This window comes from Pituophis catenifer, unplaced genomic scaffold (genome assembly GCF_029215685.1).
Source record: "Pituophis catenifer annectens isolate HBS135680 unplaced genomic scaffold, rPitCat1.0.hap2 SCAF_5, whole genome shotgun sequence".
Classification (NCBI taxonomy): Eukaryota; Metazoa; Chordata; class Lepidosauria; order Squamata; family Colubridae; genus Pituophis; species Pituophis catenifer.
In genome coordinates, this window is record NW_027256885.1 from 86,018,210 (window position 1) to 86,090,298 (window position 72,089).

Sequence of the window (72,089 nt, forward strand, 5' to 3'; positions counted from 1 at the left end):
ATCTTTCTTCTTTCCACTTGCGGGCTAAGTATTTTATTGCCAATCCTCGCACTACGGCCTTAGCAGTGTCCAAAGTATTTTGTAAAGAAGTGTCCTCTCTTTTATTTTCCATAAAAAAGAATTGTAATTCCGTTTTTATCATGTTAGCAAAGTCCTCGTCCTTCATTAATTCAGCTCTCATGGACCATCTCGCTCTTTTTTTTTTTTACCTCTGCCCATTTGATTATTATAGGATGGTAGTCCGCCCATACATTCATACCTATCTCCAATTCTTTAATCATTTCTTTAATCTCTGATGTTGACCAAAACATGTCAATCCATGACCACGACTGATGCCTGGGGGAGAAGTAAGTGTATTGTTTTTCTTTTTTTTTTATAAAAAAAGTTATTATTTTATACACAAACAAACAAACAATACATAATCAATCATTCAATGTGTCATCTAAGTACATCTTTTGTGTCTTCTTCTTACTCCTCCAATATTTATCATATCTTAATATTATCATTTCATTTATTATGACATTTCCCCCACATTTCTTACTTCTCTATTAATACACTTCTCTATCTTTTTATTTTATTAAAAATTTTACAACAATTTTATCAGGCTCAGACTCAACCCTTCCAAGACCGAGTGGCTGTGGCTGCCGGCGTCCCGATATAGTCAGCAGGTGCCATCGCTGACTATTGGGGGTGAATCTTTGCCCCCCACAGAGAGGGCTCGCAATCTGGGTGTCCTCCTGGATGCACGGCTGTCTTTAGAAGACCATATGACGGCCGTGGCCAGGGGGGCCTTTTATCAGGTTCGCCTGATCCGCCAGTTGCAGCCCTTTCTGGACCGGGACGCCTTGCGCACGGTCACTCATGCCCTTGTCACCTCCCGGCTGGACTATTGTAATGCTCTCTACATGGGGCTCCCCTTGAAGAGCACTCGGAGGCTCCAGCTGGTCCAGAATGCGGCCGCGCGGGTGGTTATGGGCGCACCTCGTTGTGCCCGCGTGACACCCCTCCTGCGCGAGCTGCACTGGCTCCCAGTGGTCTTCTGGGTGCGATTCAAGGTGTTGGTTACCACCTTTAAAGCGCTCCATGGCACAGGACCCGGGTACCTTCGAGACCGTCTTCTGCCACCAATAGCCTTCCACCGACCAGTCCGTTCCCACAGAGAGGGTCTCCTCAGGGTGCCATCAGCCAAGTTATGTCGGCTGGCGACACCCAGGGGGAGGGCCTTCTCTGTGGGAGCCCCAACCCTGTGGAATGAACTGCCCCCGGAAATACGTAAGACCTCCGACCTCCGGGTGTTCCGCTGCGCACTGAAGACCCTGTTGTTCCGCCAGGCAGGGCTGTCAATATAATAATTTTAAATTGGGGTATTTTATTTTTGGGGTTTTAAATCGGCCAAATCTATTTAATTATTTTAATTTTTAATTATTGTTGTGTCTTGTGTTTTTAAATTGGCTGTACACCGCCCTGAGTCCTTCGGGAGAAGGGCGGTATAGAAATAAAATTATTATTATTATTATTATTATTATTATTATTATTATTATTATTATTATTATTATTATTATTATTATTATTATTATCCCCACACAACCTTCAACCCCCCCCTCCCCACACACACCCAACTTCCCAGAGCAAAAACAGGGTATAACATTTAACAAACCTAAGCTAAAATATGCTAACTTACTACAAGATTCAAAACTCCCTCAAGTTCTTTAACTCCCCTTTTAAAAGTTATTCATCAACCTTCCTTTTATAAATTCTTTTATCACATTTCACATTTGTTACTAAAATCCTTTCCATACCTTCTTTTTCAGCATTACTCCCTAGTAAAATTCTAAATTAAACATTTATCCTCTTTAGTCATTCATAAACCACTTGCCAATTTCTGATTGTTCACCATTACTCACTTGTAAAATTCTAAATTAAACATTTTAAAACTTTCTTTAAAGTATATCTTTTTTTTAAAGAAAAAATATAATTAATCCATCGAGTTAAGTTATATCTAACTTAAACATTTCGTCACATATACCTTTTAAAAATACCATAATCTTAAACATTTTAAAATCTCTTAATACATCAATATGACATTCTTCAAAATATGTTTCAAAACAAAAAAGCTATCCATTAAATGTTAAGTTAACCATTTTAATACTTCAATAAATTTTAAAAAGTCTTTTTATTTCAATAAAACATTAAAAGAAATTAATCTTCCATTCTTCCTTTCTTTCTATATTTTTTCCAGTCCTTCTTCTTCAATAATACTTTCTTCTTCAGCATTGCTCCTCCCCCTGCTTTTATTTTCTAGAATTTTTCCCTTCTCCATTTTTCTCTGGCTTCTTTGCAAACCCTCTTCTTTCTTTCTTTCTTCTTCAGTCTCATTCCTCCGCCACAATCCCGTTCTCTTCGCAAAGTAATTCCCCCCGGCAAAAACACCTCTTCAACTACGATTGAGAATCCATTTTTGTAACAAAGTTGTAAAGTTCCACTTCGAATCTTCCTTTTTGTATAAAAAATCCCAACACCTCCTGACAATTTTCCATTTATCTGTATCAAAACCTTTGGAGGAATATCTCTCAATATTTCCTGGTTACACTCCTTCCCAATTTGAAGAACCTCTATTTCGTTTTCCAAAGGCACAATAAACTGGGTTTTTTCTTCCGCCTCCTCTTCACTTATATCTTTGTTTGGGATTTGAGTAAAATCCTTCTTAAGAATCCCTTCAATTCTTTCCACGAACGCAGAGGCAAATGATTCTAAAACTTCTTCCAAAAGATCTACAGTCAGCACTTGTGAGCCTTCATCACTTTCAGAAAAGCCAGCCATTTTTTTTTCTTTTTCTTAGATATAATTTTTAAATCCTTCTCCTTTTAAAATAAAATCCTCTTCTTTTAAACAGGGGTTTTCAACACCACATAATACTTTGTATCTAAGTTTCACTTCTCCACGCCCCATTAGAGTCACACGCCATCTTACTTTCCCTTTCTACCATAGAGATTCAGAGGGAAGTGATAGATTTTGGAGTTAAAGTTTAGTACTTGCAATTTTCGTTTCTCCTGTATTTGCTCTGCCAGCTTTCAAGTCCAAATTTTTTTTTTCCTTAAAATTGAGTTGCTGGTGCTGGTGTGGATGCGACCCCTCATTCTGCATAAAGCAGACTTGTCCCGGATCCGGAGCACTGAAGAGCTTTCAGGGAGCTCTCACCCTGCAAACCCCAGGCTTAAAAAGAAAAAACCTGGGGGTCTAGGGGAGCTCTACCCAAACCCCTCTGCTCTTCTCTCCCCCTTTTCCTCAGGGGGAGAGTTTCGAGCCGCTAGACAGCTGATTTTCGCTGTTCTAGCGGCTAATGGAATCGCGGGGCTGGAGCTCCCAAAGGAGCGTCCTTCGGCATTCGCGGAGCCACCGGAAGTCCCCTGTATTGTTTTTCTTTAGGATGTAAATCTTGCCATACATCTGACAGTCCTACTTCAGTTGCCAATTTGTCCCAAGTTTTTGGTAGTGTTTTTCTCTGCCCTTTTGCATATTTTTGGGATCCCCTCCCTGGTTCATAATCCTTACCTACGTCGGAGATTGCATTAAAATCTCCCAAAATACATACATTTTCATAATCGAGATCAGCTATCTGCTTATACAATTTTTTTAAACAATTTTTTTGATCAATATTGGGGGCGTAGATAATTACTAGTAGAGCCAGTTTTAGACCTATTTTAATCTCCAAACACAATATTCTTCCCTCTTCATCTGCGTATAATTGTTGAGTCACTAATCCTTTACGGTCATACACCGCAATACCTTGTTTTTTCTGGTCGGCCAGGTATACATACAGTTTCCCAAGTTTGGGACAAACTAACACCCTCTGCTGGTTTTTACGTATGTGGGTTTCTTGTAGACAAATTAAATCGTAATTTTGTTTTTGTAGGTTAAGCCAAACTTTCTTTCTTTTATTTGGGGCGTTTAGACCATTAATATTCACCGAAAACAGGTGCAGCCCCTCTTCCATATCCTCACTTACCTGTGGCTTTCTGTTTTCGTGATCTAGTTTCCACTTGCAATCCAAGTCCATCCCCAACCTTTTCCTTTCCGTTCGTCTTCTTCTCCTGTTCGTCATGACTTTCCATCCTTGTCTCCTGTATAATATCCTCCGCGCTCCTGCTCTCTGGTTCCCCTTCACTTTCTCGATCAACGAGAGTAAATTGAGATCCGTAAAATTCCTGTGCATCTTGTGGGGTCTCAAGTCTAATCCTCTGACTCTGCCATGTAAACGATAACCCCTCTGGCAGTAACCAGCGATACCAAATTCTGTATTTTCTTAGGTTTGTTGTAAGAAAGTCGAATTGTCTTCTAGAGTCCCGCACACATCTTGGTAGTTGTGGTAGTACTGTAATACGCTTCCCTTTGTAAGTGAATGATTGGTCCCTGGTTTTCTGTAGTACTTCCTCCCGAACTGTCTTCTTAGAGAAACGAATGTGGATCTCTCTTGGGAGGTTATGACGCCTGGCGTAACTGGTGTAAATGTGGTAAATTTCATCAGCATCCCTCATTACGTCGAGTTGATCCCGTCCTAAAATTCCCGCAATTATTTCTCCCATCACTTTATTGAAACATTCTTCCTTTTCCTCCACCACATTCTGGAAACGTAGAAAATACCCAGATCTGTCCATCTCAAGCAGCACTATCTCATTTTCCATCTTTTTATTGATCATAGTGTAGTGAGAGTCCATTTTTTCTAATCTATTATCCGTTTTGGCTGTTTTCACCTCAATAGTTTGTAGTCGCTCTTCATGATTGATTAAGGTATTCTGGAATTGCCTTGTCTCGTTTGTTAAAGTTGCCACATCTGATTTTAATTCCTCAAGTACTTTAGAGGTACTTTCTTGATTATTAACTAACGTATCTTGATTCTTAAGTACCATGTCCTGTATAGATTTAAGAATGTCTTGCAGTTCTCGGGATATGGCTGGGGATTTACCCGAGGGTGAGACATCTTCTTCTGATTTTCTTAACATCTGTGGAATTGTTATCGGAGAGGGGGAGGAGGAAGATGTAAGCGTCTTCTTCTTAAGTGTTGTCATGGTCGTAGCCATTTTGGGTAAACCTAGGAGATCTCTCCAATCAATCATGCACTGCCACGTTTCTTTGTCAATATCGTTCAGTTTCATAGTAATAAGACTACTTTATCTCAATATTTTTCCTACTAAAGTATGGATTAATTAATTAATTAATTTATTTTATTTAATTAAATTTCTATACCGCCCTTCTCCAATAGGACTCAGGGCGGTGCACAGCCTAAGTAAAAACAAAGCATACAAAATTTAAAAACAGTATTAAAATAATTAAATATTTTGGCCGTAATTAAAACAACCCAATTTAAAATCAATTTAAAATTTAGCTCAAGCCAGCCCAGCTAGTTGAAATAAATAAGTTTTCAGGGCCCAACGAAAAATCCGGAGGTCTGTTATTATCCGTAACTCTGGGGGAAGGTTGTTCCAGAGGGTGGGCGCCGTCACAAAGAAGGCTCTCCCCCTGGGGGTCGCCAGCCGACATTGTCTGGCGGACGGCACCCTGAGGAGGCCCACTCTGTGCGAGCGTACTGGCCGGTGGGAGGCTATTGGTGGCAGAAGGCGGTCTCATAAATACCCCGGCCCTAAGCCATGGAGCGCTTTAAAGGTGGTCACCAACACCTTGAAGCGCACCCGGAAGACCACCGGGAGCCAGTGCAGCTCGCGCAGGAGAGGTGTCACATGGGAGCGCCTCGTCGCCCCCATAATCCCCCGCGCGGCCGCGTTCTGGACCAGCTGGAGCCTCCGGGTGCACCCCAGGGGGAGCCCCATGTAGAGAGCATTGCAGTAGTCCAGGCGGGAAGTGACTAGTGCCTGAGTGACTGTGCGTAGAGAGTCCCGATCTAGAAAGGGGCGCAACTGGCGTATCAGGCGAACCTGATAAAAAGCCCCCCTGGCCACGGCCGTCAAATGATCTTCTAGAGACAGCCGTGCGTCCAGGAGGACGCCTAAGTTGCAAGCCCTCTCCGTGGGGGCGAGTAATTCACCCCCAATAGCCAGCGATGGTGTCAGCTGGCTATATCGGGACCCTGGAAGCCACAGCCACTCGGTCTTGGAGGGGTTGAGTCGGAGCCTGTTTCTCCCCATCCAGGCCCGCACGGCCTCCAGGCACTGGGACATCACTTCAAGGGCATCGTTGGGGTGGCCTGGGGTGGAGATGTACAGCTGGGTGTCATCAGCGTACTGATGGAACTCCACCCCGAAGCCACGGATGATCTCACCCAGTGGCTTTACATAAATGTTGAACAGAAGGGGCGAGAGGACCGACCCTTGCAGCACCCCACAAGCAAGGTGCCTCGGGGTCGACCGCTGCCCCCCTGTCAACACAGATTGCGACCGGTCAGAGAGGTAGGAGGAGAACCACTGCAGAACGGTGCCCCCCACCCCCAACCCCGCCAACCGGTGCAACATGATACCATGGTCGATGGTATCAAAAGCCGCTGAGAGGTCTAACAGGACCAGGATAGAGGAGCAACCCCTATCCCGAGCCCTCCAGAGATCATCCACCAACGCGACCAATGCCGTTTCCGTGCTGTGCCCAGGCCGGAAGCCGGACTGGAGCGGGTCTAGATAGACAGTTTCATCCAGGTACCGGGGAAGCTGTTGCGCTACCACACTCTCAACAACCTTCGCAACGAAGCGAAGGTTGGAGACTGGATGATAGTTAGCCAAAACAGCCGGATCCAGAGAGGGCTTCTTGAGGAGGGGCCTCACAACCGCTTCTTTCAAAGCGGCCGGCAGGACCCCCTCGCCCAAAGAAGCGTTAACAATCTTCTGGAGCCAGCCTCGTGTCACCTCCCGGGAAGCCAGTACCAACCAGGAGGGACACGGGTCCAATAAACATGTGGTCGCGTTCAGCCGTCCCAGGACCCTGTCCATGTCCTCGGGAGCCACAGGATCGAACTCCCCCCAGATAACACTCTCAAGACCTGCCTCAGTCATCCCGTCCGGACATACCCAGTCAGAGGCCAGTTTTCTTTAACAGTAATTACACTACTTAACCAATCCTTCAATTAGAAAATGAATTGAAATCAATAACTCTAAAAGTCTATCTTTAGTATAATAGATGTGAAGAGCAATTACTTAGGACAAATAAGCTGTAGTTTTACAATTAATTGGTGGATAATCAATTAATAACTTTACAAGTCTATCTATCTATCTTTGATATAATCTTCGAAATAATAAGTGTGTAGCACAATTAGTTAAAGCTAATAAGCTGTAGTTGTAGTTTTAGTTTTACAATTAAGAGGTAAATAATCAATTAATAATTAACAATTCTCATTTAATATCTATCAAATGCTCAATAATAATAATAACCCGTGGATAATAATAATTATCAGACCAAACACGATAAATAATTTCTCAAAGAGAAAAGAGGATCAAGCTAGTTGTGGAGTAAATCCCAGAGTTAACCACTAGATGGCAATCAAAGAGCAACGTAAATTGACTTTCACATTCAGAAGATTGTTCCAAATTGACAGCTCATGCAAATGGCGTCCTACTTGTAGCTTCCAGGGTGAATGTCCAAAAGAGCTTGAACAAATCAGTATTCTCCTTCACCTGATCTTCAAAGAACCCAATTTTACAAACAGCAGGGAGATTGTTTTATTGAGAATAACAACGTCCAGCTTTCCTCTTTTACGATCTTTTTACGATCTTTTACGATCTTATCCAAAGCAAAGTCACTCTCTCTCTTTCGGTTCGCCTTCACAACCCTTTTGCCACCCTTCTTAATTCTGGCTTAAATACAATGAGCAAAATTGAAATTCGTAGTAGAAATGCCTTTCAAAGTTCCTTTATTTTTATTTTTCTTCTTCCGTTTCAAAACCGAAACAAGTTAAATGTGATTACTGGGATGTCTTGGCTTCCTGCTTAGATGTAGTCACAGCTTTGGGACGTCATTCCAGGCATCTTCTTGATGCGTCGACCCCGGGGAGTTCCTCAGCTGCTTCCAGTAGGTTGCACTAATCTACTTCGGAGCTGGAATGCTCCCCTCACTTTCCGGTCACTTTTCCCACTCGGAGATGGCTTTGATCAGCTGCCAGATGCATCAAATGGATCTATCAGCTTCGGGAAAGAATCCCTTGCTTGCTCTGGCTGCTATGATGTCACTGGAAACCCAAAACATTTAATTTTAATGCCCAATGTAAGCTGTGTAGTACCAGAAGATGAAGAAGTTACATGTAGAGAGATAACTGCCTGGCTAATTTTGGAATGTCTCTCATCCTGGATTTCCACAGGATGCTGGAACAGTTAAGAAAGCCTTTTCAGGTCCCTGATGAAGCTGAATTGTTTCTAGAAAGGTCTTGGGAAATTGCTTTGTCAGTTGGAAGAACTTTCAAAGTTTTTGACTGTTTTTTTTTATTTTTTTTAATTTGATTTATATGCCGCCCTTCTCCGGAGACTCAGGGCGGCTTACAATGCATTAAGCAATAGCCTTCATACTTTTGTATATTTATACAAAGTCAGCTTATTGCCCCCACAAACTGGGTCCTCATTTCACCTACCTTAGAAAGGATGGAAGGCTGAGTCAACCTTGAGCCTTGGAGAGATTCGAACCAGCAGTAATTGCAGGCAGCTGTGTTAATAACAGGGTGTTTAGACCACTGTACTATCAAGGCCCTTGAATAGTTTGTATAGTTTGCAGATGGTCTGGGCTAACCAGCATGACCTTGGATAAGAATTCTGGGATATAGAGACTTCCGGTTTGCTCTCCGTCGCTGCCAGACGGTCCCTTGGGACCGCCAGCCCCGTCACCTGTAAAGAGCCGCCTTTACAGCTGAAAGGCGGCTCGAAAAACTCCATTTCCATAACGAAATGTGAGACAGAGCAGGTGAGGGCAGGTAGAGCTCTCTGCGAAGTCCCCAGAGTTTTTTTTTTACTCTTGGGGACGAAGCAGATGAGGCTCCCTATTTCCCTCGCCGCTGCTCCGGGCTTCGGGAGACCTCTGCCTTTTTGCAGAGCCAGGCGACGAGAACAAGCCTTTTAATGAAAATTAACAGATTATTTAATCAAAGAGGATGAGATCTGGACCTGGGACCCTAAATCGCAAGTATTTTCATTGACTTTATAAATGATATTGAAGAAAGGAAAAAAGAAATTTAAAATGGCGACTGCTGAGGCTTGAGAAGGGAAAGCTGAAAGCGAGAGTCCTTCCGTTTGAATAGTTTAACAAGCTACAAAGTAGCAGAATAAATACTGCTGGTTACAATTGAGAAGAAAAATTTCTACTTTTATGTTTCTTTCTTCCTGGAGATCTGATATTGATTTTGTTTGGAAAGAAGCTTTCTTTTCTTAAAAAAGAGTTTGTCTGTGTGGCAGGATGGCGTTTAAACTAACAAAGCCAGACAAACAAGCAGCGGGGGGGGATTCCCCCATTCACAAACTACGTGAACAAGCTTCAAACCTACAGACTCAGAAAAATGATTTTAACTTAAAAGAATTTGTCTTGGAGGAGATGGCAAGAAGGGATGAGATTGTGAACCAGAATCTTGAAAAATTCAAGCAGGAAATTAAAGAATTGATACAATCAAAGTATGACAATTTGAAACAAAAGATTATAACAGTGGCTGATACTTTTTCAGAAATATTTATAAAGATGGATAATAATATTAAGTTATTAGAGTCTAAAATGGAGGAAGTTGATGACAAGATTTATAATTTGGATAATAAAATACAAAGAATTGAAAATGATTTGACAAATATTCAAGACAATAGCTCAGAAGTAAAATTTAAAATGGAAGTTGATCATAAGACTTGCAATGTAGAAAATATAAAACAACGGATTGAAAAAGAAGTTTTAATGATGCAACACAGGTTCACAGAATTTGCGATCAGAATGAGAGGATTACAGGAAAATAATAGAGATGATTTAAGAAAAATATCTGCTGAAATTCTGGCTGGGATTTTAAAGGTTCATCCTGAGGAGGTATTTTGCAAGATTGATAGAGTCTACAGAGTAAACTCTTGGATTGCAAAGCAAAGGCCTAGAGATGTGGTGATTTATTTTACAGATAAAGAAATAAGAAATAATATTGTGGAAAAATCTTTTAATTCTACTTTACAACTGTATGGAAGAAAGATTTGGATATATAAAGAGCTACCGCCCAAGATGTTAGTAGACAGAAAGAAATTTGGATTCCTGGTGACTGAGCTTAAAAAACAAAATATTTTATTTAGGTGGGATGTTCCAGTTGGTATAATATTGAGATATCAAGGAGAAAGATATCAATTAAATACTGTTGAAAAAGCGGAAGAATTTTATTATAAGATTCTAAAAATGGGTTCAACATCTTCATACATAACACAGGATAAGCAGAAGGAGTTGGAAATAATGGAAAAACATCGAGCTACAGAGGTCTTTGTAGATGAATCGCTTTTGGATCCTTTAGATGTCTCAGTTGGACTACTTATAAATACGAGAGAAGCGGCGTTGGATTCTAATGTGATGACTCATCAAGTCACAGACAAGCATGGAAATCAACCAGTTGATACACAACTTATAGAAAAGAAACCTGAATGGCGATCTAAGCCACAAAAGCAAAACCAACAAGATCAAGTTATAGATCAGTACGAAAATCGAACAGTTGATATACAACTCGTAGAAAGGAAATCAGGATGGAGATCAAACCCACAAAAAGTCAAGAAAAAAAGAAATAGGTCTCACAAAAACAAAAATTTTTAAACTAGGCAACAGCGTTGCCAGTTATCTAAAAGATGATTGAATATATGAAAAGACAGTTGAGGTGAAGTATTGGTTTATATTATCTTGAGGAGAGTGACAGACCTCTGCAGTGCCGTATTTTTGGGATGTGAAAAGGGCCTTAAACTGTTGGATTGGAATTATCTATTTTGGATTCTTTGATAAATGTATTACGTTTATGCTGAGTTACATGGCAAGAGAGCTACGTAGGGGCACGCAGAGGATCTGGTTGTTACCCCATTATGATGGTTGGAATTAATAATCTTGAAGAAAGCCACTACTACAGATACTATATGGAATACAATTATAATGTCACTCGGGTGGTTGTTTTCTTTTTTTTTTTCTTTTATATATACATGAAGATATTTATTATTGATGGGGGCAGATGATAACTGAGGATTCCGAACATACTGTTGGAATTAGGATGTGATGTTACCCTAATATGGGTGATGGAGTTAACAATCCAGTTGAAAGACATTATAGAAGACATTATATGGATTACAAGTTTAAAGTCATTGATTTTATCTATATAAGGGAATATTTTTTTAGTAGGGTGGGCAGAAGAATAAAGATATTAAGAATTGTTATGTATGGTAATTTTGTAGGAAAGTGGGTGGAGACAGGCTAGTTTATTGCTTGTTTAGTTTAAAAAAAGGGATGTTTAAGAGATATACTTATGGGAGTGGAGGAAATGGATAGACTATGAGTTGAATAAATGTTAAATTAGGATTTATTATATAGCTTTATAGTGGAAGGCTGCTTTGAAATGTTATATTATTATATAGTCTTAAAGTGGAAGGTTGTTTTGAAATGTTATATTAATATACATAAAAGGTTTGATTTAAGAGATATATGGAGGAGAAAAAGGACAGATTATTGCTAAATTGGGAGTTATAATAATATTACTATGCTAAACCAGAAGTTATTATACAATGTTATAGTAGAATGTTATTTTGAAATGTATAGTAAAAGGGGGATATAATAATATTATTAGAAAGAAAGGGTCAGTATTTGGGGGATGGAGCAAGGGGATGGTAAAGTATTATATAATCTGTTATGAATTTGGGTTTTACTTTGAAGAAGTCACAGGGGGAGGGGTGGCGAGGGGGGGTTAGGGAGGAGGGGGAGAAAAAAGGGGGAAAATTTGTATTTGAAAAACTTTTTTAATAAAAAAAAAGAATTCTGGGATATTTAAAGAGATACTTGTACTTATCATTCTGTTTGCCTACTGATAAGTCTTCAGGTACTCCTCGACTTAAATCCACAATTGGGACCAGAATTTCCATTGCTAAAGGTGGTTGTTAAATATGTTGTATTCAATTTTACAACCTTTTTTTGCCGTGGTTGTTAATTGAATCACTGCAGTTGTTAAATAAATCATGTGGTTGTTAACCCCATTGTTTGTCAGAAGCCAGATGGGAAAGTCACAAATGGTGATCCCATGACCCTAGTGGCCATAGTACATGTATAGACCAGTCTAACTGGTTGGACACTGTATGGAGCTTGGCACCGAAATAATCTGAGTAGAAAAAGCGGGTTCATATGGATACTCTCTGAAGGGCCCTATTCGTTCTCTCTTTGTTAATAACATAGGCTGTGCCTGCATAAGCAGAGACATCTCCTTGTAGAACATTCCTGAGGGTTGAGGTAATCTGATAACGGAAGATGGGCCCCTCGGCTAGCAGCAAATAGCCAGAGTTAAGTTTTGTTTTTACCTTTAGTATCGCTTTCCTAGAATTCACGTGATTTACTGTAATTGGTAGAATGTGAAACTTATATGGAGAATATATGGATGCTTTTCTATTTCTTGTATGTAATATGAGATGTGTAGCCATAATAACGCCTTCTGATGACGCTGTATTTTGATAACTAATAAAAGAGATGGCAGGCTTTTGTTCTCTGCTCTCTCATCACGAGAAACACCTGTCCTTGTGTTATCTCTAATCTGGACTACTCATGAGAAGCCCGCCAGGATGAATGCAACACCCTAGGATACTGCAACTGTTGTAAATGCATGCCAGTTGCCAAGTGCCCAGATGTGATCATGGGGATGCTGCGATGGTCATAAGTGTAAGGACTAGTTGCAAGTAATTTTTTTAGTGCCATTGTAACTTCGAATTTTTGATAAATGAATGAATGTAAGTCAAAGACCTGTACTTATCTACTCCTCCTTATTATTGAAACTATATATGCTTTTCAGAAAAAAATTAGTTCTTATTCCCAATGAAAATATGCAGTAATCTCAAAGGTTCCTCTCTAACACAAGGTCATTAAAATATAAAATTACCTAGTTGCCTATAAATGATAATGCATATCAATCCATGATTCCATCACCATGCATCTGTATATGGCCTATGTAAAAAGCAAATTATCAGCTATTCTTTTTCATTATCAAAAGACTAAAATTATGCTTTAGGTTTAAAAGCAAAGATACAAACACAGAATCACTCTTAAACAAGTATGAATGTATTGATCATCAATTTCCTCATCTTTAATGCTGTCTCAAAAATCTCTCCTTCATAACAAAACGCAGTGTGTGTTACAGCAAGATAGAAATACAGTTCTTAATGCAAGACAAACAGAAGATTACGAACAGAAATCCATTATCTAAGTCAGGGGTGTCAAACTCAATTTCATTGAGGGCCGCATCAGGGCTGTGGTTGACCTCGGGGGGCTGGGCAGCTGTGGGCAACTGGGTGGGTGTGGCCAACTTGATGCCACTCACTGGGCATGGTCAACTGGGTGGACGTGGCCAGCTTGACGCTACTCCTCAAACTGCTGGGATGTTTCCTCTTTGCACTAGGTAGACCAGGCTGAAGCCACACTGGCTGTTTCCTCTGTGCATTGGGTAGACCGGGCCGAAGCGACACGGGCCCAATGTTTCCTCTTCGTACTGGGTAGACTGGGCCAAAGCGATGTGGGTAGACTGGGCCAAAGTGATGTGGGCCCACATGCGTACACAACCCCCCCACACTCCCCCCGCTTTTGGCATGGGATGGTATGGTGGGCCCAGTAGGCCTGTTTTTCGCCCTCCCTAGTCTCCAGAGGCTTTCTTGGAGCCTGGGGAGGGTGAAAACGGCCCGTTTCCAAAAAACGGGCTTTCCGGGCCCACTGGAAGTCAGGAAACGGGCAGTTTCCGGCCTCCGGGGGGGGGGGGGGCGGGGTGAAGGCTGTTTTCACCAGTGGTGAAATCTAAAATTTGCTACTACTGGTTCTGTGGGCGTGGCTTGGTGGTGGTGAGGGTAATGTGACTGGGTGGGCATGGGCAATTTTTTTTCCTTTTAAAACCATTTTTTCTACAACCTCTTCGGTGAAGAAGTTGTAAAAAAATGCTTTCAAAAGGCTCTGACGATCCCAGCTGAGTTGCCTGATTGGCAGAGGCTTTTTTTCTTTTAAAAGCCTCTGCTGATTAGGCAACTCAGCTTGGATTGTCAGAGGCATTTAAAAGAAAAAAAAAGCCTCTGCAGATCAGGCAACTCAGCTGGGATCATCAGCTGACGATCCCTTTGATGATCCCAGCTGAGCTGCGCGATCATCAGAGGCTTTTTTTTACTTTTAAAAGCATGTTTTCGGCCAAAGAGGTTGTAGAAAAAATGCTTTTAAAAATTAAAAGAAAAAGCCTCTGATGATTGTGCGGCTCAGCTGGGCATGGGGGGTGGGCAGGGATTTTTGCTACCAGTTCTCTGAACCACCCGCGTCGATCGCTACCGGATCGGGCCATCCGGTCCGAACCGGGAGCATTTCACCCCTGGTTTTCACCCTCCCCAGGCTCCTAGAAAGCCTCTGGAGCCTGGGGAGAGCAAAAAATGGGTCTTCCCTACCTCCCCGGAGGCCCTTCGGAGGCCAAAAACAGCCTGTTTCCCAACTTCCGGTGGGCCTGGAAGGCCGAAAAATTAGTTGGCCGGCGCACGCATGCACGCTGGAGCTGAGCTAGGGCAATGCTCACGTGCCCACCGATATGGCTCTGTGTGCCACCTATGGCACGTGTGCCATAGGTTCGCCATCATGGGTATAGAGAGATGGCTAGACCTCAGCTAGATATGAATTTAAGCAATCATGTTGTCCTTGTTTTTCTTTTCCCAAACTGTCTTTCTATAGACACCCCATTACATTTCAGTTAAGGAAGCTCATTTTTTTCCAGGATGGAGAAGAAGGCAACTGGGGGCCTTTTGAATAAACCAACGGAGGGATGTCCATGGGGAGAAATAAATAAGATCAAAATGGCCATGCCATGATCAAAACTTTGCCCTGTTTTTATATGTACTGTGATAGGTGTATCATGGATGGGGCTTCAATCACATGGTTGAGGTCACCATCTTTCTTTTTTTAATGCACTCCTGAACCAATGGCAGGAAGAAAAGAGGTAAGCAGCTGTCTTATACCAACAGTCTATTTTCAATGAAAAGTCGCCAAAGAAGATTGTGATTTTAGTGCTTTGGGGATGTTTTCCATTTAAAATCTGAGGGAAAACTCATGAAACATTTGACAGAAGGAGGCTGGATCACACATCATTATGTTTCTGTCCCCACAGGTCGCTGTGGTTATCATCCAAAGCTTCTCCGGGAGCAAGCAGGAATGGTGCCTAATTCAGGTGGATACAGTATCACTGAAAAATATTTTCCAGTGAAAATGCTGTGAAATAAAGTTTGTGCATAGCAGGGGAGAAGGAGATATTCAGGAAAATACATAATTAGCCAAAAGAAAACAAAAAATTCAAAGGGAAATATTCAAATGTTAAGAACTTGAAATTAGTATTGTGAAAACAGATTGAAGAATATCTGCTCCAAGCACATGGACAGCCTCCTAGCCAATCAGCTAGCCTTTAAGACACCATATTGTTCTGAAGGCATCCTGTTCTAATGTTATATATTCATGCACAATAGCTTTGCAGAAGTGAGATACTTCTAGGCTTTGAACATGCATTTTGCCCTCCATTTATGGAAACATTTCCCCCATCTTTTCTCACTGCTTCTTCCAATCTTTCTTCTTTATGCACATACACCTATGCACACACACACAAGCTCACACCCTCCTTCATCTAATAGGTGTAGATGGAAGAGCTGCCTACCATTTCTTGCCTAGTAGCACTAGGAATGATCCACCTGGAAGTGTTCTGCTCATCTGACAAAGATTTTGGAGTTAACAGATCTGTGACAATGCCTTTTTATTATTGTTGTAATGTAAAAAGTCATTGTGAGCTCATTTCTCTACAATCACTATCTCCTGTAAGATAACCTCTATGCAGTATTGTTAGAAACCCAACAGAAGTTATTAGTCTGAATAGACTGATTTGAGCAGCCACTGCATATGCCAGCATACCCTTTAATTCACCCCTTATTGTAATCTCAACTTTTCTGGACAGGAAGACAAAAGGTAAAGTGGAGAATAACCCCATTCCTGATTTTAGAATTTGGTAGTTGAAGAGAGTGCTAAAAATAGTAACATCCATCTATGACAGGGGTGTCAAACTCAATTTCATTGAGGGCCACATCAGGGTTGTGTTTGACCTCGGGGGTGGGGGTGGGGGGGGGCAGGGCCAGCTCAACATCATTCATGTCAGGGGCACCTGTGGTGGCCTGGGCAGGGCTGGGGGATCCATTGTCTCCAACCGAGGAAGGCGAGACGAGGGAGAGAGCCAAACCCCTGTCCTCCAGAGAAGCCTTGCTGTCTGCTGGTGGCCAAGTGTTAAGGCAGGACTTTCCTTCCTTCCTTCCTTCCTTCCTTCCTTCCTTCCTTCCTTCCTTCCTTCCTTCCTTCCTTCCTTCCTTCCTCATTCTCCTTTCTTCTTCCTTCCACTCTTTCCTACTTTTTCCTTCCTTGCTCTCTTCCCAGCTTTCCTACCTTTTCTTTGTCTTTCCTCTTTCCCTTTCTCCTTTCCTGTCCCTTCTTGGATGCTCAAATGCAAAAGGGGAAACATTTCTCCTTTGTTTTTCTTTTTTTCTTTTAGTTTGTTTTGCTAGCCCTCTGCCAGAAAAACCGGAGCCTGGGGGGGGCTGCGTGGGGCACCCCAGGCCCCATTTTTGGCCTGGACGGCCTCCTGCAGCCCTCTGCCAGTGAAAATGGAGCCCGGGGCTCTGTTTTCACTGGCAGAGGGCTTCAGGAGGCCGTCCAGGCCGAAAATGGGGCTGGCAGAGGGCTTCAGGAAGCCGTCCAGGCTGAAAACAGGCCCTGCGAGGGCCGTGTGTGGCCCTCCCAAGCTCCATTTTCGCTGGCAGAGGCACTGCAGGGCGGTCCTTCACCGTTTCCACAGCTGCCCCATGGGCCAGAATTAAGCACCCCACGGGCCTTGAGTTTGACATCCCTGATCTATGGAATCACAAACTTACTGGTTTCACCAACACCTCCCAGCCATCTATATGGTTATGTCTACACTTCTTCTGTCTGGTTTACTGGTATGATCATGCATATGGCTAATTTTAGTCCTTTGTTAAATGATGCCCAAGAGAAAGAGACACCAAGGATTCTCAGATGCCGTTCAATACATATATGTTATACGGTTCTCCTTTTTCATCTATAAAAAATCCCAACCCTAATGAAAATAACAAATGTGATCAAAATGGCAGCTATTGATGAATATGCATGCCAGCATTTTTGGAATTTTTTTTACTTTCCTCAGACTGCCACTGTTTAGTTTAGTTTAGTTTAGTTTATTTGATTTGTATACCGCCCTACTCCCGAAGGACTCAGGGCGGTGAACAGCCAAACAATAAAATACATAGATACAAAAAATTTAAAAACCAGATAAAATTGAATTAAATCATTTTGGCCCAGACAGATTAAAACACCCCAATAATTTAAAAACAGATTAAAATTTACATATTAAAAAGAGGGAAAAGATTAGGCCAAGCCCGCCTGGTGGAATAAAAAGGTCTTCACAGCGCGGCGGAAGGTGCGCAGATCCGGGATCCTCTGTATCTCCAGGGGGAGCTCATTCCAGACAGTAGGTGCCCCCACAGAGAAGGCTCTCCCCCTAGGGGCCGCCAGTCGACATTGTTTGGCTGACGGCACCCGGAGGAGTCCCTCTCTATGAGAGCGTACTGGCTGGTGGGAGGCTATTGGTGGTAGTAGGTGGTCCCGTAGATAACCAGGTCCTAAGCCATGGAGCGCTCTAAAGGTGGTAACTGGAAGTAGTTGGAAGAATGTAGCTTGATCCAAAGCCAAAGAGAAGAAAAGCCACCCAGGAAGGGCTGTTAGAGGTTCATCCACTGTACATAACTTTCAAAGAAGTTTATTAGATTTTTATCCTGCCTTTATTCTTTGCTGAACTCAAAGTAACGTACATATGTAATGCTTACATCTCTGTTTTCGCTAAAATCAGAAGCCTGTGAGGTGAGGTGGGCTGAGAAAGACCAAGTCACCCAGCAAACCTTTCTACCTAAGAGAGGACTAGAACTCCTTGCCTCCCAGTTTCTATCCCAGCATCTTAGCTACTACCCCAGACTGGTTCACAGTTGTCCAAATCCATTTTAGTGGGAGGAAGTACCTGTCAGCTCCGGTGCGCTGATGGCGTGGAGCTGCCATTCAGGCAGGGGATGCAGCGCGAGGACTGCCAACACACAAGCCGCCGACACCCACCTTTCGGGAGCAGCTGTGGGGCGGGAAGCGGTGGTGACATTCATAGCCCGGACTGGACTGGGTGCACAGGGAGCTGCAGGAGGCCACCCTGGAGGCATCAGAACAGCTGAGAGGCAGCTGGCTGTGATGACGCAATCTGCAGCAGAGCCGCAGAACAGTGGATTCGGCCCAGCTGGGAAGTGGACGCCTGCGTCACGGAGGGGAAATGGGGAAACGCTTGTGGGAGGGGCAGCGCGGTATGTTTAAAGGTGGTGGGGAGCACTGAGCGTGCAGCTCTGACAAAATAGTCACTTTGAGGCTTTGTACTTGTGATGGACAGTTCGTGCCAGAGGAGGAGGAGTAAAGGAACAGCTTTAAATCAGCATTGTGTTTGGCGTCCTTCTTTCTCTACTGGAACCTGACAGTTTGTCAGAGCTCCCTTTTTCTCAACATGGCTGAAGGTACAGTGCCGGGGTTGGAGGCTGCAGACTTAGAGGAGTCGGTGGCTACCACTGTTACTGTATTGGAGGCCTTACTGGGACCAGCAGGGGAAGCCTCCTTGGATGTCAGGCCCAAGGAGCACCTGGCCCTGCAGAAGCCCTTAGCGGACCAGGAATGACCAGAGGGTGGACTGGGTGGAGCAGAGGACTGGTGGCTGGGCCCAGCAGGAACTGGGGACTACAGGGCTCCTCCACCCCCGGGTCCCTCGCTAACCCCTTCTGGGGCCCATTTCACCCACTGGCGGGAGCGACAGATCTCAGATGATGACTAGAGCTATTTGTTGTGACCTAGGCTTCCTGAGTCTTTAAAACACACAAGTAGTCCCAAAAATCTCTTTTATTGCAACACCTGTGAATTACGTTCATTCACAGCTGAGTCCCAATTAGTTGCAAAATGTCCTTCGGGAGAAGTCCTTCGGGATAATCACCAACCTTTATCTCCCTTGACACTGCCGAAGACCTACTTCGCAAAGCCACATGGATTCCAGAATCAAACAGAGATGCCGACTGGGAACAGAATTAACAACGTTGCTTTCCTGCAAAGTGCCCACGTGCCTTTGCTCCTCTTTTAAGCCATATGGGGGGGGCCAATCATCTCCAGGACTTACTCCCGAGTCGTCCCTTTTGTTTTAACTGTTCATGCCTTCTGGCAGCTCTGCACATGTGCACACTAGGAACAGGCTCCTTCTGTTCCTCTGCCTCTCTGCTGTCTGACTCTGGAGGCTCCAGAGTCCGCGCATCACTCCCAGATGGCCCTGGCCCCATCTCTGCCTCCGACGCAGAGCCCTCGTCCGGGCCTTCCCCAGACTCCAGGACTGGCCCATGTTCCTCCCCAGCCTCCTCACTGTCCGACTCCGCTGCCAGCTCCGCAGGCTGCTGGTGGACCACAACACTATTCCACCGCAGTGGGCAGCCAGAAGATAGAGATGTTGCAGGAAATGTTTGGGGCTGCTGGGTTTAGGGACCCGGGGCATGGCAGCAGCTGGTGGGGCACAGCAACTACAGGCCACCTGTCCCAGGAACCGCACTCTCCGGGGGCACCAGCTGGTTTAGGGTGGGTGGTGCGAACAGGCCATACAAGACCCAGGGGCGGCTTGGATTGGTGGGGCCCCGACCAACCGCTGATATGTCTAGGGCTACCTGGGGCCTATATGGGCAGCGTGAGGCCGAGGGGACCCCGCCAGACTATGAGGGCCACATCCCATTAGCTCAACCCAGGCCATCCGCTAGTCAAGCTCCTGCAGTCCTGGGCCGTTGGGACCTGCTAGCCTTGCAGGCAACCTTTGATGGTAGCCCAGAAAAGGTGGCCCTGTTTCTGGGCAGGTCTTAAACCACATGGACCGATAGGGCCACCTGTACACCTCACAGTGGGACATGGTCATGGCGGTGGCATCAGCCATGGACGGGGAAGCCGCTGAGTGGGTGGCAGACCTGTATGATGACCATGCCGCTGAGTTAGGGGATGTTGGCCTCTTCCTGGCAGCCCTACAAGGACAGTTTGAAGACAGCATGAGGTCACAGCAGGCAAAAGGAGAGCTGTTGGCCGCTAGGCAGAGAGGGAAGCCGGTGACTGAATATATTAGGGAGTTCCGGCACCTAGCAGGCAAGGTGCGGGGATGGCCAGAGCATTTGGTCGTGCACCATTTTAAGGCTGGACTCGATCGGGCTTTGAGACAAGCCTGTGTGTGCCGAGGCCTGCCACCCAGACTGACAGCGTGGTTCCAGGCGGCCACCGAATTGGACATCCTCCCTGCGGCCAAGCTGCCAAAGCCCAAAATGTATTCAATCACTCCGCAAGAGCTGATGGAGATGAGGGCTTATATAGAGAAGAACTTGAAACGGGGTTTCATTCAGCCAGCCAGGTCCAGGGTGGCGGCGCCCATCCTATTCCATTGAAAAAAAGATGGCGGTTTATGTCTGTATGTGGATTTCAGGGGAACCAATGCAGTGTGTGTGGAACATCTGTATCTCTTCCCATTAATGAAGGACATGCTAGCCCGGTTAGCGGAGGGTCGGGTCTTCACCAAGCTGGACCTACAGTAGGCTTATTATAGGGTGAGGATAAAGGCTGGGGACGAGTGGAAGACAGCATTCAATTGTCCTCTAGGAAGCTACCAGTTTTGAGTTATGCCCTTCGGGTTGCAAGGGGCTCCGGCTGTGTTCATGCAGTTCATCAATGAGGTACTGCATGAACACCTGTATAACAAGGTACTCGTCTATTTGGCCAATATCCTCATATACACTCGGACAATGGCGGAACACATCATCCTGGTGCGTCAGGTGCTCAAGAAGCTGTTAGAAGCACACTTGTACGTTAAGTTGTCCAAGTGCGAGTTCCACAAGTCACGGTCGGACTATCTGGGATTTCACATCTCACCAAAGGGGGTGGAAATGGACCCCACTAAGATAAAGACGGTGATGGACTGGCAAGCCCCGAAAACACGTAAACAACTACAAAATTTTTTGGGGTTCGCCAATTTCTACCACCAGTTCATCCCATATTTCACCAAGGTAGCCTTACCACTTACCAATCTGTTGAAAACAAAACAGCTAACCAAAAAGCTGCGTCTGGGTTGCCCGGTACTGTGGACAAGAAAGTGTCAACAAGCATTCAAAGAACTAAAATCCCTATTCCAAGTCATGGTTGGTCCCAAAATGAAAATGGCCGCCACGGCTTGTTGAGGCTCTGTTCGGGGCGGGGAGGCTCTGGCGAACTATGGGGTTTTAGGGGTCTTTCTATCCTACCCCGATATGGACCGGATGGGGGGAGTACCTGGGCATCATAGCTGACCCCAGAAGCTGCATGCAGGAGAGTGAAGGAGAGCAGAGAGCGGAGAGTAGAGGGGAATGGAGAATCCAGCGGTCTGTGGTCTGCGTGGGTGGCGGCTTGCTGCGGATCAGCTGTAGGAGTCGCAGAGCCGGAGAGCCTGCATTTGGACAGATGCTGGTGTTTAACAACAGAAGCTGCATGCAGGAGAGTGAAGGAGAGCAGGGAGCGGAGAGCAGAGGGGAATGGAGAATCCAGCGGTCTGTGGTCTGCGTGGGTGGTGGCTTGCCGCAGATCAGCTGTAGGAGCTGGAGAGCTGGAGAGCCTGCATTTGGACGGACGCTGGCGTTTAACAACAGTTTGTAACATCTACGCGCTCCTTGCTGTGCTCGGGGGAGAAGAGTTGTGAGCTGTCGAACCAGGTGATCAAGGGGGAGCGTGTGCTGGACCCTGTCCCACTGCCATCGCTTTTGTTATGGACCGCGGCGTAGGGTTTGGATCTGCCGTGGGGGGGGAGGTGTTTGTCTTTGAGCTATTATGCTCTTTACAGATGGCTTGCCTCCCGCTATGGCCTCCCACTATGCAGCGGAGTTGGGGGTTGTGGACGCCTGGGGCTGTTGCTGGACTCTGCCCTTTGGCGCCCTCCGAACTTTCCACCTTCCGCCTTGCCTGGGGGGATGTCATCGACTGCCCTGGACTTCCTTCTCTATGTCTTGGACTGGCCAATCCCCGAGGGGCTGATATCCGCCCGCCATGAGAGGGCAGTTGTGGCGGAGGCCCTTGTTTGCTGGTCTAGACCTCGCTGCTGTGAAAGGGCAGCGAGGACCGGCAGTACTTGGCCTCGGGTGGTCCATTCAGTGCCTTAACAGTACCATGCCGTAGTGAGAGGACGGCGATGGTGGTCATCTCCTGACACTCCTGAGTGTTGTGAGAGAACATCGGGAATGGATGATTGACTGCTGGACTGGACTATTGGCCTTACATCTTACATCTTACATCTGTGACCTCATTCTCCATTGTCATACCCGCCTTTCTGACTGATGACGTTTTTATGGTCCTATACGAGCGCGGAATTGGTTGCCCTCAGGAATGCCCCCCATTCCTGGATGTGGCCCATTGGCCTTGCCTTGCCAAGAAATACCTCAAGGACGGGTCCTGGGATCCCGAGAGGTGGCACGAAGGTGTTGGGGTTTTTAAAAGGGGTTCTTTGTATAAATTTTTAACTAGGTTTTTAAGGGGTGGGAGGGAGGGTGTTGTGGATATGACCAGGGCGGGATTGGGGGCAACCCACCGGGGTCGGGTCCGGGTCCGGCAAGGGGCTTTGGCTTTGGGGGTGTGGGGTTGGGGGTCAGGGAGGGGGCCAGATTCCATACTGGTGAGGGCTGTTCCATCCGGACTGTGGGTGGGAGGGGCAGATATGGTGGGAGCAGGGAGCCATATCGTGTTGTGGGAGTGCGTACTTGCTATCTTCGAGCGATTGCGCGCTCCGGCCCCCAATGCTCTTCTCGTTCCCTGGGTTGCTCAGACCCTCAGGGCCTGGGCCTTCGGTTGATGTTGTGCAACGCCAGGTCCATTGTAAATAAAGCCCCCCTCATTTGTGATCTGGTGCAGGAGGGGGGTGCGGACCTGGCAGGTATTACGGAGACCTGGTTGGGTCAAGGGGGGGGTCCCTTCGTAGAATTGTGCCCACCAGGTTTACATGCATTCCATCAGCCGAGGGCTCAGGGAAGGGGCGGGGGGTGGCGGTTATTATTAAGGAAGGTCTTTGTCCGAGGGAAGCCACTGTACCTCAGATAGCCGGATGTGAGTCCCTCCTTGTGAAGTGGGGTCGTGGGGTGCAGATGGGCCTGCTGATTGCATACCTGGCTCCCTGCCGTGTGGCAGCAGCCCTGCCCGAGCTGCTCAACATGATAGCCGGGGTGGTGGTTGATACCCCCAGACTTATGGTCATGGGGGATTTCAATCTGCCATCTGTTGGTGAAGCATCTGGGGCAGCTTGGGAGTTCATGGCTTCCATGATGGCCATGGACCTGACTCAGTTAGTTCATGGCCCTACCCACACGGGGGGACACACTCTGGACTTGTGTTTTGTCTCAGGTCAGTGGTTGAGTGATCTAGAAATAGGGTATATAGTTATTGAACCCTTGTCATGGTCAGATCACTCACTCCTTCGACTCGACTTTCGTACCGCCACACCTTGCCGCAGGGAGGTGGAACCGACCAGGTGGTTCTTTTTTTTTTATTTTTTTTAATTAACATACATAACATACATGAATCATAATATATAATAATATACAGAATACAAACAATCAACGAGTGCTCCCCCACCCCTCGGGATCATTCCTGCTTCCAGAATCTTAAGGCTTCTTCTGGTGGTGGTATCCCTCTTCCTCCAGAAAACACATATATTAGGAACTGTTTCCAGATTCCATTGAATTCGTTTACCTTCATTATGCCCCTCCTTACTTTAATATTGCAAGTCAATTTATCATTTATGGCAATATCCCATACTTCCTTATACCATTCTTCTAAACTATAAACCCCTTGTGTCTTCCAGTTCCTAGAAATCATTAACCTTGCTGTGGTCAACAAATTTATTATCAATTCTTTAGTCTCTTTTTTACATTTTATATCTTCCAATAGTGAAAGTAATGCTACCTTTGGTGCCTCTTCTACCTTTATTCCTACAATTTCTTCTATCTCCTTAAACACCATCTTCCACAATTTTTGCACAAATTTACAATCCCACCACATATGTAAATACGTTCCTTTTTCCCCACAACCTCTCCAACAGTTATCTGAGTAGTGCTGATTCTTATTGCTTAATCTAACCGGAGTTAAGTACCACCTCCATACCATTTTGTAGTAATTCTCTTTTATTCTTACTGACATATTTCTCAGCACTCTTTGTTGCCAAATTCTGTCCCAACTCTGTTGCCCTATTTGTATCTTCAAATCGGTTTCCCATACCATCTTTCCTAAATTTCCCCTCTCCTCTTCCTCCAACAATATTTTATAGATTCCACTCATTAAGCCTTTTATCCCTTTATTTTCTTCCTTTACAGTTTGATTTTTTTCAATTAATTCCTCAAACCTCGTTAACTCTCTACACTCTCCCCCCCCCTTTAAGGGAATGGCTGGAGCATTAGGCTACTGGGGATTTAGTGGGGGGAAAAGAGTTTGGGGAGATTTGGGGGTGGGGGGTGGGGAAGGGGGGTAGGTTATGAGGGTTATTTAGTTGAGGTCGTTTTGTGTTTTCTTATATGTTGGTTTAAGTTAAAGTGCACAAGGGATCGCAAAGAATTTGTATGTGCTGAATATGGATAAAACTATAAGAATTACAACACTCAATGTCAAAGGTTTGGGGGCAGTAGTGAAAAGGAGGAGAAAAGCGGCCATATTGTGCCGCTAAGAAGCTGGGGTGGCTACAACTTAAGTGTGAAAGCAAAAGACAGAGTGGATCATCTGGGTGAGAACCTGGCTTTTTATATATAAGTTTCTTCTCATACCTGCTTGGAATTAATATAGAGTAGAAAAGTGGTGCAAAGAGGGGAGGGAGAACGGGTCTATATAGGCTCACCACGTCCGGTATTAGAGCGGCGAGGAAAGCAAAGAAGTCCAAGGAAAAGATATTGAATTAATTGAAAGAATTGATTTGAAAATAAGAGAAGATAGAAAACCTGATAGTATTTTTTTAATGATTAGTGAATTTAAATGAATTTGAATTGAATAGAAATGTTTTAAAAGTTTTAAAAGTTTTAAACTTTTCCTATTTTTGCTGACTGAAAATAAAACCGTAGCGCCATCTGGTGGCATAAGAGAAAATACTTTGAGTTGAATACAAGAAATAAGGCTGACCTTGACAACGTTGGCTGGACTGATAAGAAACAGATGTCAAAGAAAGAGAGGAACATTGGGAGTGATGTTTTTAAGTCAAGCTGAATAGTGAGCTCTTTGAAAGGTTGAAGTATTTATTTATTTGTTTAAATTTATTTATTTGTTTAAATTTCTATACCGCCCTTCTCCAAATAGGACTCAGTAATGGATTTGCCTGCTGATTTTGTTTTTATTTTTTGAATCTCTATCTCTTTTCCCCCTCCCCCCTTGCTACTTTTGAAGTACTTTTTGGAACTTTTGTTCTCACTTTCTTGTTTACCATTTGCTGGTGGGAACAAATGGTTAGATAAGACTTTTGGATTTGGTTTTGCTTTGCTTTTTTTTTTTGTCTCTTTTTTCTTTTTGGTTGTTTGACAAAGAGGCACTTTTGGTTTGTCTTAATTATAAAGAGAATTTGGATTACGGCAAGAAGAGCCTAAAGAAGGATATTTGGTCTTTTTTCTTTGCTTTTTTAAAATCTTTTATCTCTTTTTAGGGTTTTTTATTGTCCTACGTTATTTTTTCTTTTTCTTTTTTCTTTTTGGGGTGGTTGCTTGGATTTTACTTTTGTTCTTATTTTTTCTAATCCACCCAACAGGGTGGACTAGATATTTGGATAATAAATTGAAACCACATTTGGATTACAAATTGGGTGACTACCAAAATCAAGAGATGAAGAAATTAATGGTGCATTTGCATCCAGCAGCAAATGCACCATTAATTTCTTCATCTCTTGATTTTGGTAGTCACCCAATTTGTAATCCAAATGTGGTTTCAATTTATTATCCAAATATCTAGCCACAGAAAACATCAGAGACTATGGAACTAAAAAATAAGATACAGATGTTTCATGAAAATTTGAAAGAAAGAATAGTGAAATTGGATGAGAAAATGGAAAAAGTAGATGGGGATTTAAAAGATGTCAAGGAAATATTGGGAAAAATGAAGAAAGAATTCAAAAAGTAGAGGAAAAAGCAGATTTGACAGGAAAAAAAGTGGGAGAACTTGAGGAAAGATTGACATCAGTTAACAAAAATCAGGAAAGAACAATTATTGCCTTAGAGATGGACCGTTCTGATTATTACTTAAGATTTCAAAATATAGAGGAAGAGAAGGGGGAAAAACCTGGCAGAAGTCATGGCAGAGATGCTGGCAGAAGTGATGGAGGAACCTAAAGAGAAGATATTAAATGGGATTGATGAGGTATTTAGAGTGCATACAAGTTACGCAATGAGAAATAAATTACCAAGAGAAATGCACGTAAGATTTACAAAGAAAGCGATTAAAAACAGAGATACTACAAATAACAAGGAATACCCCAATGAAATATAAGGATAAAGAGATAGTAGTGCTGAGACAAATACCTAGAAGAGTGAGAGATCTGAGGAAAGAATATCAATTTTTGACAAAGTGTTTAATTAAAAAAGGAGTGAGTTTCAGGTGGTTAATACCAGAAGGAATATTGGTGACTTGGCAAGAACAAAGACACAGATTAGATTCTATAGAAAAAGCGGAATTATTTTATGAGCAATTCTGGGGACCACTAGAAGATGGAAAACTGGGAGAAGCAAGAGAGACCAGACATCAGGAAGAAGCTGTAAAAGAGAAAGAAGAGAAAACAAGAAAAAGGACAAAAGAACAAGAAGAAAGAGCAATAAGAGAAGGAGCAAGAGCGAACAATGCGAAAGAACAAAGAGAGATAAGAACGACAAGATCGACAAAAACCAGCAATAAGTAAATTATGGAAGAAGAAATAAAAGCAATATCAATAAATATAAATGGACTAAATTCGGTGACAAAAAGGAACAGAACGTTAAATAAACTAAATAGATTAAAGATGGACATTATATGTTTGCAAGAAGTACACATTAGAAAACAACATAAAAAACTATTAGAGTATTCAAAATTGGGAGTACTATTCACTTTGTTGATACATCAAAGTAAGAGAGGTGTAGTGTTATATATTAAAGAAAAACTAGAACCTAAGCAAGTATTTGTCGATGAAGAAGGGATGATCCTTATGGTGGAAGTAACAATGAACTTTAAACAAATACTCTGGTAGCGTTATACACACCAAATGATATTCAAGAAGAATTTTATGGGAAATTACACAGAAAAATATTAGAAGTTGAATATGAAAGTATCTGTATAATGGGAGACTTTAATGCGGTAATAGATGCAGATTTGGACTATAAAACAACAAAGACAAATATGAAACTTAGGAAAACACTTCCAAAGACTTTTTTTACAATGGTAGAGGAATTAAGTATACAAGATGAATGGAGAAAAGGACATTCGAATGAAAAAGAATATGCTTTTTATTCAAATAGACACATGTCATGGTCTAGAATAGACATGATGTGGATGTCAATAGACTTATTAGTTAATGTACAAGAAGTAAATATTGAAACAAATATATGGGCAGATCACAATCCAATTACAATAATATGGAAAGGGCAAAGAAAAAGGTCGAGATGGACTTTGAATCAAACAATTTTAAATGAAAAAGAATTCCAACAATTTATGGAGAAGGAGTTGGTCTTTTTCTTTAAAATAAACAAAAAAGAGGATACATCATTTCAAAATGTATGGGATACAGCGAAAGCATATATTAGAGGGCTGGCAATGACATATTTGGGAAAAATAAAAAGAAAAGACAAATGCCAAAAAAGTTGGAAGAGGAGTATAAGAGATTAGAGAAGGAATTACAAAAAGATACACAAAATAAAAGAATTAAAAAACAAATGGAACTGAAAAAACAAGAAATAAACTTAATTGAACAAGAGGTCCTGGCATGTAAATTAAGGGCTGCTAAACAGATTTTTTTTGAAAATGCAAACAAGCCAGGCAGATGGTTGGCATACAAAGTGAAAAAAGAGAAGGACAAAAAATTAATTACTATTAATAGATGAGAAAGGAACCATATGTTACAGAAATGAAGAAAAGAAAAAAGTAATTCAAAGTTACTATGGGAGACTATATAAACAAGAGACAATATTTGGAGAGGGAAAAAAACAATACTTAGAAAAATCCGAATTACCTAAAATACCTGAAAAATATAAGGAGGCATTGGAAGAAAGAATAACGATGATGGAATTAACAGAAGCAATTAAAAAACAAAAGAATGGGAAAACACCGGGCCCGGATGGATTGCCAGCAGAACTATATAAGACATTTCAAGATGTATTAAGTAATGTAATGTTGGAAGTATTTAATGAACTTCTAGTAAAAGCAAAGATTCCAAACTCATGGATGGAAGCATATATTATGCTTATACCTAAAGAAGATACAGCTTTGCAACAAGTTAAAAATTACAGACTGATTTCATTGCTGAAGGCAGACTATAAGATATTTGCCTCAATAATGGTGAATAGATTAAAAAGGTTGTTAAATGAATTTGTACATACATATCAAAATGGTTTTTTTACCCAAAAGACAGATTAGAGACAATATGAGGACAATTTTGAATACTTTGGAATACTATGAAGTGCACTCAGAAAAACAAATGGCAATGATATTCTTGGATGCACAGAAGGCTTTTGATAATGTGAATTGGCAATTTATGATAAAGCAACTACAGGTTATGGACTTTGGGGGGAGATTCATAAATATGATAAAAACAATCTATAATAAGCAATCAGCAAAGGTAATGATAAATGGAGACATGACAGAAAAGGTCAATATAATGAAAGGAACAAGGCAAGGATGCCCATTATCTCCATTACTATTTGTGTTGACACTAGAGGTATTGAATAGAAACATAAGACAAAATGAAGAAATAAAGGGAATGAAAATTTAAAAAGAAGAATACTAATTGCAAGCTTTTGCAGATGACTTAGTGTTTATCCTGGAGGATCCTCAACTAACAGGACTCAAACTAATAGAACAAATAGAAAAATATGGAGACGTGGCAGGATTGAAAATAAACAAAGAAAAAACAAAAATATTGGTGAAAAACATTACAGAAAAACAGAAAAGAGACTTAATGGGAAAACTAGATATTCAGATTGTGAAGAAAGTAAAGTATTTAGGAATCCAATTAACTTCCAGATGTGTAACAATTAAAGAGGACAACTACTACAAATTGAAAAAACAAATTGAGTAGGACTTGGAGAAATGGAAAAATTTACAGCTATCACTAATGGGAAGGACTGCGATAATTAAGATGAATATATTACCGAGATTGCTATTTTTATTTCAGACAATACCAATAAAAGTGGAAAAGAAATACTTTGAACATCTTAATAAAATAGTAATGAATTTATATGGCAAGGGAAAAAAGCAAGAATTAACATAAGGATGTTACAAGATGCAAGACTTCGAGGAGGATTTGGACTACCTAACTGGGAACTATATTACCAGGCAACAGTGTTGACATGGATGAGAGAATGGATTGAATTAAGAAATACAAGACTATTAACTTTGGAGGGACATGATTTACAATTGGGATGGCATGCCTTTCTATGGTATGGCAAAAATAAGATGCATAGCTATTTTCAAAGGCATCATGTAAGAAATGCTTTACTATTAGCGTGGGAGAAGGTTAGAGATAAATATTATTTGAAAATACCAACATGGTTATCAACAATGGAAGCGTTACTACATCCAAATATTATTAGTATGGGAAATATTGTCAGATACAAAGATATATTATCAGATAAGGGTGAATTGAAAACAAAACAAGAAATAGAAGAACAAGGGATTGAAATGGACTGGTACACACAATTGCAAATACAAACAAGATATGAAAAGGATTTTATCAATTGTTATCAATGGCAATTTTATCAATGGTTAGAGAAGAGATATACATGAAAATTAATGTAATTAAAAATTTTGGGAAAAATGTTGAATTGAATGAAGGTGTAAAAGCAAGATAGAAATGTAGTAAGAAAAATGGGGAGAAAGGAGGCATAAAATGAATTAATATAAACGTAAGAAATTTGGAAATAATGTTGTAATAAATTAAATGAAAATATAAAGATATGATAGAAATATAGTAAGAAAATGATGGAGGAGGAAGTAGAGGACATAAAATATGTACTCAGATGACACACTGAATGATTAATGATGCATTGTTTGTTTGTTTAAAAAATAAAAAAAACTTTTTACAAAAAAAATTCCTGCTAAAGGTTACCCAACTAAGTATTAACTGATGTGATAATTTTTGTATATCTCATTTTTTCTACGTGTTTCACTTTTCTTCTTTATACTGTAACTGCTATTCTAATAGCAAATCCTTCATAAAAGTTATTGCATTACATTCTTGATTAAATTATCTTTCCATTGAAATATAATTTTATGGTACTACTCCAAAAAAAAGTGGTGTTATTAGCTAGTTATAGAAAATACACTTTTCCCAAAAGGTTTCCACAATTTTGACCACTACTGTATGTATGTATGTATGCGTGTGTGTGTATATATATATATATATACACACACACACTCTAGCTGGATACCTGTGCTTCGCTACGAAACTATGTGATGGGGCTTGATGATTTACACTTAAAGCTTGAAAATTAATGAGTAGTTAAAAAAGTGAACTGACTCTGACTCTGGAGCATGCCACATAGAACTGGCCATGGGCGAAACAGTCACTCGTCAGATGCACACCAGCCACTTTCAAAGTCTGTCCCTGTGCCTTATTGATGGTGATGGCGTAGCAAATCTTAATGGGAAATTGTAGAAGTTTGAACTCAAAGTGGTAGTCTCATGGGATCAGAGGAATTCAGGATATGAAAACGGTTTCTCCCTGATTGACCCCTGTGAAAATCGTGGCTTCGATTACGTGTTTGTACAGACTCTTCATCTGGAAGCCTGGTGCCATTGCACAGTTTCGGAGGGGTTAGATTGCGTAACAGCATGATTGGAGCGCCAACCTTGAGGTAGAGGACATGAGGTGGTAATCCTGGTGAGTTGAGAGTGTGCAAGAACTCCACAGGGTAATGTACAGCATCCCCGATCTCCATTACTGAGTCCACAGATTCATACTTCATATGCTCAGTGGACAACTTTTCCAGCAGAAAGTTGTTGATGCTGTTGGCTGACTCGTTTGTTGGAGTGATAATAGCTCTTTCCCTCAGCCATGAACCGCAGTCCACTCCAGCCTGATGAATGTTGGGGTATATTCTGTCAGTCAAGCTGATCAGATCTCTCACAACATCGCAAAGGTTACTCAGAATAGTTATTCTTCCCTCCTCTTCCAAAAGCTTGCCATCACCAATATCAAGTAATAATTTAGAAAAGTCTTCTGCCCTCAAATCACGTTGAAGGTGGACATGCATGTTAACTGTCAAGGTCAGGACTTTGACTTTAGGCCATAAGATGGATGACTTGAGACAGGCCTTGACTTCATCTGCACGTGTCCCTCGTGGCACAACAGGCAACGTCTGTCTGAAGTCACCAGCCAAAAGCATTGTAACTCCATCCATAAGACAGTTGCTGCCCCTAATGTCCTGGAGCGTCCTGTTTACAGCCTCAAGACTTCCTTTGTGAGTCATGGTGCACTCATCCCACATGATAAGTTTGGCTTCTCAAAGGACCTGAGCCATGTCACTCTGCTTAGAGATGTTACAAAGTGCAGACTCAGAATGATTCAGGTTGAGAGGTAACTTGAAGGCAGAGTGAGCCGTCTTGCCTCCGTCAATCAAGGTAGCTGCAATTCCTGAGGAAGCAATGGCTAGGGCAATATTCCTTCTGCTTCTAATTTTGGCCAGCAAGAGATTGATCAAGAACATTTTGCCAGTGCCACCAGGAGCGTCAAGAAAGAACAACTGCCCAGAATCAGAAGCAATACTGTGCATGATTTCATCGTAGGCTTTCCTCTGTTCTTGATTTAATTTTGGAACATTCACAGCAACTGCTTCTGTCAGCTGAACAGTATTATAAGACAGTTCACTCAGCTATTGACGGTTGCTGACAGTGGCTCCTTGCTCTCGTGAAGGTGGTGGAAATCCGAACTGTAGGAGTGTTTTACCCGACATGGATATGACAATATCCTCAAGAAGGATAAGGCATTGGTTGTAAACAATTTGGAGGACCATTTGGGCATCTCCACACTCTCTCTCCATTAGCCTTCTAACATCTTCCACAAGACTGTCCCTGTATTTCTCCCACAATTTTAGGGGGTCTCCAACTTGGCAGAAAACCAACATGATGGCAAACAGTTCACAGAATTTGTTAGGAAAGTCAGAGATGGAGGCTTCTTCCAGAGTGCAGTCCCAGTGAGCATTGTGAGCATCGTCCTCTGTTCTGTCCCCATCTCACACACGCACACAAACAGTCAGCCAGGAGTTAATAAAACCAGCAGTCAGGAATTCCTTTGAGATAACAGAATTGGCAGCAACCGAGTAGCTGCCTGCCAAAAACTTTACTAACAAAGGGAGGTTTTTCTCCTCCGTCTGATAAACCAAAATTGTCAGAAATGTGCTGGAGCGGTTCGTGAACAGTGGACTGGAACTGGGTGAGGTGATTTTCAACTTCTATACTAGAGATTGTTCTGTCCCCGTCTCACACATGCACACAAACAGTCAGCCAGGAGTTAAAATAAACTTGCAGACAATAATTTCCTTCGATAACAGAATTGGCAGCAACCCAGTAGCTGCTTGCCAAAAACTTTACTCACAGAGGGAGGTGTTCCTCCTCCATCAGATAAACCAAAATAAATTCACAAAGCCAAAGAATTGTCAAGTCAAGTCCATAATAAATCCAAGGAGGGCATATAACGAAGTTCCAGAAATGCAATATGACTTGCTAGCTTTTCAGTTTTGTCCGTCACAAGGCCTGAATGGCCACCACACCCCCTTTTATCCCCTGTGGGGTGTGGTCCAGTGACTCAGCTTAATCTCTGGCACGCCTCCTTCTCTGCTGTGCGCGCTTGTCTTTCCGACGCTGTCGGGGATCCAGCCAAGACTCATCTCCGTCGCTGTCTAACTGTGGCTGCTCGGAAGTGCCTGGCTCCTGGCCTATCTCTTGGCCTTCGGAGGACACCTGAGGCATTGCCAGAGAGGAGGGTCCTGGAGAGGGAGGCCTTGCCAACTCCTCTCCTTCACTTTCGGAGTCTTCTCCCTCTGATAAGACGGGCTCAGGGGTCGGAATCACAACATCCTCCAACAAGCCAAGTGCACTACACACTGCTTGAAATGTCAGTTGAAGTACCCCTGCCACAGTTTTTAGGGCAGTAAATGACATTGGGCCACAGATCTATTATACATCTTGGCACAAATTAGCTATTATACATCTTGGCACAAATGATCTGTCCCAAAAGGATGTACTTTCTGTGCAGAATGATTTCCAGAGCTTGGGGTATGAACTTAGTAGTATAGGTTGTAGGCTTATCTTTTCAGAGGTTTTACCGGTATATAAGGAACAAAAAGGGAAAGGCCAGCATGTAGCAGAGTTTAATGTGTGGCTAAAGGAGTGGTGTAGAAGGGAAGGCTTTGGTTTTATTAGTCACGATGTCTGCAACTGGTCCAATGAAGAACTGTACAAAAGAGATGGATTGCATCCATCAAAGAAAGGGACTGAGTTACTTAGCAATACATTCACAGATTTTCTGGAGAAACATTTAAACTGAACAGTGGAGACAGAGAATTAATTGATACAGAACATTTCTATCTCCAGCAATCCAAAATTAATAGGGCTATCAGTGCATGTAACATAGATGTCTGTGCGAGTAAGATTATCACCCCTGCTGTCAACCAAAAGCAAGCATTTAATAGCAAGTGCCATACCATGTGCATTAATCAAACAGGTGGCAAGAAAGCAGGGGCAGTCAGGCAGAACACAGGTTATGTAGACAGTAAACATAGGGTCAATCGAAATGGACTCAAATGTCTATACACCAATGCACAGAGTATGAGGAATAAACAGGGTGAAATAGAAATTCAAGTAAATGAGGGCAGATATGATATTGTTGCCATTACGGAAACTTGGTGGGATGAAACCCACAAATGGAACATACAGCTAGAGGGATATAAATTATTTAAAAGAAATAGACCAAATAAAATAGGAGGTGGAGTTGCACTATATATAAGAAATAACTACATCTCTACAGAAATAGAGCACAACAATGATGAAAATTATCTTGAATGCATTTGGGTCAATATTAAAGGGGGGGGGAATGACATTGCCATAGGTCTATACTATAGGCCACCCAACCAAACAGAGGAAGTAGATGAACTTTTTGCTAGTCAGCTAACTAAGGTATGTAGGAAGCACATCACAATAGTAATGGGGGATTTCAACTACCCTGACATCAACTGGGAGACAAACTCTGCACCAAGTGGAAGATCCAACAGGTTCCTAACAAACCTAGCAGAAAACTTTGTTTCCCAAAAAGTAGAGAAGGGAACAAGGGGATCAGCCATATTGGACTTAATTCTCACTAACAGAGACGAAATGATAGAAGGTGTTGAAGCTACAGGAACCTTGGGGGCAAGTGATCACGCAATATTGGAATTCAACATTATGCAAACACAAGTAGTAGAACAAAGTCAAACTAGAGTCTTGGACTTTAAGAGAGCTAATTTCAATAAACTTAGAGAGAGCTTGAGAAGGATTCCATGGACGAGAATCCTCAAGGGGAAAACAACTCAAGAAGCTTGGGAAATTTTGAAAAGAGAGATTATAAAAGCCCAGTCTAGCACAATACCAATGAAGAAGAAAAATAATAGATCTCAAAAGAAACCAGCATGGCTGCATGAAGAACTCTCTAACAAATTGAAAGACAAAAAGGACAAGTATAAAAAGTGGAAAGAGGGGCAAATAACTAAGGCAGAATATCAGCAAATAGCCCGAGCCTGTAAAGATGAACTGAGGAAAGCTAAGGCTCACAATGAACAAAGGCTTGCGACTAAAGTAAAAAATAACAAAAAAAGCTTCTTCCAACATATTAAAAACAAGAAAAAAGTCAAGGAAACAATTGGCCCATTGCTGGGAGAAAGTGGCAAGAAGGTGACAAGCAATGGGGAGAAAGCAGAACTACTTAACTCATTTTTTGCATCTGTCTTTACACAAAAGGAAAAAACAGTCCAACCTATCAAAAACAGCACCACAAAAAACAGACCATAACCTACTACTAGATAAAGTAGAAAAATGTGGGTTAGACAGCATCACCACCAGATGGATTCATAACAGGCTGACCAACCGCACTCAACGTGGAGTCCTCAATGGAACGGCATCTACATGGAGGGAAGTATGCAGTGGAGTACCCCAGGGCTCTGTTTTAGGCCCAGTGCTCTTCAACATCTTCATCAATGACTTGGACGAGGGGATAGATGGGGAACTCATCAAATTTGCAGATGACACCAAGCTGGCAGGAATAGCCAACACTCCAGAAGATAGGCGCAAGATACAGAAGGATCTTGACAGACTTGAACATTGGGCACTATCTAACAAAATTAAATTCAACAGTGAAAAAAGCAAGGTTCTACATTTAGGGAAGAAAAACAAAATGTACAGGTACTGTATATGTGGTACCTTGCTCAATAGTAGTAACTGTGAGAGGGATCTTGGAGTCCTAGTGGACAACCATTTAGATATGAGCCAGTAGTGTGCAGCAGCTGCCAAAAAAGCCAACACAGTTCTGGGATGCATAAACAGAGGGATAGAATCAAGATCACGTGAAGTGTTAATACCACTTTATTTATTTATTTTTATTTTATTTTATTTTAATTTGATTTATATGCCGCCCTTCTCCGAAGACTCAGGGCGGCTTACAATGTGCTCAGCAATAGCCTTCATCCTTTTGTATATTTATACAAAGTCAGCTTATTGCCCCCACAAACTGGGTCCTCATTTCACCTACCTTAGAAAGGATGGAAGGCTGAGTCAACCTTGAGCCTTGGCGAGATTCGAACCCTGCAGTAATTGCAGGCAGCTGGTCTTAAGCAGCTTAATAACAGGGTGCCTCAAACCCTTGTACTACCAAGGCTCTTATAATGCCTTGGTAAGGCCACACTTGGAATATTGCATTCAGTTTTGGTCGCCACGATGTAAAAAAGATGTTGAGACTCTAGAAAGAGTGCAGAGAATAGCAACAAAGATGATTAGGGGACTGGAGGCTAAAACATATGAAGAACGGTTGCAGGAACGGGGTATGTCTAGTTTAATGAAGAGAAGTTTCCTCCTGCAGAACTGGTTGCCTTTCCATATGTAGTAAGTTGGAACTTCACAATATAAGAGGGTCCGTGCGAAAGCATTGGACTTTGCACAGCTCAAAAAAGGCCAGAAGTGTTGTTTTTGGAGGGTTATTCATCCTCTCAACAACATTGTCCTAAGTAAACTCTCTGGCCGTTTTCGAGATGTACGGCAAGGTGCATAACAGGAGGAAACCTTTCATGAATAGGGAAGCAGAGAATGCACCAGGCTGCCTCAGAGCTGCTGATGTATCGTCCTGCCTTGTACCTCATCACCTCGTCCACATCTTCAATGGTGAACGCTGCCTGGTCAGACCCTTTGTTAATATACTTTCAGTTGTATTTTATGGATTTAACTGAATTGCAGTATTCAACATTTATATGAGCCGAGAAGGTGCAAGACAGGACGGGGTTGTATGGCACCACCCAGCAATTGTCAAGATCGAGTCCAGTGATGTTGGCAGTGAAGCCACTGTCTGCTGGGGACCGCCTGTGATACTGAGGATAGCCATCCTCTCCGGTTTGAGTTTCCTTCAAAAAGGGCCGGGGGTACTTCTTGCTGCAGGTGCCATCCACCATGCAGGGTGAGTTCCTGTTGAGGGGTCCACATAGGCCATGGATCATTGTCATCTTCATAATGTCATGGAGGGCTAGGTCTAGGTTGGGATCAGGTACCTCAGCACTTATAATTTTGTCAATGGACTCTGGTCTTCTCTTCTCTTCTAGCCACAGAAGAATATGAACGTGGGGGAGTCCACGTTTCTGCCATTCCACGGAGTACATGTGACACCTGGTATTTCCAAAGATGCAACCTTTAGTGAGGAGCTTCATGATATGTTTCACGTGAAAAACCCTTGCCACTATGCCATGTCTATTGTGAGATTTTTGTCCGTGTTTCAAGATCTGTATGATTTCTGGCCATTTCGGATTGCAGGTAAATGTAATGAACAGATCTGGTCATCCGAAATGGGGCACATATGTCATCGCATCTTGAATTCGCTCATGCATGTACCGGGGTCCAGTGAAAGAAGATGGCAACACAACCATCTTGCCAAGCTGTGATAAGTGGCTGTCAGTTCTTGTCATGGCATCCTTCAGGTGCACATACTCCTCACTTCTCAGGTTTGTTTGTTTTTTTTGTTTCTACGAATCCAATTGAGTCTTTCACTCTCAATTTTCGCATACATATCAACCAGAAATTGATTGAGAAGGTTGCAGAACAGCAGTAGGTAGCATTCTTCGCCATCACGCTCTATTATCCTGTAGCTGTAAAAGGCAGCAGTGGACACTGTTTTCTTGAGAGGAACCTTGGTCTTTGTGTCGCACTGAGGTATATTGATGTAATAGCCATCTTCTCCACAGCAGAACATCAGAGGGTACCTGAGAGTGTCATAGGCACGGTGTGTCTCACTGATTCATAACAACCTGTTGTCTCTGCTGTGGAGAACGATATCTCTCTTCTCAAAATCCTGGCCAACAACGAGAACAGCCACTTCTGTAGTCATGGGGGCATTGAAATGACCTCAGTGCTCTCCAGAAGGCTTCCTATCGGCGTTAATCACTACTTGGAAGTCCTTGTGGCTCTTAGGAACAGAATCAACAGCAGCCTTAAGTTCCAGAATATACTTGTTCTGTTCACGCAGCAACTTCTGCAGTTGGCTAACCAGTTGTGGATTAACGCCTGGGTAGATTCCACAACGGATGTCCCTCTCATTGTCATCATCACCAACAAAGTATATCTGGAGAAATGAAGGCTGCTGCTGAGGCCCTGCCATGATACTCCCTATCCTGTGGTAGACCTGCCCCTGCACTGTGAATGTTGGCATAAAATTTCTCTCCTTCACCTCTCTGGCTCCAAAAGACATCATTTGGAAGCATCCGTTGTAATTCCGGACAGCAGAAAGAAAGTGCTTTGCCATTGGATGCTGGTGGGTGAGAAGGCTGTGTAAGGGTTCAGGTTAGGGCTGAAGGGGAGGGCGGTGGACTTTACTGCCACTGCAGCACATCCCCGGACTCTCATCCTGCCACTTTAGAGCACAGCACCAGACACAAGGTAACCAAGGTCCGAGATCAACAACCTTTTCCCTGGAATAATGAATCTGAGGTTCATATTGAAAACCAGAAAAATACTTATTAGTCCAAGGCATTGATCTCCTTTGTGACTGATTAATGTAGGGGTTATTAGATGTATACTTTTTTACAGCCTGTCTACTGACTTGTGGATGAGTTTGACGATACTTGTGGGAGGGGGAATAGAACTCCTTAGCATCAGAGGGCTGTTTGGAAAGTGAAACAGAATTTGCTGTGTGAGCAAGAAGGAGACAGGAAGGAGCCTGGCCGTGGCTTAGCTCAACTGTTCTGTAGTAAAGCTGCTTGCTGCTGTGAAAGTAAAACTGAAACTCCTCTCCTCTGCTTGTGTTTTGCTTTTGGAACAGATTTCTTTTCAGGTGGGGAGGGGGAGTAGAACTCCTTAGCATCAGAGCATGTTAATAATATAGGAAATACTAATGCTGTGATGGTCATTTCAAAAAATCCTTTCTTAGTAAGCACCTAGAAGCCAAGAGGAACATACGTGGCAAATTTCAACTTTGTAGGTGTCAGAGGCAATCAGCCCCGTTACCTTCCTGGGGTAATTGCCTGGATCGTGGCATTTTCCTTGTGTATACTTTTGAAAAATAAAACCAGAATACATCTTCTAATTAAACTCATATTTATTGTAAAGAAGAAAATAAAACACCTAACTGATCTAATTGGTTACATTTTGAAAAAGTTTGTGCCGGCTATTTCTCAGCCGGACCTTTCTGGCAAGAGAACAAAGGAAAGTGTGTGAAGAAGGAATGCAGATACACGTAGCTTACTGATAAGAAGTTGGCAAGCTACGGAAAGTCTGACAGTCCAGAAATGATGAGCTCAGCTGGTAAATAAAAAAACGCAGTGACAATCCCCTTCTTTTGCCAGTTGAGCGAATATCAGGTACCTCATCAAATAAGGCACATCTTCTTACGCAGATATTCGTGTTGAGCTGCTGGAAGTGGTTTGTTGAGCATATCAGCAATTTGATCATGTGTAGATACATACTGCATTTTAACAAAACCTTTTTTCACTAAATGTTTTATGTTTTGATAACGGATGTCAATGTGTCTGGACCTAGAACCTGTGAAATGTGACTCAGAAATATAAACCACCGATTCATTGTCTTCCATCACTGTGATCGGTCGGATCGGGTGTGTCCAGATATCTGTGACTAAAGCATCAAACCAAGTTAGAGAATTACATGCATCTGAAACACAAGCATATTGCAAGAGCCTTGATGGTACAGTGGTCTAAGCACCCTGTTATTAACACAGCTGCCTGCAATTACTGCTGGTTCAAATCTCTCCAAGGCTCAAGGTTGACTCAGCCTTCCATCCTTTCTAAGGTAGGTGAAATGAGGACCCAGTTTGTGGGGGCAATAAGCTGACTTTGTATAAAAATATACAAAAGTATGAAGGCTATTGCTTAATGCATTGTAAGCCGCCCTGAGTCTCCGGAGAAGGGCGGCATATAAATCAAATTTAAAAAAAAATATTCAGCTTCAGTAGATGAACAAGAAACAAAATTCTGTTTACGTACTTGCCAATAAACAGGACATCTATTTAAGAACATCATATAACCTGAAGTACTTTTACGTGATTTCTTATCACTTGCCCAATCAGAATCTGCATAACAACTTAATTCTGCATAATCAGTATGTGTTGGTTCTAACAATAACTTCATGTGTTTAGTGTATTTTAGGTATCTCAATAATTTCTTAACGCATGTCCAATGAAACTGTTTTGCCTTACCTACGTGTTGAGACAAGAGATTAACACTAAGTGCAATGTCGGGTCTGGTCCAACTACTAACGTACAACAGTGACCCAATAACTGAACGATAAAGTGTTTGATCCTCGAACTCAGGACTTGCTTCTTGTGTCAAGTTATGAAAATCTGTTTGCATGGGTGTCTTTGTTGTGTTAGCATCCTTCATGTTGCAATGATGCAAAATTTGTTCAATTTTATCCTCTTGTGAAAGACTAAACCCCTTCTGTGTTTTTTCAATCTGAACACCTAAATAAGTGCTAATATGACCTAATGATTTCAATGTGAAGTATCTCTGCAAAGCTTTGGCAAAAATTTCACTCATTTGCTTATTTGGACCAATATAAACAATATCATCAACATAAACAAGAACTATCTCATATGCATTGTTAGATCTTTTTGTGAACACGCACTCATCAGTTTCGGACTTAATAAAGCCCATTGAATTTAGTTTGTCAGTAAGACATAAATACCACATTAAACCAGACTGTTTCAGACCATAAAGACTTTTGTTTAGGAACCAGGCATCCCCTTCTTGCTGTCGGAATCCTGGAGGACTTCTCACGTAGATCTCTTCGTCTAGGTCTGCATGTAGATAAGCTGTGTCAACATCGAACTGGAAAACTTCTAAACCAAGGATAGTTGCAGTTGCTAAAGCAATTTTTACACTTTCAGTTCAAACTGTCGGTGAATAGGTATTTGTGTAGTCCTCAGGATAACGTTGAGCGAAACCCTGAACTACAAGTCTGGCCTTGTACAGTGACTCACCATTTGGCTTCTTTTTGATTCTGTAGACCCATCGAGTGCCAATGACCTTTTTGTTTGCTGGAGGTTTTGCAGGTGTAAACACTTTAAGTTTCTTTAGACTGTCCATTTCAACCTGCATTGCTTCATACCATTTGTCTTGCTCTGAATCAGGAAGCTGCTTGATTTGTGTGAAATTATCAGGTGGAAGTGTAACATTGCAAATCAAAGGCAAGGGTGTTTTTGTCAGTTGCCAAGAATATCGTTGTGGAGGGATTCCTTTTGTGGCCCTCTTGGAACGTCTCGGGACAACAGTCCAGTCTTCTTCTGCTTCGTCCTCGTCCTCACATTTGTCGCTAGCGTCAGCATCCGCGGCTTGCGAAGATGGAACATCGGGTTGAGAAGAACCAGTGGAATCTTGATCATCAATCTGCGTGGCATCAGCAGTATCATCTCTAGGAAAATAAACTCCAGGATCATTGGAATGAATCCTGGACCAGTCAACATCTTCCTCAAAATTAGCAGATTGGGAAATCACAATTACATGTTTAGAGTCAATAAATTTGCTCCATTTTGAATTATCATCAATACCCATAAATCTCAGTCTCTTTGCTGCTGGACCTCCTTTTCTTCTTTGAGCTAAGGGAATGTTCACCATAGCATATGAACCAAAAATATGGATGTTTTTAAGATCGGGCTTGTAGCCATACAACATGAAGAAAGGAGTCTGATTCATTACACTGCTCCAAGTACGGTTGACAATGTAATTTGCATATTTTATAGCTTCACCCCAGTATATCATATCAAGGTTGGCGTCTTCTAGGAGACAACACATCATGGTTTGCAGGACCCCTTGTCTTCTTTCTACGACCCCATTATGAACCGGTGTGTAAGGGGCCAACGTCTGATGAAGAATTCCATTCTTACGCATCCAGTCCTGGAAACGCTGAGACATGAATTCAGTACCATGATCACTCTGGATTCTGGCGATGTGAACTTGGTGTTGGGTAAAAACAAGGGCTGCAAAGTCTTTAAAGATCTGAAAAGTCTCAGATTTTTCTTTCATAGGATATACATATCCATATCTAGAGTAATTATCAACAATTGTTAGAAAATATTTTCTACCACCAAATGATGGCGGAAAAGGACCAACTATGTCAGTGTGAACCAAATCAAAAATGCGTTTTGACAGGCGTGTAGCGCGTTTGGGAATGGCTGCTGCTTTGGATTTGGCCTTTTTGCATACAGCACAATCCAAAAACACCTTACACCCCTTTAGATCCAAACCTTTTGCGAACTCCGGCATCTTCCTAAGAACACGGAAACTGGCATGCCCCAATCTTCTATGCCATTTATGGATACACCTAGAATGCAAAGGTTTACCAGTTAGTGAATTTTCAACATTAACAGTTTTATGAGGAACCTCAGGCTTGCTCTGAGCAACCTGTTTCCCAATTTTCTTTTTTTTTTGGCTTTAGGAGCCTTTGGAATAGCAACAGGATCTCTCTCTGGAGCATCTCTCTCTGGGCCTGTGCTCTCTCTTTTTGGATTTTGTATACTTGCCTGTGTTTGCGGTTTAGGCTTTGGCTTTAATTAATAAACACCACCAATTAATATGGTTTCAGCAACAATATCTCCATCTTTAACTATGTAACTTGCTTTTTCAAGGTGGTGAACCTGGAATTTTAACATTCTAGACAAGTGACATTGACTAAGCAAATTACTGGTTGCTGTTGGTATGTAATAAACATCAGGAATGAATGCATCGAGCTCTTCAACATAAACAGTTCCTTTTCCTTTGACCTGACAAGGATGATTTGAAAAAGAATAAAGTTGAGGCTTCCGGTTTGGCTTCCGTCATCGCTAGATGGTCTTTTGGGACCGCCACCCCCGCCGCCCGTAAAGAGCCACCTTTACAGTTGAGAGGCGGCTCGAAAAACTCTGTTTCTTTAAGGAAATGTGAGGAGAGCTGGCAAGAACAGGTAGAGCCCTCTGCGAAGTCCCCAGAGTTGTTTTTTTTTACTCTTGGGGAGGAAGCGGGATGAGGCTCCCTATCCAGCTCGCCGCTGCTCCGGGCTTCGGGGGAACTCTGCGCTTTGCAGAGCTAGATGATGTGACCAACCTAATCAGCGAAAACTAACAGATTGCTTGAATAAGCAGGATGAAATCCGGATTGGGGACTCAAAATTGCAAGTATTTGTAACAACCCTATGATTGATTTTAAGAATGAAGAAAGAGTGAAAGGGGAAAAAAAAGTTTAAAATGGCGGCTGGCTGAGGCTTGAGAAGAAAGCTGAAAGTGAAAGTCTTTCCGTTTGAATGGTTTAATATGCTACAAAGTATTTGAAGCAATAGCGCTGGCTAGAAGAGAAGAGAAAAATTTCTGTTTTATGCTTCTTCCTTCTTAGAGACTTGATATTGATATTGTGTGGAGAGAAGACTTTTTCTTTAAAAAGAGTCTGTTTGCGTGGCAGGATGGCGTTAAAACTGACAAAGCCAGACAACCAAGATGTGGGGGGGGGGGCTCCCCCATTTATAAATCACAAGAGCAATTTTTGAGCTCACAGATGCAGAAGAATGGTTTTAAAGATTTAAAGGAATTTGTTGTGGAGGAGTTGGCAAGACATGATGAGATTATGAACCAGAATCTTGAAAAATTTAGACAGGAAATTAAAGAGTTGGTTCAACAAAAGTATGATAACCTGAAGCACTATATTGTAACAGCTTTTTTTTTTTTAATTTGATTTATATGCCGCCCTTCTCCGGAGACTCAGGGCGGCTTACAATGCATTAAGCAATAGCCTTCATACTTTTGTATATTTATACAAAGCCAGCTTATTGCCCCCACAAACTGGGTCCTCATTTAACCTACCTTAGAAAGGATGGAAGGCTGAGTCAACCTTGAGCCTGGTAAGATTCGAACCTGCAGAAATTGCAGGCAGCTGTGTTAATTACAGGGTGCATTAAACCACTGTACTACCAAGGCTCTGGTAGTAAAAGCTTTGAAAAGCTTTTCAGAAGTAATTCTAAAGATGGATAAAGATATCAATTTAGAAATAGAGTCTAAAATGAAGGAAGCTGATTATAAGATTTATAATCTGGATAATAAAATACAAAGAATTGAAAATGATTTGACAATGATTCAAGAAAATAGCTCAGAAGTAGAGTCTAAATTGAAGGAAGCTGATCACAAGACTTACAATGTAGATAATATAAAGCAAAGGATTGAAAATGAAGTTACAATGATGCAATTCAGATCCATGGAATTTGCGATCAGAATGAGGGGAATACAGGAAAATAACAGAGAGGACTTGAGAAAGATGTCTGCTGAAGTTCTGGCTGTGATTTTAAAGGTTAGTTTTGAAGAGGTATTCTGTAAGATTGATAAGGTCTACAGAATAAATTCTTGGGTGGCAAAGCAAAGACAATTGCCTAGAGATGTGGTGATTTATTTTACTGATAAAGGAATAAGAAATGATATTGTGCAAAAGTCTTTTAACTCCACTCTAGAAATGAATGGAATGAAGATCTGGATATATAAAGAGCTGCCGTCCAAGATGTTAAAAGATAGAAAGGACTTTGGATTTTTGGTGACTGAGCTAAAGAAACAAAACATCCCATTTAGGTGGGATGCTCCAGTTGGTATAATATTGAGATATCAAGGAGAAAGATATCAATTAAACACTGTTGAAAAAGCGGAAGAATTTTACTACAAGGTTTTTAAAATGGGCCCAACATCTCCACGTATGTCATCAGTGTCAGGAATACAGGAGGTGGATAAAGAAAAGCAAAATGAACAAGAGATTGAAACTCAGGTTAAGCAGATGGAGATGGAGGTAATGGAAAAACAACAAGTTATAGAGGGCTTTTTGGATGAGCCGCTTTTGGATTCTCCTTCAGAGGCTATAGCTGGATCACCTATAAATATAAGAGAGGCGGCTTTGGATCTCGATTTGATGTCTTATCAAGTTAAAGACCAGCATGTAATTCAATCAGCTGATATACAAGTCCTAGAAAGGCAACCAGGGTGGAGATCTAAACCACAAGTTAAGAAAAGAAGAAGCAGGTTCTACAAAACTAAAATTTTTTAAACTAAACAATTCTTTTTTAGCCAACAGATTAATGCCAGTTATTTAAGAGACGATTAAATATAATAAGCGGGATTTATAGAAGGCTGATACATGAAAATATAACTGAGGCAAATTACAGACTTATACTATTTTGAGAAGAATAACAGATCTCTGCAGTGCTGGTGTTTTTGGGATGTGGAAGATGGCCTGTGATTGAGCGGACTGGAACTTTCTATTTTGGACTCTCTGAAAAATGGATTACGTATATGTTGAGCTATAAGGCAAGAGAACTATGGAATTGGGGCATGCAGATGATCTGGCTGTTACCCTAACGTGGTTGTTGGAATTAATAATCTAGACAAAAGACATTACAGAAGATACCATATGGAATATAAATATAAAGTCACTCGGGGGGGGGTTATATACAGAAATACTTATTAATGATGGGGCAGATGGTAATTGAAGATACTGAATACACTGTTGGAAGCAGGACTTGATGTTACTCTAACATGGTCGATGGAATTAACAATGTAGTTGAAAGACATTACAGAAGATACTATATGGAACACAAATTTAAAGTCATTTGAGGGTTTTATGGAAATATCTTTTAGTGATATAGGCAGAAGAATAAAGATTAAATATATTATGTATGGTAGACCTGTAGGAAAGTGGGTGATATAAAATTGATATGGTACAAGGGGATAGGTTAGGTTACTGATTGCTTAGTTTAGGAAAAGTGATGTTATGTTTAGATATTAATATATTTAAAAGAAATATAAGTATCCAGGTGGAGGAAATGGGTAGATTATGAGTAGAATAAATGCCAAATTAGGATCTATTATATAGTTTTTAGCTGAATGCTGTTAAATGTATAGTATACAGGGGATATAATAATAATGTTAGGAAGAAATGTATAGCACATAGGGGGTGGTGTATAAGGGTGGTAAAGTATTATATAATGTGATATTATTTATTTATTTATTTATTTATTTATTTATTTATTCGATTTGTATACCGCCCTACTCCCGAAGGACTCAGGGCGGTGAACAGCCAAACAATAAAATAACATAGACATAAAAAATTTAAAAACCAGATAAAATCAAATTAAATTATTTTGGCCCAGACAGATTAAAACACCCCAATAATTTAAAAACAGATTAAAATTTACATATTTAAAAGGGAAGAGATTAGGCCAAGCCCGCCTGCTGGAATAAAAAGGTCTTCACAGCGCGGCGGAAGGTGCGCAGATCCGGGATCCTCCGTATCTCCGGGGGGAGCTCATTCCAGACGGTAGGTGCCCCCACAGAGAAGGCTCTCCCCCTAGGGGTCGCCAGCCGACATTGTTTGGCTGACGGCACCCGGAGGAGTCCCTCTCTATGAGAGCGAACTGGCCGGTGGGAGGCTATTGGTGGTAGTAGGCGGTCCCGTAGATAACCAGGTCCTAAGCCATGGAGCGCTTTAAAGGTGGTAACCAAAACCTTGAAGCGCACCCGGAAGACCACCGGGAGCCAGTGCAGCTCGCGCAGGAGAGGTGTCACATGGGAGCGCCACGTCGCTCCCATTACCACCCGCGCGGCCGCACTCTGCGCCAGTTGGAGCCTCCGGGTGCTCCTCAAGGGGAGCCCCATGTAGAGAGCATTGCAATAGTCCAGGCGGGAGGTGACGAGGGCATGAGTGACCGTGCGTAACGAGTCCCGATCCAGAAAGGGACGCAACTGGCGAATCAGGCGAACCTGATGAAAAATCCTCCCGGTCACGGCCGTCAAGTGCTCTTCTAAAGACAGCCGTGAATCCAGGAGGACGCCCAAGTTGCGAGCCCTCTCCGTGGGGGCCAATGATTCGCCCCCAATAGTCAGTGATGGCGTCAACTGCCTATATCGGGACGTCGGAAACCACAGCCACTCGGTCTTGGATGGGTTGAGCCTGAGCCTGTTCCTCCCCATCCAGATCCGTACGGCCTCCAGGCACCGGGACATCACTTCAAGGGCATCGTTGGGGTGATCCGGGGTGGAGATGTACAGCTGGGTGTCGTCAGCGTACTGATGGTACTCCACCCCGAAACCACGGATGATCTCGCCCAGCGGCTTCACATAAATGTTGAACAGGAGAGGTGAGAGGACCGACCCTTGCGGCACCCCACATATGAGGGGCCTCGGGGTCGACCTCTGTCCCCCTGCCAACACAGACTGCGACCGGTCAGAGAGAAAGGAGGAGAACCACCGCAACACAGTGCCTCCCACCCCCAACTCTTCCAACCGGTGCAGCATGATACCATGGTCGATGGTATCAAAAGCCGCTGAGAGATCTAACAGGACCAGGACAGAGGAGCACCCCCTGTCCCGAGCCCTCCAGAGATCATCAACCAACGCGACCAATGCCGTTTCTGTGCTGTACCCGGGCCTGAAGCCCGACTGGAACGGATCCAGATACGTCGTTTCATCCAGGTGCTGGGGGAGCTGTTGCGCAACCACACTCTCAACAACCTTCGCCACAAAACGAAGGTTGGAGACCGGACGATAATTTACCAACATTGCCGGGTCCAGGGAAGGCTTCTTGAGGAGAGGCCTCACCACCGCCTCTTTCAAGGCGGCAGGAAAGACACCCTCACCCAACGAAGCATTTATAATCCCCTGGAACCAGCCTCGTGTCATCTCCCGAGAAGCCAGCACTAACCAGGAGGGACACGGGTCCAATAAACAGGTGGTCGCGTTCAGTCTACCCAGAATCCTGTCCACGTCCTCAGGGGTCACAGGATCAAACTCATCCCAGATAACATTCTCAAGACCTGCCCCAGTCCCTCCCCCTGAGACTACCCAGTCGGAGTCCAGATCTTCCCGAATCTGAGTGATTTTGTCATACAGATACTGAACAAAGTCCTCGGCTCTACCCTCCAAGGGGTCCTCCCGCGCTTCCTGATGGAGCAGGGAGCGGGTCACCCTAAACAGGGCGGCCGGGCGATTATCTGATGACGCAATAAGAGCAGCAAAATAGTTACATTTCGCTGCTTTTATTGCCACTAGGTAATTCCTAATATGAGATCTTACCAGTGTCCGGTCAGATTCAGAAAGACTGGCCCTCCAACTGCTCTCTAGGCATCTTTTCCGGCGCTTCAACTCCCTCAGCTCCTCAGTGAACCAAGGAGCTAAATGAGATCGGCGCCGGGTCAGAGGCCGCAAAGGCACGACTCGGTCCAGAGCTCCAGCGGCCGCCCTATCCCAGGCGGCCACTAGGTCTCCAGTCGAGGCGTGTGCCAGAGCCTCAGGGAATGGCCCAAGCTCCATCTGGAACCTATCAGGTTCCATCAGGCGCCTGGGGCGGAACCATCTTACCGGCTCCGCCTCCCTGCGGCGGGGTGTAGCGGTTCGAAGGTCGAGACAAAGGAGAGAGTGATCAGACCATGACAAGGGCTTGATGACTATATCCCCTATCTCGAGATCACTCAACCACTGTCCAGAGACAAAAACCAGATCCAGCGTGTTTCCCCCCGTGTGGGTAGGGTCATGAATTAACTGGGTCAGGTCCATGGCTGTCATGGAAGCCATGAACTCCTGAGCCACCTCTGACGCCTCACCCACGGACGGCAGGTTGAAATCCCCCATGACCATAAGCCTAGGGGTATCAACCGCCACCGCGGCGATGACGTTGAGTAGCTCAGGCAGGGCTGCTGCCACGTGGCAGGGAGCCAGGTACGTGATCAGCAAACCCCTCTGAACCCCGTGACCCCATTTCACAAGGAGGGATTCACAGCCGGCCGTCTGAGGAACAGTGGCCTCCCTTGGTCTCAGGCCTTCTTTAATGATAACCGCTACCCCCCCCGCCCCTCCCCTGTGACCTTGGCTGATGGAATGCGTGGAAACCTGGTGGGCACATTTCAACGAGGGGAACCCCCCCCTCCTGGCCCAACCAGGTCTCCGTAATACCTGCCAGGTCCGCACCCCCCTCCTGAATAAGATCACAAATGAGGGGGGCTTTATTTACTACGGACCTGGCATTGCACAGCATCAGCCGAAGGCCTGGGCCCTGAGGGTCTATGCAACCTGGAGAACGGGTGGAGCCTAGGGGGCCGGAGCATGCCACCGCTCGTAGACAGCGGGTGCGCGCTCCCCTAACATGATATGGCCCCCTGCTCCCGCCATATCTACCCCTCCCACTCACAGTACTGATGTTTGAAACACTATCCGGATGAGCTCTAACACCCCCCTCGACCCCAGGTCCCCCACCCCCCCCCGCCGCACTTCGAGGCCAGACCGAACCCTCCCCCTTGTGGGTTTTCCCCCCAAACCCACAACCCGAGTTCTAATTCGACCCTCCCCCTCCCTGGGACCCCTTAAAAGTTTAATTAAAAAATTTGATAAAAAACCCCACAACCCCCTGGTTTTCACATGCCACCTCTCTGGGTCCCAAAACCCATCCTTGAGGTAGGCTCTTGATAATGTGGAGGGCCAGATCTGCGAGAGGGGGGAATCTCGCAGCGCAAGAAGTTCATAGGTAGTATACATCTTAGGTTACAGCGAGGGAGGCGGAGATCATAATCAGGGGTCCATTTGGTAATCCCAAAATCAGATGTAACACACAGCCATGCGGCTCCACCGGTAAATACACTGTCCTCTCACGACAGTTTGAGGGGTCTTTCACAGTTTCAGCCAACGGAGAATGACATCCAGCCCGCCCTCTCACGGCGGGAGGCCCTTAAATAGCCCAAGAGATAGAAATGCTCCATCCATCCGGTGGTGAATTCATGATGTAAAAAGACGACCCCCTCAGTGGTTGCCACAATGGATTGTCCCAAGGTTGGAGAGAATGATTTATAGTTTAGTCAGTCAGTTCATCCGGGGGTTAAGATGACAGTCCCTGCTCTTTATAGTCGCACCAATAGGATAGTTCCAGTAGGAGACACAAAAACATACGGGGGAAGGGGAGGGGAGGGGGGGAGAAACCCCTTTCCCTGGGGCCAGATGGTAGCCCATTTCACGGCCTAAACAAGGTCCGGGAGGGAGGGGGGGCGGGGGGAGAGAAGGGCTGGCATCAATGCAACAGGAGGAGAAACCCCTCCCCCGGCCACCAGCCCTTTCTCCTCCAGTTCTTCCAAGTAAAAACCCCCAGTTCTTCCTGGTAACATAACCCAATGCCATGTCCCAGCCTCCAGTACATTTCTCGGAGGCCTCCAGGTCCTCTGCAGCCGCCAGGATCTTCCTGAAGGGGTCTCTCACTACCCAAAGCCAGAAACTGGCTGCTGGAATCCCCTCCGTCGCTAGCCCCGCCATCAAGGCCACCATTGCCTTCGTCTCTCAATGCCTCTCAATGCCTCTAGCAACGCTGCTAGCAACGCCGCCGCTGCCGCTGCCGTCGTTCTCTCACAGCCGGTAAGCCACCTTTCTCCCTCCAGATATTAATCTGGACTTCATCTTGGAGAAGCCATGGGGGGAGGGGAGGGGGAGGGGGGTTAGGGAGGGGGGGAAAGGGGGGAAAATTTGTATTTGAAAAACTTTTTCAATAAAAAAAAAAGTGGTTCAGAACAGGGTGAATAAAAATCAATGATTTTTTTAAAAAATCAAAAAAATCAGATTTTTTTGATTTAAACCGGATTTATTTGATTTAAATCGGATTTTTTTTATTTAAATCAGATTTTTTAAAATAAAATGCTTTTTGAGGAAAATATATTACCATCCAAAGGTTATTCCATCATGAAATAAAGATTAGTTTTTTAATTATGTAAAAAAAAAAGAATAAAGTTCACGTAGTTCAGGTTCAGGCTCGTGCATCTCTGTAAAAAGTTCATTTCTGTAGGTAACATGCGATGCTGCACCACTGTCCAAAGTCCACAGGAGTCGTCTGTCGTACTCTGGTTGAGGTTGTGGATCATTGGTTAAAGCCAATGTGGCGAGTGGAGCTTGTGGATCACGCCGGGGACCGCGACGACCTTGTCTACCGCCTCTGCCTCTGCCTCTGGAGTCTATTCCTCTGGGCTGGTACGAGACGGGAGCTGGAACTCATTGGGGACAATCCCGGGTGGCATGTCCCACACGATCACAGATGTAGCATCTTGGCATCCTTGGAGCATAGGTCCTTCCTCGGAAGGGGCACCTAGCTGGAGCTCTTGATGCGGGTGGTCCTCTCAAGTGTGGAGTAGCTAGCATGAGTGCTTCTTCTTCAATTAAAAGTCTGCATACATTGTCCACTGTGCGTTGAGCAATAGGGACTTGGTTAATCTTTGTAATGGCATCTTTCCATTCATAGTTCAAAGAATTAATGATAATGCTGATCATTTGAGTATCTTCAATATTATAGCCTCTTTCTCTCAATTCTCTTCTGATTCCTTTCAGTTTGGTCAAATGTCCTCCAATTTGTTCACCAGGTTTCAATCTCGAACCATGGAATTCAGACATGAGCAAACATGAAGATTCAATTGAAACAGGCCTGTAGCAATTTTCCAATTGGGCCCAAATTTGTTGGGCCGTTGCATCAGGCGAAAATGTAACCTGCAGTTCAGTATCCATGGACATCAATAATGTTGTGCAAGCTTTAGTTTCTAAATCTCTTATTGCAGGGGACCATGGCTGAGCAGGCGGATTAAAAACCATACAGTGAGTGCCTTCTCTATGAAGTAGCAATCCAATCTCACTGACCCAGGCCTTATAATTCTGTCCTGACATCTTTAATTTTGACTCACCAGCTAGTGGAGCAACAGAAAATGCCTGGTGAGGAATGTGTATTTGAGGTGCTGGCTGTGGAAGTAAAGGCACTTGTTGCGCTGGAGGTGGACCAGGAGCTGGCCCTGGTTGTACAGCTGGAGGCATGTGTGCATGCATTTGTGGTTGAGGCTGTTGCACTGGAATCTGCTGTGTTCCAGCTGCCATCTGTGCTTGAGCTGCAATATTAGCATGACCTGCTGGAGATGTAGTCATTTGCCTTTGCTGCATTAAGCTTTGTTGTGTTCCATCTAAAAGGACACCAGCGCCACCAGGAGGTGCTGGAGATTGGGCCTGTGGAGACACTTGTGGGATTGCAGCCTGAATCTCTGAGTGAGTTAGAGACAAGTTTGCCAGAGTCTGCTGTAATAATTCAAAATGTTCATGTAGACTACGTTGCCTTTCAGCTTTCTCTAGTAAATTCCTTTCACCAGCAGATGGTGCTGCACTTTTAGTTTTGGGCAGCTCAGATAATTTCTGTGCCTTCGTGGCATATGTAATCTCAGAAGGGAGGACTTTGTGTGACGTGTGCACTGCTCTCTGTTCTGATTGGCCTGACACAAAATCCACCAGGGGGAGTGTCTTTGGCTCCGAAGAAGAAGCCAAAATGGCGCTTTTAGAGATTTTGAAGTCACGAGATTCTCCCTTATCTTGCTCAAGCATAAACAAATCCATTTTTGCCTGGGATAGCTTCTGTTCAAAAATTTCTATCTGGTCACGATAGTTTCTTATAGCTTGCTCTTTAGGAGTGACCCTGAAGGTTTGAGAGGGATAATAAAATGTTTCTCTCTCTGCGTGGGAGTAAAAAGGCTTTGCCATTTGTGGAGAATCTGGCTCTGCACCAAGCGTTACAAATTCAGAAGGTTCTGGGGAGACAGTTTGAGAGCTTGCATAATTAGAAGGAGACGCTACTGACCTCAGTTGTAGCACGTTATCTTCAAAAACAGTTTCTCTCTTATCTTTCTCCTGATGCCTTTTTAAGAGCATTTCGTCTGTTACTTCTCCCACGGCTTCTAGTTCCAGGCGTGTGGCTGTAGCAAGGGGCTGAAATCTTGAGGGTCTTTCTATCTCCTGCTCTTCATCCGAAGAGGATAAAGCTCTGGGCTTCATTTTGCCCTTTTCCTTCATTTTGCCCTTTTTCTTCTTTCTCGGCATTTTTGCAAAAAATAATTAGCGTACCTCAGTAGCTAAAAACTAATTGCCTATGCACTTATCATCAAAAGTAACAAGCAAGGAAAAAAACCATAAATCAACCATCCTCTGCTACCATTGTCAGAGGCAATCAGCCCCGTTACCTTCCTGGGGTAATTGCCTGGATCGTGGCATTTTCTTTGTGTATACTTTTGAAAAATAAAACCGGAATACATCTTCTAATTAAACTCATATTTATTGTAAAGAAGAAAATAAAACACCTAACTGATCTAATTGGTTACATTTTGAAAAAGTTCATGCCGGCTATTTCTCAGCCGGACCTTTCTGGCAAGAGAACAAAGGAAAGTGTGTGAAGAAGGAATGCGGATACACGTAGCTTACTGATAAGAAGTTGGCAAGCTACGGAAAGTCTGACAGTCCAGAAATGATGAGCTCAGCTGGTAAATAAAAAAACGCAGTGACAGTAGGCTTTACGGTTCTGGAGATTTTGTGATGATGCGTGAGTGGTATTTCGCTTTTATATATATAGATTAATCATACTCACATAATTATAATATTATAAATATTAAAATTAAAGTTATTAACATGTTAATATTTGCTCCACCATGTATATAATCCTTCATCATTTAATTATTCAATATTTTAATACACAATACTAATCACAATAGTAATATTATTTAAGTATACGTAGTAAAATCATCTTTCAACTTCTAATCTTTACCTCTACCTATTAATTTTAAAATATTGTATAGTAATATGTATAATAATATTTCCCCCTTTCTACCTCTATTCTAATTCTTAATAGAACAAATCTTATATTAGGAAGTATTCTATTTCTATCCATCATCTCTTGCCTGTTTTAGTATTTCAATTCTTGATGATTTTTTGGCATGTCTCCCATACTCCTCCCTTGGAATTTTGTATCTCCATGCATCATTCATATTTGATCTAAGTAGTTCATTTGTTCCTACATCTACCTCTTGCTGCCAAACCTTCAATACGCCTATCAGTGCCTCTTTCCTCACTTCAGGAATGTCTTTCTGTTTATCCAGTTCTATTTTTTGATCTCTTAATATATGACCTGCCTGATTTATTTCATAAGTTTTTATTATCTCTTTCTTCTCCTTATCTTCGTTTCATTTGTTGTTTTATCTGATCTATCCTTTCCTCTGTTCTTTCTATTTTCTCCTCTATTTTCTGGGTTTCTTGTTCATTTTTCATTGTCATTTGCTGAGAATTTTCTGGTCTCACAACTATATCATGTATCGGATCCTTTATTTCCCTGTGGTTCCTTGTTATAGTTTCATGAATACTTTGAAACATCAATAATATTTCTTTTTGAAATACACTTATTTTTCCCTGTTGAAACATTTTGCCTTATTTTGATGGATCAAAAAGTTACTCAATCTACCAAAGTCCCAAAATCTGAGTTATCTGTAACACCAGAAAGCCAATATTGAAACAGTTTACTCAGTCCCAAAATTATTCCTCAGGATGCACAATATTTATAGTTCTTTATAGTCCTCAACAGGTCAGTTTACTCCTAAGTTCGCCAAAAAGTTTTTTTTTTATATTTTTCTTCTTTCGTCTCTTAAGCAGTTATCAGACAGCATTTATATTCCTAGGTGATCCATCAGATTTCCCCATGTCTTCTTAAGTCACATAGTCAATTCTTCAATTTCAGTGATAATTCCTGGTATTTGTAATCCACTCTACTTAGAAATCTTCAAAAGTCTCACAATTTGTTCCTCATCAGCCGTGAAACAAATAAGAATAAAACAATATGCAAAAAGGCAGTCTTCCAGGTGTTGTTTGTCTCCACTCTCTTTTCTGCCTTATCAATCCTCAGATTTTTCCAAGGTTATTCCCAGCCTTGTAAAAGTATAGTATATATTCTTTCACCAGTAGATGGCACCTTTGCCTAAAATTTCAACATTACACAAAATCTAACAGCTGATTGCTGTTCCAATTTTCTTCAAGCAATTTCTTCCAATAATCAACCAAATATTCCCAGCATTTTAAAATGCCTTTTAAAAATATTACCAATAAAATGTTCAAATCCAGTCTTTCTATATTTTAAAACTTTGTATTCTTCCCTTAAGTTTCACTTTTTTGGGGGGTCTGTAATCTTTCTCTGTGTTTATTCGCCACTTTCTCACCGCTTTAGAGAGTCTTTCTTTTAAAATTTCTTTTCTTTGGGATTAGATCTCTGTTGTGACTCCAACCCCCGAGCCCGTCTTATCAGAGGGAGAAGACTCCGAAAGTGAAGGAGAGGAGTTGGCAAGGCCTCCCTCTCCAGGACCCTCCTCTCTGACAATGCCTCAGGTGTCTCCCGATGGAGAAGAGATAGGCCAGGAGCCAGGCATCTCTGAGCAGCCGAAGTTAGACAGTGACAAAGATAAGTCTTGGCTGGATCCCCAACAGCATCGGAAAGACAAGCGCACGCAGCAGAGAAGAAGGCGTGCCAGAGATTAAGCTGAGTCACTGGACCGCACCCCACAGGGGATAAAAGGGGGTGTGGTGGCCATTCAGGCTTTGTGATGGACAAAACTGAACAGCTAGCAAGTCATACTGCATTTCTGGAACTTCGTTATATGCCCTCCTTGGATTTATTATGGACTTGACTTTTTTTTTTTAATTTGATTTATATGCCGCCCTTCTCCGGAGACTCAGGGCGGCTTACAATGCGTTAAGCAATAGCCTTCATTCTTTTGTATATTTTATACAAAGTCAGCTTATTGCCCCCACAAACTGGGTCCTCATTTCACCTACCTTAGAAAGGATGGAAGGCTGAGTCAACCTTGAGCCTTGGAGAGATTCGAACCAGCAGAAATTGCAGGCAGCTGTGTTAATAACAGGGTGCACTAAACCCCTGTACTATCAAGGCTCTTGACAAGACTTGACAATTCTTTGGCTTTGTGAATTTATTTTGGTTTATCTGACGGAGGAGGAATACCTCCCTCTGTGAGTAAAGTTTTTGGCAAGCAGCTACTGGGTTGCTGCCAATTCTGTTATCGAAGGAAATTATTGTCTGCAAGTTTATTTTAACTCCTGGCTGACTGTTTGTGTGCGTGTGTGAGATGGGGACAGAACAATCTCTAGTATAGAAGTTGAAAATTACCTCACCCAGTTCCAGTCCACTGTTCACGAACCGCTCCAGCACATTTCTTTCTTTGGTGGTCCCAGCTTCACGGTGGTCATAATGGATGTCTCCCCTCTTCGTTGTTGGATGGGAGGGAACCTTGGATCAAGCAGAAGAGCCTCTGCTCTCCACAATCTGCAAGGAGCCCCTCCTTTCTTCATCACCCCTTCAGGGTGACTTTAGTCCCTTAGGGCCCTCCAACGATGAGGATACAGCCTGGGTTTGCAGAGCCCCGCTACCTACTACTGTCCCGCAGCGATGCCAAACTGGAAATTCGTTCTGAGGGCTTCCTTGATGTGTTTTCATTCTTTTTCTTTCCCATCTTTGCTGGTAGTCAGGCACCACCGAGCTGAAGGCCTTTCAACAGATCCAAGAAGGCTCCACACCAATTTGCACCACTCAGGTGACACTGATGACACAAATAAATCTCCAGGTGACCTTAACGACTCGCTAAAAGAATGCAAATGTCCAGCTGTCTGCAAGGAGTATAAATCCTTCCATTCCCCACCATCCAGTCAGAGCTGAAGAAGCTTCTTGGATGAGAAGCGAAACGTCTTCAAAGAAAAACCAGAAAGTCCAGTTGCCTCTTGAAAAAGCACTTTTGGCCCAGGTACTTACTATCATATGTGGTGGACTTGTATGAAAGCAAGAAAGTATTGGAGGAAAATACACACCTAGTTGGAAAAGATGATTAAGCAGCGCCACCCGTGCCTCCACAGGCTCAATTTTTAGCACCCCCTGGTGGTGCTGGTGACGTTTTTCCTATTTTAGATGGAGTACAGCAATGCTTAATGCAGCAAATACAAGTGCCAGCGCCTCCAGCAGGCCATGTTAATATTGCAGCTCAAGCACCAGTGGCAGTTGTAGTACAGCAGCCGCAAGTTCAAGTAAAACAGCTGCAGGTTCAAGTGCACATGCACGCGCCTTCAGCTGCACAACCTGCACAGCCACTGCCAGCGCCTGTTCCAGCACCAGCACCAGCACAAGCACCACAAGTAACACAAGCACCTTTACCTGCACAGCTAGCACAGCTTGCACAGCTAGCACCTCAATTACATGTTCCTCAACAGGCATCTTCTATTGTTCCACTAGCTGGTGATTCAAAATTAAAGTGGTCAGGACATAATTATAAGGCATGGGTCAGTGAGGTTGGACTTTTGCTCCGTAGAGAAGGTACCCATTGCATGGTTTTTAATCCTCCTGACCAGCCATGGGCTCCTGAAATAAGAGACTTAGATACTAAAGCATGCACAACATTATTGATGTCCATGGATACTGAACTGCAGGTCACTTTTCCACCTGATGCAACCGCCCAATAAATTTGGGTTCAATTAGAAACATGCTACTGGCCTGTTTCGATTGAATCTACATGTTTGCTCTTGTCTGAGTTCCATGGGTTGAGATTAAAACCTGGTGAATATATTGGAGAACATTTAACTAAAATGAAGGGAATGAGAAAAGAATTGGGCAAAAGAGGTTATCCTATTGATGATTTTCAAATGATTAGCATTTTTATTAATTCATTGAATTATGAATGGAAAGATGCCATTACAAAGATTAATCAAGTGCCTATTGCCCAGCGCACAGTGGATCATGTATGCAGAATGTTGACTGAAGAAGAGGCACTTATGCTAGCCATGCCACATTTGAGAGGACCACCCGCATCAAGAGCTCCAGCGAGGCGTCCCTTCCAAGGAAGAGCCTACGTTCCAAGGATGCCAAGATGCTACATCTGTAATCGCGTGGGACATGTCACCCGGGATTGTCCCCAATGATTTACAGCTCCCGCCACGTATCAGCCCAGAGGAACAGACTCCAGAGGAGGCAGAGGCTGCGGTGGAAGACAAGGTTGTTGTGGTCCCAGGCGTGGTCCACAAGCTCCACTCGCCACATTGGCTGTAACCAATGATTCACAACCTCATCCAGAGTACGACAGATGACCTCTGTGGACTCTGGATAGTGGCGCAGTGTTGCATGTTTCCTACAGAAAGGAACTTTATACAGAGATGCACAAGCCTGAACCTGAACTACGTGAACTTTATTCTTTTTCAAATCATCCTTGTCAGGTCAAAGGAAAAGGAACTGTTTATGTTGAAGAGCTCGATGCATTTATTCCTGATGTTTATGTTAAAGCGAAAATCTACCTCGATACTCCCCTGGGATAATTGCACTTAATTAGAGGCAGATGGATCTTGTTTTCCATGCTGTATGCTTTAAAGAAAGAAAACCCAAATATATTCTAATAAACAATTTATTATAAAGAAAAGAGACAAACGTACCAACTACATCTTTACCAGCAGCTTATCACATAGACGAACAGAGACATGTGCAACAACTCAAAAAAACATCACAAGGCTAGTCTTATCTCTGTTGCTATAGGGACGTAATAAAGGTCTCTGGCAGGCTACCGTAAATCTTAGGACAGACGCTCGGCTGACAAACACATAACGCAGTGACAACCCCTTCTTTGTCAGTTGAGCAGACATCAGGTAAGGCACATCAGGTAAGGCACATCTTCTTCTTACGCAGATACTCGTGCTGAGCTGCTGGAAGTGGTTTGTTGAGCATATCAGCGATCTGATCATGTGTAGGCACATACTGCAATTTAACAAAACCTTGTTTAACACCCGGAGGCTCCAGCTGGTCCAGAATGCGGCCGCGCGGGTGGTTATGGGAGCGACGTGGCGCTCCCATGTGACCCCCCTCCTGCGTGAGCTGCACTGGCTCCCGGTGGTCTTCCGGGTGCGATTCAAGGTGTTGGTTACCACCTTTAGAGCGCTCCATGGCATAGGACCCGGGTACCTCCGAGACCGTCTTCTGCCACCAATAGCCTCCCACCGACCAGTCCGTTCCCACAGAGAGGGTCTCCTCAGGGTGCCATCAGCCAAGTTATGTTGGCTGGCGACGCCCAGGGGGAGGGCCTTCTCTGTGGGAGCCCCAGCCCTGTGGAACGAACTGCCCCCGGAAATTCGTAAGATCTCTGACCTCCGGGTGTTTCGCTGCGCATTGAAGACCCTGTTGTTCCACCAGGCCGGACTATCAACACAATAGTTTTAAATTGGGGTATTTAAATTTATTGGGGTTTTAAATTTGAGCCACTTTATATAATTATTTTAAATTTTATATTGTTGTTTTGTCTGTGTTTTTAAATAGGCTGTACACCGCCCTGAGTCCTTCGGGAGAAGGGCGGTATAGAAATAAAATTATTATTATTATTATTATTATTATTATTATTATTATTATTATTATTATTATTATTATTATTATTATATTATTATTATTATTATTATTATTATTATTATTTGATGCTCAATGCTAACAGTATTGTCATCCTGTCTATAATCTGCACACTCAAGTTTTTCCCATCCTTCGTGCTCTAAAAATTTTGCATTTGCACTACAGTAAACACTAGTAGTTCCCTGTGCTCAAAATCTAAAAGACCTATGGTTTGAATCATAGCCTACGAAAAACATTTTTCTGGCTCTTTGTTGTTCCTTCCTTCTCACATTTGATGGAATATGCACCCAAGCTGGGGCTCCAAATGTGTGTAAGTAATTAAGATTTGGTTTCCTCCCATGCCATAATGTAAATGGTATTTCACCAGTAGATGAATGTACCACGTTGTTTAACACATGGTTAGCACACATAACAGCCTCAGCCCATAAAGCAGCGGTTCTCAACCTGGGGGTCGCGACCCCTTTGGGGGTCGAACGGCCATTTCACAGGGGTTGCCAAAGCCCTCTCTCGCCCCCCCCCACACCTTCCCTCACCCTCTGCCTCTGTTGGATCGCCCGGTTGCCGTTCGCTTACCCCGCCCACTCCCAATCGATTGCTGCCTCCGGAGTCCCAGCTGATGGCTAGAGGGAAAAAAACTTTAAATTCTTGCTGCGGGGCTTCAAAGAGCTAGCTGCAAAGAGGTAACTTCCTGGAGCAAATTTTTTTCCCCCTAGCTATGCTGAAAAAGCGAAATTGAAAGTAAGGAAGCAGGGTCTTTGCTGCAACGTGACAAAATGAGGCAGAGAGATTTCTTTTTCTTTTTCCTCACCAAAAAAGGTAGGTGCAAAACTGCAAACAATGGGAAATTTAGGGCAAAAGAGGAGGTTCAAGATTTTAAAACACAATAGAAAAAAAGCTCTACACTGGAAACATGGAGACTGCTTGGAAAGATGGTTTAATGGTGGACAGGATCACATGGCTTGAGTTCCTGAACAGAAAAGGGGCAGATACAGTAAATCCTTGGGTTTTTATGCTCTCTCTGGCTTTGCATTTCTTGGGGCCCCTAAAGAGTATCCTGATTGGTTGTCAGACTCCCAGGGGGTGGGGGTCTTAGCTAGCCTTGCTGGCTGATGGTCACATGTGCTTCCCAGGTCACATGCTTCCCAGGTCACGTGTGGTGAGTTTCGGTTGCTAGATGGAGCCCATTGTGTTAGTTTCTGTCGCTATTGTGTTGCAAATGTCCTTTGACAAAGGATTGACTTTCTGCCTCTGGCCCATTAACAAAGGGTGGGGGGCAGGAAGGTGGGAGCTGCTTTGTCTGTAAAATATGCTTCTCCATTTCTCATCCAGGGAAATATAATATTCTGCCTTTTTAATATTTCCCAAAATATTTCATTCTTCTAGGAAAGGGGTGGGTGCTAACCTCTTACAACTGTTTAAATTTGTGAACCGGACAAATACTCTGTTCAAAGAAAATACGTTGTATGTTTGTATGTGTGTTTCTAATTATTGCTATTTATTCATATTTGTTCTCTTTTATTCTTTAAAGTTTAACAATTCATTCTTTATCTTAATATTTGTTTGGGGCTGCCTTTCTTCCCTTTCATCTTTTTTATTGTACAGCAATCTTTCTCCTCAAACCTACCACCTCTCTCTTTTCTTTCCTTCTTAGTTTCTCTTCCCCCCACCTCTTCTTCTTCTCCCTACTTCCTCTTTCTTTCTCCTTCTCCTCTCTTCCTCCCTCTCTTACCCTCACTCCTACTCTAATTTCCCTTCCCTTCCTTCATCCCTCTCTATTGCTGTATCCTTTTATGCATATGGACTACTCAGAGGGCTGAAAAAGTTATTTTTGACTGGTCCTCGCACTTTTGACCAGTCCTCGAATTTACGACTGTCCTCACATTTTACGTTTTTTGCCCTATCTTATCACCATGTTGAAGAGAAGCAGTTGTGAAAGTGTAACATGGTTGTTAAGAATGCTGCACAGGCATAAATGTGAGGATGGTCATAAGTGTGAGGACCAGTCAAAAGTCCGAGGACCTGTCAGAAATGACTTTTTTCAGCCCTCTGAGTAGTAGACTGAGTAGTCCCTATACACATAGCCATGGCCACCCGGTCACATGACCAGCTAGCCATGCCCACCCAGTCACATGACCTCCAAGCCATGCCCACAAAATAAGCCACACCCACAGAACCGGTAGTAAAAAACTTTAGAACCGACCCCTGGTTGGGGGTCACCACAACATGAGGAACTGTATTAAAGTTCCATCCAAGACTGAGTGGCTGTGGTTTCCGACGTCCCGATATAGTCAGTTGATGCCATCACTGACTATTGGGGGCGAATCATTGGCCCCCACGGAGAGGGCTCACAACTTGGGCGTCCTCCTGGATTCACGGCTGTCTTTAGAAGAGCACTTGACGGCCGTGACCGGGAGGATTTTTCATCAGGTTCGCCTGATTCGCCAGTTGCGTCCCTTTCTGGATTGGGACTCGTTACGCACGGTCACTCATGCCCTTGTCACCTCCTGCCTGGACTATTGCAACACTCTCTACATGGGGCTCCCCTTGAGGATCACCCGGAGGCTCCAACTGGCGCAGAGTGCGGCCGCGCAGGTGGTAATGGGAGCAACATGGCGTTCCCATGTAACACCCATCCTGCGCGAGCTGCACTGGCTCCCGGTGGTCTTCCGGGTGCGCTTCAAGGTTTTGGTTACCACCTTTAAAATGCTCCATGGCTTAGGACCCGGGTACTTGCGGGACCGCCTACTACCACCAATGGCCTCCCACCGGCCGGTACGCTCCCATAGAGAGGGGCTCCTCCGGGTGCCGTCAGCCAAACAATGCCGACTGGCGGCCCCCAGGGGGAGAGCCTTCTCTGTGGGGGCACCTACTATCTGGAACGAGCTCTCCCCAGAGATATGGAGGATCCCGGATCTGCGCACCTTCTGCCGCGCCTTAAAGACCTTACTATTTCACCAGGCCGGCCTGGCCTAATTTTCCCCCTCTTTTATAAAGATTTTTAAAATTTTAAATATCTTTTAGTATTTATATATTCAATTTTAAATTGGTTTTAAAAGTTTGGGGTTTTAAATTTGTCGGGGCCAAAATTATTTAATTTGATTTTATACTATTTTTTAAATTTTGTATTGTATGTGTTTTTATTGTTTGGCTGTGCACTGCCCTGAGTCCTTCGGGAGTAGGGCGGTATAGAAATCTAATAAAATGAAATGAAATGAAATGAAATAAAGGAACGCGGCATTAGGAAGGTTGAGAACCACTGCCATAAAGTTTCAGGCAAACCAGAATCTGCCAACATTGTTCTAGTCATGGCTTGTAATGTTTGACCCCCTTCTCTCAACATAAGCGTTGTGTTGTGGTCTATACGGTGCAGAGCGTTTATGCTGTATACCTGCCTCTTGCAAAAACTTCTCTAACCTTTGGTTAGTGAATTCCGTACCGTTATCTGTTACTAAGCACATTACTTTATACTTCTGTTTCCTTTCAACAGATCTCAGCCAGTTATTTATATGCTGGAATGTTTCACATTTCGTTTTCATAAAATAACAGAATCCGAACAAGAAAGACCTCGAAGCTTGACAACCTAGAGTAATGGTCTACTATGCTTAGGATATAGCAGGCACCTCCAATACTAGGTTTCTTGGGTCCAATTAAATCTACAAACACGACTTCTAATGGCTTTTTGGTTTTAAAACCATCAAAACGATTTGCTGGTGTTACCTTACTCTTTTGCTGACTACAGGCGTTGCAGTTCAAATACTTACTACATGATTGTAGTTTTATACCTTCAGATAGCTGAACTGTTTTCTTTAACGTCCTGAAATTTATATGACCTAGTCTCCAATGCAACAGATGAATACATTCATCATGTGGTTTATCATTCCTGTACACCTACTTAGAATTTGCTACTAATGCTGGTGTCAGGCTTCGGTGCTATCTTAAATAAACTTCATTCTCAAACGCAAAGTCTCTAATGAAACTCTTTTATTTAAGAATAGAAAAAACACGACATGCCTAAACTCTGGTTGCAGCCAAACTGTCCCCTCCTTCCAACAACCTCCCCTTCCGCTCTCCAACCCCAATATCCCATTGGGCATCATGCAGATCCATCTCTTCATCTCGGCACATCCTTTTCACAGGAATTTGCCCCCACCCTCTGTCACCCAGGTAACACTATCTGTTGCATGCAGAAAACTAGGTAAAAGTTCATCTCAGCAATAAATCACCACTTCTGCTCTCTGTTTCATTTCATTCATGTCAGCGTTGGAAGAGAGCCTAACTTGGAACGCTGACATCCGGCCCCTCTCCCTTCACTTCTGCGACGTAACCTACCCCATAGGGAAAAGCACAACAAGATAGTATCATTAGCCCCTCCTTGGCTGCGCACCCCCCCTTCCCGGCTTTCCCGTGTGGTCTGCATGGAATTTTGCTATAAGGCGGTCAGCTTGGATGTTTGTGCTCTTCACCCAGGAAGCCTCTGACAACGGGTAGCCCTTCCATTTAATTAAGTACTGGAGGCGCCCCCTGTGCCATCTTGAATCAAGAATTCGCTGCACTTCGTAGTGTGTTTGGCCCCCAACAACCAGGGGCCCAGGGGGCTCACGTGGCGTCGGCCTTAAAGTAGACCCCACTACAGGTTTTAGAAGGCTACTGTGAAAAACGGGGTGAATTTTCCCCAAAAGCCGTGGCAACTGCAATTGCACTGTAACGGGGTTGATTATTTTTATTATAGGAAATGGTCCTATAAATTTTGGGCCCAATTTCTTGCTCGGGAGTCTAAGTCTCAAGTACTTGGTGGAAAGGTAAACTTTCTCTTCCAACTGAAATGGTCTTTGGGGAGTTTGGTGCTTGTCTGCTTGTTCCTTATAAGATTGAGCTGCCTTTGCCAGCGCCCTCTTAACATTCTCCCAAGTTTCTCTCAACATTGCCATCCAGTCGGTCAAACTGACTGAGGAAGGGGGCTCCCTCGGATACTCTGGCATGGGGACAAAATCCATGCCACTCACTACTTTGAACGGGGTTAGCCCCGTGCTGCTGTGGACAGCATTATTATATGCAACCTCCACAAAAGATAGGAGATCTGCCCAATTGGACTGCTGGTAGTCGACGTAGCATCTTAAGTACTGTTCTATCATAGCGTTCAGTCTTTCTGCCCCCCCCCATTGGTGCTCGGGTGAAATGCTGAGCTGAGGCCTTGGGATGACCCTATGGATTGTAGAAACTCCCTCCAGAACTTTGCTGTGAACTGGACCCCTCGGTCGGAGATGATTCTCCTGGGGACTCCATGCAGGCGGTAGATGTGTTTCAGGAACAGTTTGGATAACTGGCGGGCTGAAGGCAGTCCACTACAAGGAATGAAGTGTGCCTGTTTGGAGAATAAGTCTATTACAGTCCAGATCACTGTATTTCCACTGCTCCTCGGTAGGTCTACTATAAAGTCCATTGCAATCTCCTCCCATGGTCTTGTTGGCTCAGCTACTGGTTGCAACAGTCCAGGTGGGCACCCTGGTCTTGTCTTCATCGTGGCACAAATGGTGCAGCTTTTTACATAACTGTCTACGTCCTTTCTCATGTGGGGCCACCAGAACTGCCTTCGTACTAGGTGCAGAGTCTTTAGGAACCCGAAGTGTCCCGCTGGTTTAACGTCGTGGCTCCTTTTGAGAATCAGGATGCGTAAAGTCTGTGGGACATAGAGCTTTGTCCCCTTCCATGCTAGGTCATCTCTTTTTGTCAAGAGATGTTGATTGTCCCGATACCAGGGGTCTGTTAGCGTTTCATTTTTTAATTTTATTTATTTATTTATTTATTTATTAAATTTCTATACCGCCCTTCTCCAAATAGGACTCAGGGCGGTGCACAGCCAAGATAAAAACAAAGCATACAAAATTTAAGAACAATATTAAAATAATTAAATGTTTTGGCCGAAATTAAGATAACCCAATTTAAAATCAATTTAAAATTTAACTCAGGCCAGCCCAGCTTGTTGAAATAAATAGGTTTTCAGGGCCCGACGAAAAATCCGGAGGTCTGTTATTATACGTAACTCTGGGGGAAGGTTGTTCCAGAGGGTGGGCGCCGCCACAGAGAAGGCTCTCCCCCTGGGGGTCGCCAGCCGACATTGTCTGGCGGACGGCACCCTGAGGAGGCCCACTCTGTGCGAGCGTACTGGCCGGTGGGAGGCTATTGGTGGCAGAAGGCGGTCTCGTAAGTACCCTGGCCCTAAGCCATGGAGCGCTTTAAAGGTGGTCACCAACACCTTGAAGCGCACCCGGAAGACCACTGGGAGCCAGTGCAGCTCGCGCAGGAGAGGTGTCACATGGGAGCGCCTCGTCGCCCCCATAATCCCCCGCGCGGCCGCGTTCTGGACCAGCTGGAGCCTCCGGGTGCACCCCAGGGGGAGCCCCATGTAGAGAGCGTTGCAGTAGTCCAGGCGGGAAATGACTAGTGCCTGAGTGACTGTGCGTAGAGAGTCCCGATCTAGAAAGGGGCGCAGCTGGCGTATCAGGCGAACCTGATAAAAAGCCCCCCTGGCCACGGCCGTCAAATGATCTTCTAAAGACAGCCGTGCGTCCAGGAGGACGCCCAAGTTGCGAGCCCTCTCCGTGGGGGCGAGTGATTCGCCCCCAATAGCCAGCGATGGCGTCAGCTGGCTATATCGGGACGCTGGAAGCCACAGCCACTCGGTCTTGGAGGGGTTGAGTCGGAGCCTGTTTCTCCCCATCCAGGCCCGCACGGCCTCCAGGCACTGGGACATCACTTCAAGGGCATCGTTGGGGTGGCCTGGGGTGGAGATGTACAGCTGGGTGTCATCAGCGTACTGATGGAACTCCACCCCAAAGCCACGGATGATCTCACCCAGCGGCTTTACATAAATGTTGAACAGAAGGGGCGAGAGGACCGACCCTTGTGGCACCCCACAAGCAAGGTGCCTCGGGGTCGACCGCTGCCCCCCCGTCAACACAGATTGCGACCGGTCAGAGAGGTAGGAGGAGAACCACCGCAGAACGGTGCCCCCCACCCCCAACCCCGCCAACCGGTGCAACATGATACCATGGTCGATGGTATCAAAAGCCGCTGAGAGGTCTAACAGGACCAGGATAGAGGAGCAACCCCTATCCCGAGCCCTCCAGAGATCATCCACCAACGCGACCAATGCCGTTTCCGTGCTGTGCCCAGGCCGGAAGCCGGACTGGAGCGGGTCTAGATAGACAGCTTCATCCAGGTACCGGGGAAGCTGTTGCGCCACCACACTCTCAACAACCTTCGCAACAAAGCGAAGGTTGGAGACTGGACGATAGTTAGCCAAAACAGCCGGATCCAGAGAGGGCTTCTTGAGGAGGGGCCTCACAACCGCTTCTTTCAAAGCGGCCGGCAGGACCCCCTCACTCAAAGAAGCGTTAACGATCTTCTGGAGCCAGCCTCGTGTCACCTCCCGGGAAGCCAGAACCAACCAGGAGGGACACGGGTCCAATAAACATGTGGTCGCGTTCAGCCGTCCCAGGACCCTGTCCATGTCCTCGGGAGCCACAGGATCGAACTCCCCCCAGATAACACTCTCAAGACCTGCCTCAGTCATCCCATCCGGACATACCCAGTCAGAGGCCAGTCCTTCCCGAATCTGAGCGATTTTGTCATACAGATACTGCACAAAATCCTCGGCTCGGCCCTGCAAGGGGTCATCCCGCGCTTCCAGATGGAGGAGGGAGCGGGTCACCCTGAACAGGGCAGCCGGGCGATTATCTGATGACGCGATAAGAGCGGCAAAATAACTAGATTTCGCCGCTTTTATCGCCACTAGGTAGGTCTTAATATGAGACCTCACCAGTGTTCGGTCGGATTCGGAGCGACTGGTCCTCCAACTACTCTCCAGGCGTCTTTTCCGGCGCTTCATCTCCCTGAGCTCCTCGGAAAACCAAGGAGCTAGGTGAGTTCGGTGCCGGGTCAGAGGCCGCAAAGGCACGACACGGTCCAAGGCCCCGGCAGCCGCACTATCCCAGGCGGCCACCAGGTCCTCAGTCGAGTCATGAGCCAGAGTCTCAGGAAATGGCCCAAGCTCCATCTGGAACCTATCAGGGTCCATCAGGCGCCTGGGGCGGAACCACCTGGTCGGTCCCGCCTCCCTGCGGCGGGGTGCAGCGGTTAGAAAGTCCAGTCGAAGGAGCGAGTGGTCAGACCATGACAAGGGTTCGATGACTATATCCCCTGTATCAAGGCCACTCAACCACTGACCAGAGACAAAAACTAAGTCCAGAGTGTGTCCACCCGTGTGAGTGGGGTCATGAATTAACTGAGTAAGGTCCATGGCCGTCATGGAAGCCATGAACTCTCGAGCCACCTCAGACGTTTCGCCGATAGATGGCGAAATTTTGCAGTTAAGTCACTTGCAAGTCGGCCTTGCTAGTCACGTTGTTGCCGTCTGGTGATCACTTGGGTGGAGGGGATGATGGCATTCACTACCTGCTCCTGCTCACTGTTGTATTGGGGCATCCGGGAGAGGGCGTCAGCCAGGAAATTTCTCCCTCCTGGGATGTGCTTAAGCTCGAAATTGAAACGATTGAAGTCTTGTGCCCACCGTACTTGCCTGGGCGACAGTTTCCATGGGGTTTCTAGGGCCTCTAGGTTTTTATGATCAGTCCAGACTTCAAATGGTTTCTGGCCTCCCTCTAGTAGGTGCCGCCAGGTCAACAAGGCCCATCTTACTGCGAACGCTTCCTTCTCCCACGCCGCCCATCGCCTTTCTGTATCGGTGAGTTTGTGGGAGGTGTAGGCGCAAGGTTGTAGATCACCTTGGTTGTTCTTTTGGAGTAACACGGCTCCTACTGCCACATCACTTGCGTCTGCTTGGATGACAAAAGGCTGTTCCGGATCCAGGTGTTTTAAGATGGGTTCTTTCGCGAACATCCCTTTCAGCGTCTCGAATGCCTGTTGGCAGGTCAGGTCCCACTGTAGGGGTTGTCCCGGGTGAGGTTTCATCGCTGGGCTTCCTGTCTTTAGGAGGTCCATCAAAGGTTTGGCAATCTTCGCGAACGCGGGGATGAATTGTCTGTAGAAGTTCGCAAAGCCTAGAAAACTTTGCAGTTGTCTGCGGGTGCAAGGGGGCTGCCATTGTAGAACTGATTGGACCTTGGCTGGGTCCCTCTCTATCCCCTTGTTTGACACTCGGTAGCCCAGGTAGTCTAGCCGTGATTGGTGGAAATCACATTTTGACAGTTTGACATATAGGTTTGCCCTTAGCAGTTTTTTCAGTACTTGGTGGACGAGGGGTATATGTTCATCTATGGTCTCCGTGTAGATAAGAATATTGTCCAGGTAGACGAGGACCCCTTTGTAAAGGTGTTCATGTAAGACTTCATTTATTAACTGCATGAACACTGCCGGGGCTCCTTGCAATCCAAAAGGCATTACTTTAAACTGGAAACTACCCAGGGGGCAGTTGAATGCTGTTTTCCATTCATCTCCTGCCTTTATGCGTACTCGGTAATAAGCTTCTCGAAGGTCTAGTTTGGTGAAAACCTTCCCTTTAGCTAGGTGGGCTAACATGTCTTTCATGAGGGGGAGGGGGTAGAAGTTGTGTACGCAAACAGCGTTGATATTTCGAAAGTCGACCATCAGTCTCATGGAGCCATCCTTTTTCTCTTTAAACATGACCGGCACCGCTACCCTTGGTTTTACTGGCTCAATAAATCCCCTTTGTAAGTTTTTGTCTATGTAGTCCCGCATTTCCTGCATTTCTCGGGGCGTCATGGCATACATTTTAGGTTTGGGTAGTTTAGCTCCTGGGATAATCTCAATGGCACAATTGGTCTCGCGGTGGGGAGGCAGAATGTCACACTCGGCCTCGCTGAATACCTCTGCAAGGTCTTGGTACTCCCCTGGGATCTGATCTGCATTACAGGCGGTGGTGGGTACGGCCGCCAATTGCTTTGCTGTACCTTCTGGGAGGGACCCTTGTGTTGGTGGTGTTTTGTTTTGTGGTGGAGGGCTGCTTTGGGGTCTCAGCGTGGGAGGGAATTCTTCTGGTCGGGGCGGCAGGGGTTGGGGCCCCTTTGCTATTCTCAGTCTGCGGGTCCCTTCTTGCCACCAAATGATTAGGCCCCATTTGTCCAGCCACGAGAGTCCCAATATGACTGGTTCTGTCATCTTGGGGGCTATTATGAAGCAGATCGTCTCCCAGTGATCTGCCAGTTCTAGTCTCACGGGTTCAGTCAAGTGTGTGGCGTACGCTCCCCCCACTAGGGACCCATCAACTTGCTCAAAACAAATTGGTTGTTTGAGTTGTTTAGCTTGGATTCCCAATTTCAGGACTGTGGGTAGGTTGATTAGGCACCGTGTGCTACCCGAGTCTATTAGGGCTTGGAAAGTCTCTTGGGCCCCTGTTTTGGGGGCTGTCAGATGTATGGGGAAAAGAAAAGGATGGACAGGTCCACTCACCATCGGGTCGTCTTCGCCTTCGTCCTCCGTGTCATAGGGTTCGGGGAACTGATCTCCCTCCTCTGGGGTTCCTCTGGTTTCGGTCAGGTGAGCGAAAAACTCCGGGATTTGGGGAGCTCCCCGTGGTACGTGGGTGGCGCGCTTGGGCCCTCGTTCCGGTCGTGCTTTGGGCGGTGGAGGTGGTCCCGGTCTAGGCGTTCCACATCTTGCTGCTATGTGGCCGCTCCCCCCACATCGGTAGCATTTCAGTGGGCTCCGTGGGGCAGTTGGTCTGTGGGAGGGCTGTGAAGTTGGGGTTTCTCATCTGATGAGTGGCCCCTGGTCTGGTCGGCCTCTCTCCTTTCCCTCTGGTGGTTTCGACGGGTCGCTCGCCCGTAACGTGAATTTACGAACTTAAACCTCCTTCTGAGCAGGATACTTGACCCCCAGATGCTACTAATCCCAGGAGGGATACTGGTTCTATGGACATAAGGCCAGTGGGAGGCGGACTATGGCTATCTTCACGCCCGGATTTCCATCAGAGTTTCCATGGGTGGCCTAGGTGAGAGCATGGCTGCCCTGGAACCTCCGGGGTCGAAGGATATGTACCTCCTTGGCCATTGTCGTGAGAGGACAATGGGCTTGATGGCCTAACCATGGACTAGAATTCTCCCTATGTCTGTAACATCAGTGGTACTCCCTTCCCTTGGACTCTGTCTCCCCTGATTATATGTATTCGGTGTCGGAACTCCTCGCCCTGCGAGATTCTCCCCACTCGCAGGTTTGGCCCTCCACATTATCGAGGGCCCATCTCGATGACGGGCTTTGGAGTCCAGAGAGATGGCATGGAGCAAGGAAGAAATTGTGGGGTTTTTTAGGGAAATTTTTTAAGATTTTAAGGGGTTCTGGGAGGGGGGTTTGTAATGATCTTTCTAGAGAAATTGGGAAGAAGACTCTGGGGGATGGGGGGGGAAATCCACCAGGGTCAGAGCCGAGCCCGGCACAGGGTAACGATTTGGGAGGTGTTGGTCGAGGGACTGGGAAAGGGATGGGGGACGATACCTACGAGGTCTGTACCATCAGCACGGTAGATGGGAGGGGCAGATATGGCGGGAGCAGGGGACCATATCATGTGTTGGGGGCTCGCACTCGCTGTTTGAGAGCAATTGCTTGCCCCGGTCCCCATGGCTCCTCTTGGAGACTAGGTGGCTTAGATACTCAGGATCTGGGCCTTCGGCTGATGTTATGCAATGCCAGGTCCGTGGTTAATAAGGCCCCCCTCATTCACGATCTTATACAAGAGGGAGGAGCGGACCTGGCGGGTATTACGGAGACCTGGTTGGGCCCGGAGGGTGGCGTCCCTCTGGTTGAAATGTGCCCACCAGGCTTCAGAGCATTCCATCAGCCGAGGGCCCAGGGGAGGGGCGGGGGGGGTGGCGGTTATTATTAACGAGGATCTGGATCCGAGGGAGACCACTGTGCCTCAGATAGCCGGATGTGAGTCCCTCCTTGTGAGGTGGGGCCGTGGGGTTCAGATGGGCTTGTTGCTTACGTACCTGGCTCCCTGCCGCGTGGCAACAGCCCTTCCTGAGCTACTCGACGTGATAGCCACGGTGGCAGTAGATACACCCAGGCTTTTAGTCATGGGTGATTTCAACTTGCCATCTGTCGGTGAAACGTCTGAGGTGGCTCGGGAGTTCATGGCTTCCATGACGGCCATGGACCTGACCCAGTTAGTTCATGGCCCTACTCACAGGGGAGGTCACACTCTGGATCTGATTTTTGTCTCTGGCCAGTGGTTGAGTGGTCTTGTTATAGGGGATATAGACATGGAACCCTTGTCATGGACTGACCACTCACTCCTTCGCCTAGATCTTCGAACCGCGACCCCTCGCCGCAGGGAGGCGGACCCAATTAGATGGATCCGCCCCAGGCGCCTGATGGATCCTGATAGGTTCCAGACGGAGCTTGGGCCATTTCCTGAGGATCTAGCACATGACTCGGCCGAGGACCTGGTAGCCGCCTGGGATCGGGCGGCTGGTGGGGCCTTGGACCGAGTTGTGCCTTTGCGGCCTCTGACCCGATGCCGATCCCGGGTGGCTCCTTGGTTTACTGAGGAGCTGAGGGAAATGAAGCGCCGGAAAAGACGCCTGGAGAGCGGTTGGAGGGCCAGTCTCGCTGAATCTGATCGAACACTGGTAAGGTCGCATATTAAGGCCTACC

General features: G+C 44.4%; 2 pseudogenes; both read right to left on the minus strand.

Annotated features, from left to right (window-relative positions):
• Positions 1–22,368: 22,368 nt before the first annotated feature.
• LOC139317727 (ATP-dependent DNA helicase pif1-like) lies at positions 22,369–32,603 on the minus strand (annotated as a pseudogene).
• A 4,107-nt stretch (positions 32,604–36,710) lies between these two features.
• LOC139317728 (uncharacterized) lies at positions 36,711–37,673 on the minus strand (annotated as a pseudogene).
• Between the last annotated feature and the right edge of the window lie 34,416 nt (positions 37,674–72,089).